The 71,725-nt window shown below is 44.5% G+C and overlaps 3 protein-coding genes across 3 annotated transcripts in view; 1 reads left to right on the forward strand and 2 right to left on the reverse strand.

Annotated features, from left to right (window-relative positions):
* Positions 1–2,961: 2,961 nt before the first annotated feature.
* CKAP2L (cytoskeleton associated protein 2-like) lies at positions 2,962–19,384 on the forward strand. The gene is made up of 9 exons (XM_004685989.1): positions 2,962–2,992; positions 4,700–4,766; positions 6,120–6,171; positions 8,576–9,825; positions 11,956–12,163; positions 14,247–14,402; positions 15,919–15,982; positions 17,300–17,489; positions 19,159–19,384. Exons 1-9 carry the CDS (start codon positions 2,962–2,964, stop codon positions 19,382–19,384), a joined length of 2,244 nt encoding a protein of 747 aa, XP_004686046.1.
* A 3,642-nt stretch (positions 19,385–23,026) lies between these two features.
* NT5DC4 (5'-nucleotidase domain containing 4) lies at positions 23,027–37,366 on the reverse strand. Its single transcript, XM_004685990.1, is given in 19 exon segments — positions 23,027–23,080; positions 24,399–24,476; positions 27,085–27,145; positions 27,526–27,577; positions 28,640–28,810; positions 28,943–29,009; positions 29,211–29,318; positions 29,975–30,007; positions 30,284–30,364; positions 30,604–30,666; positions 30,891–30,943; positions 30,946–30,974; positions 31,299–31,356; positions 31,452–31,543; positions 31,778–31,873; positions 31,952–32,004; positions 32,006–32,070; positions 32,159–32,232; positions 37,353–37,366. Coding segments are annotated over 19 exon segments (1,302 nt in total).
* Positions 37,367–66,789: 29,423 nt separating this feature from the next.
* Positions 66,790–71,725, reverse strand: part of SLC20A1 (solute carrier family 20 (phosphate transporter), member 1) — a 14,735-nt gene continuing 9,799 nt past the window's right edge. The window contains exons 7-11 of the mRNA XM_004686101.2: positions 70,542–70,811; positions 69,881–70,439; positions 69,233–69,418; positions 68,647–68,731; positions 66,790–67,793 (exon numbers count right to left, since the gene is read on the reverse strand). Of these exons, the coding sequence (XP_004686158.1) occupies positions 67,641–67,793; positions 68,647–68,731; positions 69,233–69,418; positions 69,881–70,439; positions 70,542–70,811 (1,253 nt within the window). The 3' untranslated portion in view covers positions 66,790–67,640. The remainder of the gene's footprint in view (positions 67,794–68,646; positions 68,732–69,232; positions 69,419–69,880; positions 70,440–70,541; positions 70,812–71,725) is intronic.

Below are 71,725 nucleotides of genomic sequence, written 5' to 3' on the forward strand. Positions count from 1 at the left end.
ATAGTGGAAAAGGAGAGCATCCAGTTACCAAATGGAGATGAAGGTCTCATCTGTAGCCTGGGCCCTAGGCCTGCTGCAAAGTCTTAACAAGTCCTGCCACTGCAGGGGCTGGCATGGGGTAGCAGGTATCTCCACAGCTAATGTGGAGGACCACTCATTCCTCCTCAGGGCAAGGGTCCACTAGTAGGGTGATCTACCAGTGGTTGAGAGCCCATTCCCTTCCTTTTATAAGGACTCTCCAAAAATAGTTATTTTGTTCCACCTCCTTCCCAGCAACCCACTAGCCTCCTAAGGACACTCAGCTGTCAGGGGTAGACAGGTTACTACAAGACAAACACCAGATGATTTCATTCATATATGGAATCAGACAAACAAAACAAAGGAAATGACAAAACTAAACCAAAACAAAGCCTAGAAATGACTTGAGAGATGAAGCTACTAGAGGGCCGAGGCAGAGCAGTAGCGGTAGGAACAAAGAGGGGAGCCCAATGGGCTAATGTAATGAATTATAGGTGCTTTTTTGTGCTGCAGTAACATACAACTGAGGAAATGAGAATCTACTGCCCTAAATCATATGCATTGTTATAAAATAATGTCACCTGAGTAACTTTTTTTTTTTTTAATTTTAAAAAATTACCATAAAAATCCAACTAAGGCCCTCCCTGGTGGCGCAGCGGGCTAAGGCACAGCACTAAGAAGCTAAAGCCACTTCCGCATGAGTTCGATTCCCGCCTGCCCCGGAGGTGACCACATGGGAGGCAGACCTCTCCTGACCCGCCTGCTGCTCCCCTCAGCAGTGTACGTCATCCATCTGCCTGTTCTGCTCCCCACTCTGTCTCTGGTGAATCCTCTCACCCTCCGCATCTCTGGCCTGTACTCCAGTTCTGTATGGATAAATCAATGAATCTTAAAAAAAAAAAATCCAGCTAAAACTCTAGGTCTATACCCTAGAGCTGGAAGTGGATATGCCAACAGCTTTACATGCAAGTTCACAGCATTTACTATAGCCAGAAGGTGAAAGTAACTCAAGCATCTCTGAGAGGTGATAAACATACAAGAACTGGTATTCAACTTTAGAAAGGAAGAAAACTAACAGGTACTACATGGATCAACACTGGTGACTTAAAGCTAAGTGAACAACACTGTATGTTTCATCTATGTGAGGTTTATATGAGGAGAAAAGTCTCAAGGTAGAATGATGGGTGCCAGGCCTGGGGGGAGGGGCAGTGGGAGTTGGTCTCCAATGGAGAATGAACCTATCTGAGAGGGAGGGTGGTATGATGACGTCGCAATATGTGAATGCATTTAACCTCACTGAAATATATACACTTAAAAGGGTTAAAGCGGGGGCCCTCCCTGGTGGCGAAACAGGTTAAAGCACCCTATTATGAAGTTTTAAGAAGCCACTACCGCAGCATGAGTTCCATTTTGGGCCAGAGAGGTGATCCACAGGGCGCTGCAGACCTCTCCTGGCCCACCAGCTGCTCGCCTCAACAGTGTACCTCCCACCTGCTGTTCCCCTCAACAGTGTATCTCATCATTCGATTCGCTCTGCTCCCGACTCTGCTCTGGTGAACCCTCTCACCACACCTCTGGCCTGTATCCCAGTTCTGTAAGCATAAATAAATAAATTTTTTTTTTTAAAAAAAAAGGGGGGTTAGCACCCGCTGCTCCCCTCAGCAGTGTACTTTGTCATTCGGCCTGTTATGCTCCCCACTGTCTCTGGTGATCCTCTCACTGCCCTGCACCTTTGGCCTGTACCCTAGTTCTGTACGCATAAATAAAGAAATCTTAAAAAAAAAAAAGGGGGGGGGTCGGGGTCATTAGGCCCTCCCTGTTTCCCTGGTGGCGCAGCGGGTTAAAGCGCAGCACTGAGAAGCTAAAGCCGCTTCCGCATGAGTTCGATCCCCGCCCATCCCGGAGGTGACCACATGGCATGGCAGACCTCTCTTGACCTCCGGCTGCTTCCCTCAGCAGTGTACTCCATCGATCTGCCTGTTCTGCTCCCCACTCTGTCTCTGGTGAAGCCTCTCACCGCCCATGCCCTTCTGGCCTGTACCCCAGTTCTGTAATGCATAAGTAAATAAATCTTAAAAAAAAAAGGGGGGGGTTTAAAGCGATAACATACATACATGTACGTATGTATATACCTAAAGGTTTTATTTATTTACTTATGCCTACAGAACTGGGGTACAGGCCAGAGGGGCAGGGGCGGTGAGAGGCTTCACCAGTGACAGAGTGGGGAACAGAACAGGCAGATCAACAAAGTACACTGCTGAGGGGAGCAGCCGGCGGTCAGGAGAGGTCTGCTGCGCCATGTGGTCATCTCTGGGGCCAGGGATGGAACTCGCACTGAAGCAGCCACGTCCTGCTTTGCAGTGCTGAGCTCCAACCCGCTACACTACCAGGGAAGGCCCGATAACATATATTCCACAGTTAAAAAATAAAAAGAAGTCACCCTGCAGTAGTAAGAACTACAAATCCAGGTATTCATGAGGCCCCTAACAGGTAATAACCCTGACACGCCAGGAAGCACCTAAAGCATCAGACTTTGTCTTTATCTTAATTTGTCAAGCCCCTGTGAAACTCGGGGTGAGAGACTAAGGCGGCTCAGTACCGTCGCCCAGATATTCCCACAGTGCTAATGCCGCGCGAGACTCAGCTTACTCCGACAACGCGAGCGCCCGCCCCACCCACCGGTACCAACACGACCCAAGGGACTCACGTCCTCCGGTCGCCACGAATCCGCCGCCGGCAACGCCAACGGCCCAGCAAGTTCTTCCAATCACAGGGCCCAAGAACGGAGCCAATCGCAAAGCGTTTCTCTCCTTTTGCCCCGCCCCTCTCTGCTGCCGACTGGCGGTTTTCAAACCCCAGGAGCCAATGAGAGCGGGTGCTTGCGCGGCGCGCCGGCCCTAGCTCCTGGCGCGACCTTTGAAGAAAAACTGCAGCCGAGGCGTGATGGTGGGGCCCGGGCTCTCTGCCGCCGCGGGTGAGTATGCCCTGGCCCTGTCGCCTTGGGGTTGGCGCACGGGGCAGGGGGGAAGAAGGGAGGCCTCCGACTCACAGTTCTTCCCGCGGTAGTAGTCCTCCGATCCCCGTCCTGCCTCAGTTTCCCCGAGGGGGTTTCGGTCCTGATCGCAAGTGAGATCGCAAATGAAAGCCCACGCCCTGGGCCCTGGTGAGAGGTCTGGGCCCAGCGTGCGGGATGGTTCGTGGGGTAGATGCCTCAAGGGCATTATTCCAGTAAGTCCGGCCAGTAGCGAAAAGATGTCATTATCAGTACATTTCGGGTGAAGAAATTGAGACCCCTTGCTGGGACACATCATCAGGAAGCAAAGCGCTCCCGCGACCCAGATTTGGCTCGTGGCAGACCCTGGATGTGGTCCTTCTTGCAGCCCCGCCCGAGCTTTGACAGCTGTCAAGAAGCGGGCCTCCGGAACCTGGCTCTCCCCTCCATCTCCAGAGCCTGCGGGCTCTAAAAGCTGGTAGGCTGCATCAGCCCCGGTGGCTGAGCCCCGATTCCCCCCCGCTTCTTAGTTGAGCTGGAACCCTTGCCTACCTTTCAAAATACTCGTGCTTCCCGGCGCACACCGTGTTTTGATGGTTTCAGCAATAATACCTGCGGATTGTCTGGCACTTTATACTGTATATAACAACACTTAGACGCATTTCGGTTACCATCTTAAAGAATCAGCAGCAGCAGGATTTGCTAACTGACTGAAAGTCACCGAGCTGGGATTCGAACTCATCACACTTCAGTAGCCCCTGCTCTTACTGCTGCGGTGGACCTAAAAGGTTGCATTTCTGGCAGCAGTCTCCTAGGGATGCATTAGTCACCGGAAACCACAACTGGCAACTAGGATTAGATAAGGCTGAGAACAGTGTGCACCCCTTGAGGGTTTTTTTGGGTGTTTTGTTTTGGCGTTGGTATTTCGTTTAAGCCTTCTCTGACCACTGTTCCCCTCACTCAGTCCCTCCTCTGAACCGTCATAATTTTTCCTTTGGCCCTTTCTTATGGCCCCTAGATTCTACCTTACAATATAATTATCGTTGTGTTTATTTTTCCTCAGCTGATAGATTGAAATTTCGTGAAGATAAGAATATTTACTTTTCATCCCTCTAAAATGCCTTACTTAGAAAGCCACCAAACAATACATATTTGCCATGAGTACCCTAACCTGGCTTATTTTATCCCTAGTCCCAGCTGAAACCATGTAAGGGTCTCCGCACACATACCAAAAAAAAAAAAAAAAGGAAAAGAAAATCATCCCTGTCAGGAAAAAAAAAAGGTAATTATTCGCCAGCCAGTTCAGAATTTCTTCAGGCAAAGAACGTGTAAGTTGTAACTAAGAACTGGCTACAAGCCAAGGCTCTGGAGTCAGGCAAACCTGGTATCAGATCATGGCTTTGCCACATATCAGGGTAACTTTGGGGCATATCACTTACCCTCTTTAAATTTCAGACTGCAAATACCTCAGAGGAGTGTTGTATGAAGGAAAATAATGTATGAAGAGTGGTATAGAAACGGACCCATAAATTGACACTGTTGACATTAATTTGGAGACAAATTTGCAGGACCAGGAACTATATAAATTTATAGCTCAAAATCAAAATGTAAAAGGCTGTCATCTTTTAGAGTATCAATCACCTGTTTAAAATCTAGAGCTAAAGTTCTGTTGTCTCCTCCGTTTTGCAGAAGAAAGGCAGAGGAAGCTCCAAGAGTACCTAGCAGCCAAGGGGAAACTGAAGAGCCAAAACTCCAAGTGAGTCTATCTCCCATGGTTATGCAAATTCTGTTGCCCTCGTTGCTAGTAGCAATTCAAAGCCTCTTCAAAACAGTCCTTTTGCTTTCAGTCTACTAGGGCTGTGTTGTAATCCTGCGATAACTAGAAAAGGACTCCAGTGCAAGCAGTATCTAGTGCATTGGCAAAGATACAAGCATTATTGTGAGAGTCTCCAAAACAAGGAAAGGAGAATCTGTTACCGACCATGCTGGGAGTTAACGTCCCTATTTTTTACCTGCCAAAGTAATTCTCATCAAGGCAGTATCTGTCAAGGAGCTGGGTAATGCTAGTTCCAGTATTTCTTTCTGAGGCTAAAAAGTCAGTTACAGTCAGTTCTCCATTATCACTGCACTTCAGAATCCTACAACCACCAGAATCCTACAACCACACGGAGCTTATTGGTCTTTTCCCTTAGAACTTACTCTTGATGTGAGCAGAACATAGCCATTTTACTTTTACCTCTGTCAGCATCTTGCTGACTTAGTGATATACTTAACCCACTTACTTAGCACTTACGTATTTTTTTGCCATTTAGGTTGTTAAATTTTTATTTGAAAATTAATTTTTACAAAGTTAGCTTTTACCTTTTATTTTAGTATCTGGTTACTTGACTCATTTCCTTGATTAAATCAACATTTTCCATTTACTTAATAATTATCAGTCATCCTTAGTTCTGGAAATATAGTAATTAACAAAACAGAGCTGTCCCTGCCCTTCCAGGCCTTATATTCAAGGTGGGAGAAACAGACATTAAGTTATGATAAAAATCCTTATTAGTCTGGCAATAGTTTTTGATTCCTGGAGATTGAATCCTTCTAAATTCAGCTCTATTTTCCTATTTTGTTTTGCATTTTCTGACTACCTAGATTTCTTTATTTCCCCATCTTTAAAACTAGATCACCTTCCCCAACCCCCAAAAAATCTTTATTTGAAGATACTTACAGAAGGAAGTTTTATAAAGAAGGGATTATTTTGTTTGGCATTTTATCTCTAGTATCTGGGTTATTGAATATTATGTTTGAATTAGAATATGCAAATAAGAAAAGGCATATTTTATTACTATTGTTAGAAAGTCAAATTTATGTATAGTATATCTCTGAAAAGTTTACAAAAAAAAAAAATTTGAGTAAGAGCAAATTTTGTGTCCAAGAAGTAAAATAATAGAACTAAGGAAGGGATGACAAAGAAACTTCTTGGTGAGTATAATTTTTATATTACCATATGCTGAAGTTCTAACAGATTTAAAATTGTAATCATAGTAAGTTTTAATCATTATACTTCCCAAGCCTTGTTGATCCTGCTATTCTAAGAATCTTATTTTCTCTTTTGTAGGCCTTACCTGAAAGCCAAGAATAATTGCCCAAATCCTCCTCCTTCTGAATCTGTAAGTAGAAATTAGTCTTTTAAAAAATATATTATTTTGAATGATTAGTGATAAAAGTAAGAGATATGTAAGAACCTGGAGGACATATATTGCAAAGCTATTACTCTTAAATATAAGAACAATTTGATCTAACAAAAGACAGGGTTGTTTTTTGAAAACTACAACATATTGCAGTCTGGTTTTATTAATAAAAACATTTTATAATTTAAAAACTCTTAGATATATTTTAGACCTCTTATTGTAAGCATTTTTTGAATACTTATTATGTGCCTGACACTTTTCTGACTTGCATTAATTCACTGAGTCCTTACTACCTTACGAGGTAGATATGAATAGTAGCCTATTTCGAAGATGAGGGAACTGAGTCACATCTAGTCATATCCCACATTCACATAGCTATTAAATGACAGAGCAGAGACCTTGTGGTCCTAACCACTTTGTTATGTTACCATGACGTCAAAGAACTCAGTAGTCATTAAAAAAGAATACTTACATTGGCTCTTCCAAGCCACTTAACAAGAATATACTTCCTAGTAGGCATGTTTCTGTAGATTGTGTATAGAATGGTAAAGAAATGGGAGAAATTAGTCTTTTGAAAGTAGCACATATTTTCATCTATAATAAAATAATAAAAACTCTACCTTAAATTTTTAAAGATTTGTTTTTATTTATTTATGCATGTAAGAACTGAGGTATAGGCCAGAGTGTGGGAGGGAAGGGTCAGAGGGTTCACCTGAGACAGAGTGGGGAGCAGAACAGGCAGATCTATTGAAATACACTGCTGAAGGGAGCAACAGGTAAGACAGGAGAGGTCTGCTGCACCATGTCAGTCAGCTCCCTGGCTGAGATCCCACTCACTTCCGAAGTGGAAGTGGCAGTGGCGAAGTGGAAGTGGCAGCGGCGGTGATAGCTTGATAGCCATAGCACCAAGACTTTAACACCTGCACTACCAAAGAGGCCTGATCTCTTGACTATTGTAATAGGGCTGCAACAAACATAGGAATGTATATATTCTTTTAAATTAGTGATTTGATTCTTCAGGTAGATACCTAAGAGGGAATTGCTGAGTTATACGTACATCTATTTTTAATATTTTGAGAAACCACCACACTGTTTTCCACAGGGATATTTTCCAGTCTACACTCCCACTAACAGTGACAAGGGTTCCATTTCCTCTACAGCTTCACCAACACTGGTTATTTCTGGCCTTTGATTCTCACAGGCGTAAGATGATATCTCAAACGAGAAATGATGATGAGCATTTTTTTATGTGCCTGTTGGCCACCTGTATGTCTTCTTTGGAGAGAATGTCTACCTTAGCCTATTTAGCTCTTTTGCCTATTTTTGACACAGAAGTTTTTGATTGACATTGTGGTCTTTACAAAGAAAGTGTTGTTTTCTAAAAAGAAAAATGTGTACTGATAGTACACAATACTAGAAGGTGTGATGTTGTTGGGAGGTGCCCTATCATAATTATAAAGTTATAACATATTAATACAATGTGTATCTTTCCAGAGTCCCTAGACTCTGGGATATAATGGGCCTTCAGCAAGTATTTGTTTGACTGAGGCAAATTTATTTTTTAAAACAGCAATTTTTATATGTTCACTGCATCTCTGCCTAATCCTATCAAGTAAAAATCTGAAATATTTCTGATAGCAAATCAAGTTATAAAAAATCATCTGCGGCCCTCCCTGGTGGCGCAGCGGGTTAAAGCACTGCACTAAGAAGCTTAAGCCACTTCCGCATGAGTTTGATCCCCGCCAGCCAGCCGCCAGCCCCAGAGGAGACCACATGGCGTGGTAGAACTCTCCTGACCCGCCCACTGCTCCCCTCAGCAGTGTACTTCGTTGATCTGCCTGTTCTGCTCCCCACTCTGTCTCTGGTGAATCCTCTCACCCTCCGCATCTCTGGCCTGTAACCCAGTTCTATATGAATAAATAAATAAATCTTTAAAAAAAAAAATCATCTGCTAGTAAAACTTTACTTCCTCAGGATTCAGCTTTTTTCAATAAAATTTTAAATAAAAATCACTTTTTCTAGCATTTTTTTTAAAGATTTATTTATTTGTGCATACAGAACTGGGGTACAGACCAGAGGCTCAGGGGTGGTGAGAGGCTTCACCAGAGACAGAGTGGGGAGCAGAACAGGCAGACTGACGAAGTACACTGCTGAGGGGAGCAGCGGGCGGGTCAGGAGAGGTCTGCCACACCATGTAGTCACCTTGGGGGCAGGCGGCAATTGAACTCATGCGGAAGTGGCTTTAGATTCTCAGTGCTGTGCTTTAACCCACTGCGCCACCAGGGAGGGCCATTTTCCAGCATGTTTTAAGACACATTTATTTTCATTGTTATTTTTAAAACAATTAGATATTGTTATGAATTTTTTTCTTTGTCTTTTTCAGGCTATTAGACCCAAAAAGGAAGTTACCAACCATGCTGCTTTGCTTGTCAAACCTGCAAGGCCTGTCAACACTAAACATCAGCCCAGACCTGCCAATATTACAGGATCCCAGAAGCCAAAGATGGAACCAACAAAGTCTCTGGGCAAAAGGCTGACTTTAGGATGTGTTTCTTCTAACCCAAACTGTAAGCCTTCTAGCAGCAGTCAACAGAAGCATGAAGCTGGACCATCCACGAGTACACAACGGTCAAAGAAAACCAGGGGGTCACTTAATGTAACAGAATTTAAAACTATAAAGCTACAGGTAATAAATCAAGAAAATGCTAAATTCACAGACTCTGTGGACAATACCCATGTTGAAAATAAATCTTCAGAAAGCTTTCTGAAAGAGGTGATCAAAGAGAATTTGCCACAAACTTTATCAGACTCTGAGAGTAAGCTAAATCCTGAATTATGGACCATAAATAAGTCAAAAACTAACTCTTACAATCCAGCCAAGAACAATTTGGGTCCTAAACAAGTTTTGAGCAAAAGTTCAATGAACAGTACTGTTCTAAAAGACAGAGTTAATAAACAATTTGTTGGGGAAAGACAGATCAGAGTTCCACCAATAAAATCACAGCAACTCTCTAGAGTTGCAGATCTTGCAAGACCAGGAGAAAAACCCCCAAAAACAGTCCCCTCTCACTTTGTTCAGACTGTTAGTAGGACTCAAGCATCAAAGAAGCCAGCAGTCAAGGACATAAAAAATATAAAAGTTAATAGGGGTAAATATGAAAGTACAAATGAAAAGTTGAGGTCTTACACTGTTACTGAACAGAAAGTAAAACATACCAAACCCAGGACATACCCTAGTCTGCTTCGGGAAGGATTAAACAACAGACATACCAACATTAAACAAGATCAGAAGCCCATACAAACTTGTTTTAAATCTCGGACATCATGTGTACAAAAACCAAAAGCCATGAGTCAAAGACCTAAACTGACAGTTGGCAACTTTAATTCAATTATTCCAAGCACCCCTAGTATAAGAGCAAGTGGAGCCAATGGGAATAAAAGCAGTAACAGCTATCAACAAAAAGCACAAACGCTGGACTCCAGATTGAAAAGAAATATTCCCCAGAACTATTTTCTGAACAAGACTGCTCCCAAAACTCAAGCTGGTAATATAGCCATATGTGGAAGGAGAATCCCAAATGGGACTCAAGCTAATACAAATATTACAAAGAAGACGACAGCAGAGGACCGCAGGTATTTCACTTTAATTTAAAAAATTTGCAGTTTAGAATATTGTAACAGACTGACCACCACAGTCAGGAAGGAGGTCATAAATTATAGCTCCTAAGTAAATTTTAGCTCTAACCCTTCAAAGATTTGAAGCAAATACAAAAATATCAAGACATGACAGCTAAATGGTATATGTGCTATAAATCATTTTCTGTATGCTGGAACTTATTTTTTTAAGAAATTGAAGCCCAGAATCGTTGAGTAAGAAATAGGCTTATAAATAGAGACTACTTACTTGAGAAGTACCCTCGAGGGACTGAACAGCAATAAATGCAGGTGGGAGGAACAGTGAGTTTACAAAAGTAGAAAGTAGGGAGATTGCCGTCCCTTGTCAAGCAGACCAGTGGTTAATCTAGAAAAGTTATGGAAGAAGGAACATGAAACTTATAGAAGGCGGAGTTTTAGAAAGTAAACCAAGACAGAGGAACAATCTTATGGCAGAAATTAGAACTTCAAGTTGCCCATTATTAATGTTAATGCTTAAAATTAACTCAAAAGATTTTGTACACTTTCTGCACGGGACCAGACAAAGTCTCACAAGGTAGTGAACTTCCCAGGACAATCACCTATGTATTCTTTGTTGAAGTACATAGATTTAACCCTTTCTTAACAAGGGTGAAAGGCATAGCAGGATGATAGCAAAAGGCATTGCAGGATGAAGTGAGGACAAGAGCTGAATACAGCTCTGAAGCTTACCACCTGCAGGCTCTCTGCTTTCCTAAAGAGATGGAAAATATATTAATTCAGAGTGATGTGACTGAGAAAGGATCAAGGCTATATTCAACCATATCAACCACTGCTAAGACAGGATAATAACAAATAATTACCTCCTCAAGGAGGTGACACTTGAGTGGAGGGCTGAAGACTGATCATATAAGCCCCTGAAGCAGGAATGCTTGGATAAAGTTAGTGAGTGGTGAGAGGAGGAATGTTATGAACTGAGGTCCAAGATTACAATGTCTTTCAACATTTTTAATGTTATTCCAGCAGTTTGGGAATTTCCTAGCAGTAGCTCAATGTGGCTTATACTTACAAGATCACCCCAGCTATTGTACACACTACACAGGATGAATTTAATAAGGGGTAGAGTGGGTGCTAGGAGAGAAGTTAAGGGGGGCTGCTGCAGTGTTTCGCTCAGGGGGTGGCAGTATGTGGTCTAGGATAGTGGTAGTAGAGATAGAAGCCAGACTGTCCATTCTGTGATATCTCGGATGTGGAGGAAAGAAAAATATTAGTTAGAGACAGCTCTTCATTTTAGGGCCTTGCAGATCTCGATCCTATTTACCAATATAGAGAAGGCTATTGGGGGACAGATTTGGAAATGAAATCCGAGAGCTTTATTTTGAATAATTTAAATTTGAAATGCTAGACATCAAAGAAAAGATCTCAACTAGGCAATGGATTTTATAAATTTTGAGGCTCAAAGAAGAGATCTGAGGCTGACATGTACATGTGTAGTTGCAAAGAAGCTAGAGCGCCCACACCTGAAGACCTGCGGCTGCTTGTCTTGGCATCTTCCAGCAGTAGTCATCAACCATTAGATGCAAAATGGAGAACGAGAACAGTCAGGGAGAGGAAGTGTTAGGATTGGCACCATCCGAGAATCCTAAAATCATCCACTGGTTAGTGGGAAAGGGAGTCGTGTGTGGTTAGGAGAAGACTAAAGAACTTAGCAAAGAGGGTCACTTTGAATAGCCAAGACCCTACTGAAACCTGCAGAAGGCAGGTTTGTGGGTCACCTCTAGCTGATGGGCAGCTAGAAAGTTTATAGTGAGAGATGATGGAATGGTGAATTAGTGATCTCAGAGACAGAACCATATCTTAAGAAAGCAAGTGTCAGAGGTGGCATACAGGTGAAATAAAAATTTTCAGAGGAAAGAGGATTACTGAAGTCAAGGAATTTACAGACTGAGATGCTGACCACCTGTAATGCCAGTAACCCTCTGTCAGCTGCCTTTACCCACATGCAAATTGCTTCTTGTTCCACTTTCCTGATATTGTCTCAGTCAAAGGTGTTTGGTGATATTCAATCTATACATATAGTCATATACTGTAGAAGTTTGACTTTGTTCCACCCCTTTATTTGCATACCAGGAAACAGTTGGAAGAATGGCAGAAATCTAAGGGCAAAATCTATAAACGACCACCTATGGAACTTAAAACAAAAAGAAAAATAATAGAGGAAATGAATATTTCATTCTGGAAGAGCATGGAAAAAGAAGAGGAAGAAAAGAAAGCACAACTGGAATTGTCCAATAAAATTAACAACACACTGACAGAATGTCTGCATCTCATTGAAAGGGTAAGTAAAGGTGCAGAAATTTAGCACCTGAATTTTAATACAGGAAAATAGTAACAATAATAATAATGACTCCCACTTAAATAATAGCTCTTACGGGCCCTCCCTGGTGGCGCAGCGGGTTAAAGCACAGCACTGAGAATCTAAAGCCGCTTCCGCATGAGTTCAATTCCCGCCTGCCCCGGAGGTGACCACATGGCGTGGCAGACCTCTCCTGACCCGCCCGCTGCTCCCCTCAGCAGTGTACTTCGTCGATCTGCCTGTTCTGTTCCCCACTCTGTCTCTGGTGAAGCCTCTCACCACCCCTGGCCTGTACCCCAGTTCTGTATGCACAAATAAATAAATCTTTAAAAATAAATAAATAATAGCTCTTACATACCAGGCTCTGCTTTTAAGCGCTTTACTTACATGATGTCATATAATTAATCATAACAACCATTTCTATACCCACTTTACAAATGAAATTGAGGACAGTCCTCTGAGTTAGGAAACCAACTCAAGCAGTCTGGCTCTACAGGGAGCCAAAAGAAACTTTGCCTTCTTCATGTATCAAGGTCCAATGCTGACATTTAGATGTAAAACTGAAGTCAAAAGACAAAAGGCTAGATCATGTGTATAGCTGGACTGTTCTGAACATAAGTAGCTATAAATGACATCTAAATTGCATTTGGTTCTGCAGATAAGCTAAAGTAAGTAGTGTACAAGTTGTATATAATGTTCTTCCATATAACATTTTTTTAAAGATTTATTTTTACTTATTTATACATCCAAAAGCAGGGGTACATTCCAGAGGTGTGGTGGGTAAAAGGATTCACCAGACACAGAGTGGGGAGCAAAACAGGCATACTGACTGAAATACACTGCTGAGGGGAGCTGCAGGTGAGACAGGCATGTGGATCAGCTCCCTGGTTGGGGATCAAACTCATGTGCAGTGGCTGGCTATAGGCTGATTGCACTGAGATTTTAATCCCTGTGCCAGCAAGAAGGCCTCTAAACAGATTTTTCATTTAATTCTTGGAAATTTTCTTCTACAACTGTCTTGAGTGAGTATTCAACCTTGCTCTGTCTCTATTTTCCTCCTGAAATTCTTTGAGATGAACATTGGAATTCCTGAATAGTAGATGTATCCTTTAGAACTCTTAACTTTTGTCTCATATTCTTCTTTTGTTCTTTTGCACTGGTTCTCTGAGAATTCCACAGCAAATATTCAGCTTACTGAGTTATTCAGCCATTGTCCATGCTACTATTCTGCCCTTCTGTTGATCCTTTTTAGTATCAACCCATTCCAGTTTTATCTTAGCAAAATGAATGTCAGTCTTGCATGTATTGCTCAACTCCTTGCCCCAGGGTTCATTCTTTTGGTTGTTGAACTTTATGTCTCTCTCTATAGTATTGGTTTCTTCAAATATTGGTGGATCCCAAACATTTGTGTCTACCCCATCTTAGGAGGGAAAAAAGGTGCCGTTACTTGGATTTCCAGTACTTGGATTTCCGGACGAGGTCACTGTTCCCTGATTCAGCCATAGTCCTCTTGGCCTGTGTCACTGCTCTGCCCTGTATGAGACCAATGAAGCCTTTTCAAAGTTTCTCTCAGTAGGATTTAACCCACTTTACATATATCTGCACACTTACCCAATATACACATATGTACCCCTGTGGCCCTTGCTAGCCTTCATACTTCCAGACTGATTGGAAATTCTGGTTGCCATTCACTGTTCATATAGTGGTAATATGTAAGAAATATGTGAATTTTGATTACTCTAGTATTTGTTTTGATTTCATTATGGTTTTAGTTTTCCACCACATAAAAATGTAGAGCATGTTCCTTTCTTTAACTGACATTTTTCTGTTTGTCTCAGGTAACACTGAAAATTTAATGATGATGACTGTCAAACTCTTGGAAATGTACTTTTTTGAAATGGCTGCATTCTATGTAAACTATACCTCAATAAAATTAAAATATTTAGAAGTTAAAAAGAACTTACTGATCAGACTTATTTCCACATACATGCTTTGACAAATAACGGGATATGTGAGTAATAGTAAGATAATAATAATTACCTTTGGGTATTTTCTTTTTTCCCAGGGTGTACTTTCTAATGAAATATTTACTGTATTGTCCAGTATTCCAGAAGCTGAAAAATTTGCTAAATTCTGGATCTGCAAAGCAAAGTTGTTGGCAAGTAAAGGCTCCTTTGATGTTATTGGTCTTTATGAAGAAGCCATTAAAAATGGAGCAACAGTAAGTATCTGTCTTAGGTGGGTGATTTCTTGCAAATTCTGATTCACATGAGTTCTTTCTTTGCTTTTTGCTGTATGACAGTTATATAATGTAATTTTATACTTTCAATTTCATTTTATAAAGTTGTATACAGAATATGAAGTATAATATAGCCTTCATGAACATTTTAATTAAAATAATTTTTCATGGAAAATAGTATTATACATATAAACCAGTAGAATCACTTTTCATGTTAGTGGTATGTGTCTCACTTAACACTCAATGTAGAAATACGGACTTGGGCCCTCCCTGGTGGTGCAGCGGGTTGAAGCACAGCACTATGAAGCTACTGCAGTGCAAGTTCAATCCCCAGCCAGGGGGGTGACCAAACCTCTCTGGCCCGTTCCCCTCAGCAGCATATCCAGTCAGTCTGCCTGTCCTGCTCCCCATTCTGTGTCTGATTAGTTCTCTAACCCCCAAGGCCCACACTTCTGGCCTGTACCCTAGTTCTGTATGCATAAATAAATAAATCTTTAAAAAAAATACAGACTTATAGAAAGTAATAGTATAGAAAGTTATATCTATATCCAATACATATAAAGTCATACCTCACCATAAAAACCTAAAAATATATTAAAGTGAACATATTTCTGAATCAGTAGTTCATATATATTCATAAATCAGTCATTCAGAGTCTTTGCATGAAATAACTTTTAATTCTAAAAACCAATAAAACCTCTGTCTACTTTAACAAAGTTACACAGTTTTATAACTTTTCATCTGAACACCACTTTCCATGTCGCCATGTGTTCTACAGTAACTGTTTCCATGGTGATTGAAAACTAGAGTTGTGGATGACCACAGTTTAATAAATAGCTTTGTAAGATTCATTCATTAAGGTCTCTGCTTCCTTTACTACCCATTTTCTACTTCCCAGAGCAAAATTATTTTTAGACTTACCTCTACAGTTTCAGAGAGTATCTCATATTGCTGTTTCTTGATTTTTCGGTTTTAGACATGACTTAGGGAGTTCTCAACTCTGTAGGATGACAATTTAACCTCTTTCACAGATCCCAATAAATACAGACATACACACCCCTATCGCCCTGGTAGATTTTTACAGTCTTTCAAACTTCCATTGGAGTCATGGAAATTCTGGTCACTGTTGAATATTCACATTGTTATGATTATTTAAGAAGTATATGAATGCATTGAACTCTAGTATGTGCTGTTACTACTTTGTCTTTCAAATGCAACTTTCTACTCCTGCAATTAAGTACTGTTTAGTTTTTTCCTTTGCTGAACCTTCCAGAGGCCATGGAGTCAAGCATGCCAACAGTTAATTTCCATATTCCTTGTTTCTTCCCATTTTCCATGAAACTATACATCTGAAACCTTTTAGGTATTATTTTAAGAGTTTAAAAAAGGAAACATTCTTATTATAAAAATAAGTTCACTTGATATCAAGCAAATTTCTTTAGATCATTTTTCCATGAATTTTTCAATAATTTTTATCTATTTTTTTCTTTCCTTCTAGCCAATACAAGAGTTACGGGAATTTGTCCTAAATGTTTTGCAAGACCCAGACAGACCCACAGGAGGTACTTCTATTTTTGTATTTAAATCTATTCCTCTAACCACACAAGTAAAAATCAACATGGGGAAAAAAGAAAAGAATTATCAGTGTCCCTCTCACTTCTTGGTTTCCTTGGACTGACCCTTTCAGCCATCAGCAGCAGCTGCTTTTCTCAGCAAGTACATACAGTGCTCAACACTGACAAAGGCCGTCTCACTAGAGCAGGCTAGACTAGAGTGTCCTGCTTCCCCAGAGGCCCAAGTGGGAGAAGACAAGTGACTCTACCAGAAGAGACTAAGGCAAAAGGGAGACATGTTCAGTTTAAGTTCCATGTTTAATCGTAACAAATCCACTAACAGTTACACACCCAAGTTCACATTATCCTTTCCAAAATAACCATCTCAGGAACCTTTTTCTCTTAGCTAGCTATCATTGATCTGTCATTGGTCATAACCTGTAGAGACCTCTTTTCTGTGAATACTGTGCCAAATACCGTGAGTGGCACATTATAATTGCATGTAATATCTTTTATATGAATGGGGGGAAGGATACCTTTAGAAAATAAAGTGGATTGTTTTTATCTTAGAATGTGACACTTCTTACCCCTTTAAGCATAGATTTAATATTCAAGTAAGGGCATCTGTTAGATGTATCCACTGGTACATTACTGGACACAATGCTACAACTCAGGTATTGATAATACACGGCAGTATTCCTCAAAGGGAAGAAATGAGGAGACATTTTCCCTTACCATTTTTTGTGCTTGCAGGCCTCTGTTGGGCACCTACTCTCCAACCAGTGTCTGTCTCAATCTAATTTCCTTCCTTTCATTTTAGTTTTTTTTGGTTGGGCTATCATGCAAATTGTGCTGATACAAGACATTTTTACCCATGCCCAAGGTGATAGCCATGTGGACATTTCTAGGTAGAGAGAGAATAAAAAAGGCCAAGTAAGTTAACCCTAGTGAGTCAAGAAAATTGACCCATGATATGGTGTAAGAGAAAAAGGCCAGTGACGGGTCCCTAAAGAGGCTCCCTCAAGAGTGAATAGGGATTGGGGAAGGTGTGCAGAATGTTGAACGGGTATCAAGGACTCGGCCCCCAGTAACAGAGACCCAAGATGTTCCAGGGGCTGAGTAAAAGGATGATCTGATATAGCAGGACACTTTTACAAGGCTTACCTGAAAAAAATAGTTACATGTCCCAACTCAAATCAGTTACCCTTTGCTTAGTATATGGAGTTCACAAGGATCACTGGGAAATCATTCTGTATATACCTTTACATCTTCTTAGAGTCATTAAATTGGTATATCTTATTTTCCTTCTTGACCTTGCACCCACAGGAATTACCTCTAATTCCTTAGTTGCTGAAACTAATATAATATTAACAGAAGAGCTGTCCAAGAAGATGGAGCCTGGAAAGTGTTGCCTTCCTCAAAAAGAAAGGGAAGAGTTTACAGCAACACCCCAAATAACCAAGGGAGAACAGGATAATCATGCTGGCATCAAATTACAGGTTGCCCAAATCCCTAGGTAAGTAAACTCTAAAGCAGGTTTTGTATTTACAAGTCTAATTCAAATCCAGCTCTCCTTTTCTCCTCCACAGATCCAGAATGCCAGCAGTATATTCAGTCATCTGCCTCATATGAGGCCCAGGCAGTCTGGCAGTCTGTCTTTAGCACTGAGGGGCCCAAGTGAGGGTGAGGGGAGTAAAACCATTGTCGGGAATGTCTGCACATCTCCCTCCCCTCCCCCCATGCAGAAACCTGACCTGACCTGAAAGGGGGGTGCCCTTGCCCCTGCTGCCAGAACTCACCCCTTTCTCTTCACCCTCATTTGTCCTGCACCCATCTATCCCACCTATCTTTCCTGCCAACCCTGGCACAGAGGCAGGGGAAGTTTCAAGCAGGGGGAGGCCTTTGCACTGTGGGAGAGAAGGGGCAGTGAAAGGCCTCGGAGAGCAGGGGTGGCAGTTGGGTGCACAGGACTTAGAGACTGTTCCTAATATCACATATTTGGTTTTTTGCAAGTCAAAGTTTAAGGCAGATTCCACAGCAATTTAAGAACTGTAATAGGATATCAATGTCATTTTCTAAAACATCAGCAATCTCGAAAGAATTCCAAACAAAATATCAGGACCACAGGTCTGTATTTTAGTTCCCCTGAAAAGCACAGCTAAGTCTGTTCCAGTCCTGAACTCCTCTCAGACATGTCAGTCTGCTTACAGATGGATGAAAATGAGCAGCTGACCTGATAACCACCTTTTGCTGGGTCTAGAATTTATCCTGAGTGTTTACAACTGACTGGTCTGCTACTTTTGCTTAGACTAATACAATTAATGTTTTTTTGAAGTATAGGTCAGATTCGCTACTTGGAAATGTCTTAGGCTAGACACGTCAAAGGCTAAAGGATAGTATTTCCTGATTTCAGGGCTACATTTTTTTTTTTTAAAGATTTATTTATTTGTGCATACAGAACTGGGGTACAGGCCAGAGGCTCAGGGGCGGCGAGAGGCTTCACCAGAGATAGAGTGGGGAACAGAACAGGCAGATCGACAAAGTACACTGCTGAGGGGAGCAGCGGGCGGGTCATGAGAGGTCTGCTGCGCCATGGTCACCTCCGGGACAGGCGGGAATCGAACTCATGCTGAAGCAGCTTTAGATTCTCAGTGCTGTGTTTTAACCCGCTGCGCTACCAGGGAGGGCCCTCAGGGCTACTTTTTATTGGGCTCCATTAAAATGCACCAAGATGCCCAACTTGTTCCGGTTTCAACTGATGGTTTAGTCCACCAACTTAAAAGGCTTTTTTTTTTTTTTTTAAATAATGTATTCCAGAGCTAAAAAGAGCGTTAGAATTCAGTAGCCCAAACCCATTGTGTACTGGTCCAATTTCCTCAAAACCTGTCAGCTCTTTTGAAAGCTTAGGGAGTAAACACTACCTGCCAAGTAGTTTACATCAAGTAAAAATCTCAGTTTAGGCTTAATTCCATAAATGCCTCTGCTAGCAGATGGACGCCACCTAGTTCCAACCTTGTGACGGTCCAGCAAAATCCCCTCCAGATGAGAGCTGCCCGAGACACCTCTGTACATGAGCCTGCAGTGAAACATCTGTCACGTTTCATTATGGAACAAGAGAAAGTAATGAATAATAGACTTTCAAAAGGAGTTACCAGGTTCTGAATGCCTCTCTTGCTGTCTCTCAGAATTAATGGGATGCCGGAAGTGCAAGACATGAAGCTTATCACTCCTGTGCGACGTTCAGCAAGGATCGAGCGAGCTGTGTCCCGATACCCGGAGATGCTACAGGAGCACGACTTGGTGGTGGCTTCTCTCAATGAGCTATTAGAAGTGGAAGACACAGAGTGTTTTATATTCCGTAAAAATGAAGCTTTGCCCGTAACATTAGGGTTTCAAATACTTGAGTCCTAATTTCTTGATTTTTCCCTTTTTTTTAAGAAAAGGTATTTCTGAGCCTCCATGAGACAAGAAATGGCCTTGTCCAGGTGCCCTGGAAAACTGTAATAGAGTTATTGTGGGGGCAGGTTATGAGCTCTCAGGACTTAGAAAGTCCTTTTTTCTCTGTCCAGGTTCCTACTCTCATTTTAAATCCCCACCAAAACATCTGGTTTATTTAAAGCTGTTAACTTGCCAGGTTTGCAGCATACATAAATTTCCAAGCATTGAAGTGATAATTTACCCCACAGATGTGGTAAAAATTTGTGCTTTTTTGATGTACTTTAATCCCTACCTGATTCCTTTTTTATCAGAAGGGTGGTCTAGGATATGATAGATTTGTCTTCCTGCATCCACCTTAGCTGAGGCGGCAAGTCCTCTAGCACGGACTATCTGAGCTTAGCAATGAGCCTTCCTGGCTAGATGTGTGATGAACCATCTGGTCGAATCCCCTCGTTTTCTAGACTAGTGGATACTAGATATGCCCTTGCTCGGATGTTGCAAATTACTGTCATCACAGGGTCTCTGTAAATGAGGCGTAATTTGTGTCCTTTCCGTGCTAAGTCTGCTGAAACAAAATTCAGAACTGGCATGGGTATCTTATTTTTTATATCCAAACTTAATTTTACATTTGTAATTCAGAAATGCTTCAAATAGAAGCAGCAGGGAGCGAGGAGAGGCGTGGAGGGTGTTTGCTTCTTCACTTTAGTTCTTTGCTCTGCTAGGGGACACCTTCCTAGGAGCCGTGTGAGCCCACACACTGCTACGGGTCGCCTTTCCTTCCTCCTGGGTAACTGCTCTGAGAAAGCTAAGTCACAATCATTATGTAAATGCAGTGTACAGAAAACCGAGTCAATATATTTTCAATTTTAACTTTCTTAATATTTAAGTATTATCATTAAAAAGCTATAAATTTTGTTCATTCCTGCTTGTTCATTTACCTTAGTTATGATGGGTTCACCTAGGGAATGGGGGGTTTCCAGGGCTGCCCACAAGACCTCCCAGGGAGCATTCATTACCCTGGGGGAGTCGCTTTGATCAAGGGCCTGACCATCAGCCACCCAGGTACTTCAAGTTTTCATTGTAAGAGAAGCAGATCCATCTTTCTAGGTCAGATTTATGATATAGAATTGAGTTATAAATCCATAATGTTAACAGACAAACTCTCAAAGAGAAATATGTTATCACCACAGCCAAAATGCAGTAAGCCCTACAGGATACAGGCAGCTCTTTTCTCTGACTTTATCTGCAAAATCAAGTAATGCCCAAGGCACTATTTAAAGACCACAAAACCTATCATTGCAGAAGCTGTACTCTAGTGTTAGAACTCTATAGCTTCTCAACAGCTCTCTGTTTGGTAAATAGCTGTTCTGAGAAACACAAAGCTGGAGGGAAGAGAGAAGGGGGGGGGAGGGGGAGCCTTAATCAGTGGAAAGGCGGATTTCAGGAAATTGAAATGGAGAAATCAGTGGATTTCAGGAAATTGAAATGGAGAAATCAGTAGTTCTAATGTCGTTTAGGGATGACTTCTTAGAGGTAATGAATGTAAAGTGAGTTTTAAAGGAAGATCAGCAAGGAGGGTCACATACTCCCTTCCCCCCCCCCCCCCCCCACACACACACATCACTGCAGACCTGCCAGAGGACAAACAAGATGCAGGAGTTCACATTTATGACTAGGTGCCAGGTACACGTGCTATAAAAATATCAGATTTCTCCTACCTGGCAAGTAGTCCTCCTGATAAGAGTGCCCCACTTTTTTTAGGAAGACCTCTTTCCTAGTCACTGGCTGTGGATTAAGAGGAATGGACTCCATCCGCATGAGTACATGACCCAGGCCTGGCCAACCAGAACCTGACCTCCCCTGACCAGTGGCATTGATTGGAGGAGAAGGTCCTATTGCTGTCAACCTCAGTGGGATTCATTCCTCAAACTTGCTAGAAAGAGATTCTTTTATGGTAGATGGCTGAAAAGATAATGTGGACATCTGAAGTTTAGGAACCATCTTATAACTGTAGGGAGAAAAAAAAACAACTGTAGAAAGAAACAGAATTAATAGTTTACAAATTTTATTATTTTATAATTTCAGAGGTACAGCTTCTATAGGGCCAAGAATAGAAACAGGTCTGTTGGGAAGTGGGGATCCCCCCTGAGATCTTGGGGAAGATGCAGGTTTAACTGAGGGAATAGGCAGGGGAGTGCTTCCAGGAGAAGGAAAAGCAGGGGAGAGGCCCTTTGGCCACCTTCTTCCTTTCTTTGCAGGCTCTATTTCTTCCTCCCTCTTTTTTTCTCTCAGATAACCCAGATGGCTTAGGATTCTTCAGCCAGTTTATTTGTCCCCCAGGCCTTTTCTGCTGACTTTAAAGGGTGATTTTTCTATTTCAGGTCCTTTCCAGAAAAGCATGGGTCCTAGGAACAGAGCAATCTTCCAGATAAAATACTATCTAGCCTTTGAATAAGAATCAAATGTTTAGGGCCTCCCTGGTGGTGAAGGGGTTAAGAAACCGTTATCAAGCTGTTGCTAGCTACTATGGCATGAGTTCAATCCCCAGCCAGGGAGGTGACCCACAGGGCACAGCACACCTCTCCTATCTCACCTACTGCTCCCCTCAGCAGTATATTTCAGTATCATCTGCCTGTTCTGCTCCCCACTCTGTCTCTGGTGAATCCTCTCACCTCACACCCCATACCTCTAGCCTACACCCTAGTTCTTGTATGCTTAAAATGAAGAAAAATAAATTAAAAAAAAAAAAAAAAAGAATCCAGTGTTTAAAGACATAAGGTCAGATACTTTGGCCTTGTCTGAAGAATCTGTCCCCACAGAATAGGGCTCAAGAGTCAACCAGACAAGAAGAATGAAAGCCCCTTTCAGTACCAGACCTGAAGGCTTCTGAAATGCACAGGCAATGCAAAACTGCACCCTCTGAGCACATGCACTGTTGTCCCTTATTCTTGCTCAGATATTCCAAGTGCTTCCATTTGGAAACATTTAGTCAACTGCATCTCAGACCTATTCCTTCAAGAGTTTGTTTTCTCACATCCAACACATAGACCTATTCATCCACGTCTCTAATCTACTGCTGATGAGACCAACAGACAAAAAGCAACTGAAAGAGTGAATTAAAATCAGTGACACCAGGACAATGAACACTGCAGAGCAGCTCCTTCCAAAACAAAGACTCACATTTTTCACAGCATGACTTTTTATGTGTTTAATACATGTGTGCGAGCAATTCAAAGACATATGGGTTACCTCCCTGGCTGTCCTTCAGTGACCTGGAGTGAATGCACCTAGCACCAGCCAGGCATTACTTTCACTACTGGTGAGCAAAAGCACACGGGAATACTATTTCTTCAGCAGAAATATTTAAAAATTGGACATGAATGTGATGCAGCTCCGAGGAGCTGGGGGAAATCATTCTGCTTGTCAATGACTCAAAGGCTGTGTGGGCTGCCTTCTAGGGGGAAAGCAATTGTCTTTTCTCCTCCTTAAAGGTGTTTTTGGACTCCAAATCTGTTACATTTCAAAGATCAGAATACTGTGGTCCTTGCCCTCTTGCAAGTTTTCCCTGCTGTCAGAAAAATATCTCAAAAAGAGATCCCGGTACACATCCAGGATTCAGTGGGCCCCAAAGCAGCCCTCCGGGTCCTCCTCGTGCTCTTTGGCCTTCACCTGACAAGACACAAAGAATAGCGGTTACAGAGACTCTCCACCCAGTCACCCAGGGACTCCCACCAGCAGGAGAAACAGCAAAGATGCCCTAAAATGGACCAGGAGGAAAGGAGGAGTAGAGGGCCAAATCCCACACTTCCCCAGAGAACCCACAGCTACTGTTGGGCATGGCCAGTCCTCTGTGCCTCAGGGGGACTTAGACTGCAAACCACTGTTTGAAAGATTATTGGTGCACTTGAGTTCTGGGCTTCTCCTAGGCAGGAATAAAGTGGCTTAGGATCTGGCTTCTACTGCATGGGGCATAGGAAATGCTGACAGCCTGAAATACTGACACTGAGCTTACAACCACCAGCACACAGGACCTGGGAGATGGACATTTGAAAAGCTGAGCTCCAGAGTAGAAACAGGAAGCTTCATGGGGGTTCAAGGATGCAGAGCAGGGTTTGGAGCCAAGTCTGCCACTCAGCAAATCTCGAGTCTCCACTCACAGGTGCAAAGGTCAAAACTGCAGTCCCCATAACCTGGAGGCCTGGGGAGGACTCAGCCTGGGGAAGCACTGCGACCTCCCAGAGCAGGGATGGTTTTATCAGCAGAATGAGCCAAAAGTGGTCTGGAAGGTACAGGGCACCAAAGCTGCCAGGCCACCCCAGGGCGAGGCCCTGGGAGTCTGGGCTCTCTCAGCCAGTGACTCGGGCAACTGGACCAATCCCCATTTTTAAATGAATATTTTACTTTCCCCTACCGTGAACTGAAATCCACAGGTAATAGAACTATTGTTTCTCTCATTTAAAAAAATCCATTCATGGGCTCTCCAAGGGGTTAAAGTGCAGCACTGAGAAGCTATCTGGACAGGTTCAATCCCCAGCGAGGGAACTGACCCACAGGGCACAGCGGACCTCTCCTGACCCAGCCGCTGCTCCCCTCAGCAGTGTGTTTCAGTTAATCTGCCTGTTCTGTTTCCCACTCTCTGGTGAATCCTCTCACATACACCCCCCCCCACACACACACACACACATACCTCTAGCCTGTATGCATAAATAAATCTTTTTTTAATTAAATTTAAAAATCCATTCATTACCCTAATTATAATGTAGAAGAACTAAAAAGAAAAGCAAATTTTAGTAAAATGATGTGTGATTCTACATAAGTGCTCAGAATTACTCAAGACAAAAGCAAAAAAAAAAAACAAAAAAAAAAAAAACTCCCTCAAATCTCCAAAATGCCCCTTATCTGGGGATCCCTACTGTCGCCTATAGTAGCCCCCAGCCACCCAGCTCCTCCCACAGGAGAAGGGCCACAGCCCCCTGGGGCAACTCACCCTCTGGCAGCAGGAGAGGCGGCTGGAGGTGGGATCTGCGCCTGCCGGTTCTTGCTCCACAGCTAGCTCATGGGGCATCTGCAGGGACACAGTGCGGGAGCAGCTCCAGCACCCTGAGGCCTTCCAAGATCCTTGGTTACCTGAGCACCCACCCACTCCACCCTGCACGCACAGCCCCGGGGCAGCTGGAGAAGGAAAGCGCTGGCGCGTGGACTTGCTCAGAACTCCCAGGCCAGCAAGGGTGGACAAAGGTCGGGTTTCCTCAGCTGTTTCACCTTGGCACTCAGAGGTGCTCTTCCCTCACCTGCCTGGTCTAGCAACTGGATGGCTACTCTGCACTCCCAGCTTTGCGGGTAGGGATGCGCTAGTCCTGCTCAGCCCAGAGGTGAGACCGAGTTTGCATAGTGAGGGCTCAGCGCCCGCTCTGGAGCAGTGCTGCAGCTGACAGGAGGACCAGCCAGTCCCCGGGGGGCTCACTGGCACTGGGTTCAAGTGCAGCCCTCAGAGACGCAGTTCACTGCACTTCGTAAAATACGGATGGCAAAACCTATTTTGCCAGGTTATATTGAGAATTAAGCAGAATCAATGAATTAAAAATACAGCGCCCTAGCCCTCCCTGGTGGCGCAGCGGGTTAAAGCACAGCACTAAGAAGCTTAAGCCATTTCCACATGAGTTCGATTCCCACCTGCCCCAGAGGAGATCCACATGGCGTGGCAGACCTCTCCTGGCCCGCCCGCTGCTCCCCTCAGCAGTGTACTTCCTCAATCTGCCTGTTCTGCTCCCCACTCTGTCCCTGGTGAATCCTCTCACCCTCCGCATCTCTGGCCTGTACTCCAGTCCTGTACAAATAAATAAATCTTAAAAAAAAAAAAAATACAGCGCCCAGCCCCATGGAGGAAATAGAACAATCAGATGTCCTTCTCCCTCTTGGAAGACTGCTGAGGGTGGCGGAGAGTCCCCAGAGACCTAGTTACATGAGCAGGTCACGGACATCAGGCTCTGTCTGCATATCATACAATGGGAAAAAATGACGCTTCATTGGCAGAACTGACGCGCATGTTCAGGCAAGCTCTGCCCTGGTCAGTCCCACGGCTCCCGCTGACCCAGTGCCACTGTGGCCACCTCCACTTCCGGTCCCCAGCCGAGAGCATGGGAAAGCACACTCTTCACCCGAAACCAGCTGGATCTTTTCCCGCACCATCTGCTACTTCCTCTGATACCACGGAGCTGTCTCCCTCCTACAACTCATACCATCTCTATTTAGATAAAAATGAGGCTGACGTAGCTTCAGTTCAAAGCAGGCCTTAGGGTGGGGTAGAGGGAAACTTCCCCGGCAGTGAGCGCATCTCGGTGACTGGCTCCTCTGTGCGTTTCTGGCAATGAACTTGATGCCCTTATGTCAGGAAGTGGGAGCTGAGGTCGTGACCTCGAAAGCTCCTGGCAGCCGGGGGAACAGTGGGTTCTGGACAGAGCGTCAGGGATACCAGGGAGGTTCTGCAGGGACCCACCAGCTCGGGGGCCGCCCGATACAGGGAGCTGAGCGGGAAGTGCAGGAAGTTGAGGCAGGTGGCCGTGTAGAGGTCTGCGTAGCGCATCAGCTGGCTGGAGAAGAGCGTGTGGCGGAAACCGCAGCGGAACAGGCTGCCCATGGTGCTGTAGCACAGGTCCAGCTCCCGGGACACTCTCTGGCCAGAGGGGCAGAACACTGAGATCCCATCCCACCTGGCCCCGCACCAGCCTTGGGCAAGCCCACCGGCCAGGGCCAGACGGGGCTCTGCCTCCCTGGTGTTTCACCTGGGGGCACGCCCACAGGTGGAGGTCTTTGCCCACACAGAAGCTGCATGCTTCTATGCGTGCTCTAGGGTGAGGGGCAGCTCTCCTCTTTGCCATGAACCCCACCCCCTGCTTCCCTCCCAGCTACCTCCTTGGCCCTGGAGAGTGATTATGCCGGAACTAAAGCCTCCGCATAATTCACGTTCTGATGCTGATGGCCCCACCGAGGCTTTGCAGAGGGCCACATGTTCAGCCCCACTCCTGCTCCCCAGCAGGTCCCCCAACTCATCACCCTTCTTTCAGAATCTAGAGAACTGGTCCAGACACCAACTACCAGTGACCAAGAGCATGCTGTGTCCGCTCTCTAAGCCTCAGTCATCTTAGAACAAGGGTGGCAATCCCTCCTTAGCCCCTCTAGAGGATGCGGAGGGAACAAATGGAGAGCAAGGGTTTTATGCCCTGAAGATTCTGCAAATACCCTTCCTTATTGTCCCACAAGAGCCTGGGAATGCCAAGTGACTGGAATTCCCTGGGGGCTCCCATTGTAATGCCCCAAGGGAATTCTCTTTGCCCAGGACCCCTAAATTCACTGGCCCTAAATCCCATCTTCTCAGTCCCCTTGTCTGGCTGATCCCACACACGGACAACAGTTGACTATTCAGTATTATGAGGATCCAGCTCAGACAGGCACTTCTCCAGGAGGGTTGATGGTGGAAATTGAGGGACAGACACCTAGTTCCACAAATCACTAGCACACTACTGTCATTTGAAATGTGGGCCAGCAGAGGGCGCTAGCTGACAAGAACAGGTGGAGCTGCATAGGTTGGCATGAGCCAGCTAGATAACTGGGCTCTGGAGACTAACAAAGCACAGTCCTCCCTCCACCTCTCCGCACCCTGCACCAGTTCTTACCTGAATCTCCCTCTTGGTGGAGTTAATGGCTTGCAGCCCACAACTGCTCCCATCCATGTGCCTGGTGCAAAAATGTCCACGTGACCCAAGAGGAGAGGTGCTGAGCTTCCAAGCACCCTCCCTACAATCCATCCTACACTATTCAGGAGGCACTCCACAGCACCCAGTGGGAGCAGTGAACTGGGTGTGTGCATTGTGTGACAGTGGGAGCTCTGTGTCCACGCAGGCTGGGTTAGGAGAAAAGGCCTAGGGGAAGAAGTGAAAATGGCCCCAAGGGGGTCAGAAGGGTCCCAAAATCCAGCTTGCTTGAGAAGCCGAGCCCAAAGTGAATCCTCTTGACTTCCTGATGACCCTGGCCAGGCCTTTCCTGCCAGGCCAGCATGCAGCCAACACCACCCACCCCTTGCTACATCTTGGAGGACCCTGGGGCCAGGGGCTCACTGGTATAGGTCAGCCAGATGCATGTCCAGTCTTTTCAGTTCTTCCATCCGCTCTGAAACAAGGACAGAAGTCAGCAGGTGAATGACAGCCCTGCTCACACTTGCCTGCCCAGGGCCCAGCTCAGCCTGTGGGGAGGACAGAGAGGTGGTCAGCTCCCCCTCAGCTCCATACAATAGACCCTCAATTTAGGGTCCTCAAATCACTTTGCAGTTTGAGGGCCCTCAAACCACTTTCGCATATAACATTCTACATTACAAATACCTCCAAGTGCACTATGTCTGGAGGGCACTGGAATGACTTCATCATGAACCAATCACAGCATATTTATCAGTCTGATGATCTTTTATCACAGGGGTCCACTGTTTTGTTTTTTTTTAATAAAGGTGGAAATGTTTTGTTTTTAATTTTATGAATCCTTTTATACAAGGAGCTGATTTTCGTAAAAAAAAAAAAAAAAAAACTGTCCTGGGGGGCCCCCTGATGCACAGGGATTAAAGTCTCAGCACTGTCGGGCTATCAGCTACTATGGCATTAGTTCAATCCCCAGCCAGGGAGGTGACCCACATGGTGCAGCAGACCTCTCCTGACCCACCTGCTGCTCCCCTCAGCAGTGTATCTCGGTCAGTCAGCTTGTCCTGCTCCCCACTCTGTCTCTGGTGAATCCTCTTACCTCCCCACCCCCTCACCTCTGGCCTATACCCCAGTTCTTGTGTGCATACATAAGTAAAAATGACTCTTAAAAATAAATACTGTGCTAAATCTGAACTGTTTGGGTCCTCAGTGACCCCTGACCCCAGAATACTTCAAGTGGGGGAGTGGGCCTTGTGTTGATGAAAATCTTCAGGGAGGATGGGGAAGGAGGCCTCAGAAATACCAGGGGTCACTGAAGTCAGGAGGCAGGGACTTGAGTCTGAGCTTTGCCCCTTCTGGCTGTGTGACTTTGGGCAATCTGATTAACCTCTCTGGCTCACTTCCTCTTGTGTAAAACAGATCCACTCTCCTAAACCACAAAGCAGACAAGACTCTCATGGCCACTCGTGATCCCCCACAGTCAAAGGGGACGATGACCAGGCATCCAGTGCCACCAAGCTAGTTCCTGAGCCCCATGGCTCACCCTTCTCCCGGGCCCAGATGCCCAGCTCCCAGGACAGCTCAGGAACCACCAGGCAAGTCCGCCAGCCCTGCTGCTTCTTGGATTTGAGGATGTCCCCAAAGATGTGGCCTCCGATGTAGAGGAAGTCCTTGCCCCGCACCCGGAGCAGCTCACACACCACATCTGAGGAGCCTGCGTCACCGTGAACCGTCAGGCTTGCTTACAGCCCTCCGTGTCCTGGCGGGCATGGTAGGGACATGGGCTCCCAGTCAAGGGAGGCGCCTCTGGAGGGGCAGGGAGAGGACGGGAGGGGGGAGCTGGTACCTCCAGAGTAGACGGCGCAGTGCTGGTGGGACCCGGTGTAGGTGCCCACACGGAGTTTGCCCGAGTCCTGGCAAAGGCAGAAGGGCAACTTCTGGGTGCTGAGGGAAGGCAGCACCAGGAAGGAGGCCGTCCTGAGCCATGCAGGGTTTCCGCCCCAGGGACAGACAGACCAGACAAGCCTGCCCCGCCAAGCGCAGGTCAGGTGAAGAGGCAGACTCCCTCCCCAGCCTGTGGTGCACCGTCAAGGTGAACAGGGCCTCAGCATTACCGTGTTGACCTGTCTCAGCACTGTGCCCTCTGCAAAGAAGCGAGGATTCTGCGTGTCCACCACAATCAGGTCAAAGTAGGACCTCCAGGGCCTGGCCGAGGTGTCTGTCTGCTGCGCAGGTGCGAGGAGCGTGTTCAGACGCACACTCAGCCTGGAAATCTAACCCTGATGCAGCTCCCCCATCCTCAACCACGTCACCCCCACCCCCCGCTCCGCCGGGGCCGGCTGGGCCACCAGCTGGAGCCCAGCTGGGGCTTGTGCAAGCCTGAGTCTCCAGCGTCCACGTGCCCTGGTCTGCCGCCCGGTTAACGGTGCTTGTTTATGGAGGCTGGTGTGAGGCATCGCATGGATTCTTGTGTCCCCTCCACACTGTTCCTTACCATGTGGTCAGAGGCCACGAGACACGGGACAGCTGTGGTCAACTCACCTGGTCACACTGGAGTCACAGGGCATGTCTCCTACTCCCCTCCTGGGCCTGTACAAGCTCATCTCAGCCCTTCCACCCGCAGAGACACACCCAAACCTCTGACTGCCTTGTTGTGCCTTTCTGTAAGGGCCTGAGAGGCGGTTCTCCACCCTTTCGGTTTCCGCCTAAGCCTGGCAGATGTCCCTGGCCTCTCACCCACAGGGGAAGCTCGACAGAGGCCCAGCCATGTGAACTGACCTGTCCACACACTAGACTCTTCCTCAAGGAGACCTGGACATGGCACTGCCTGTCCTTTCCCGGTCTTGGTCAACCCACCCAGCAGGCACAGGGCACTTACCTCACCAACCCCAAACAGGTAGGTCATGATAGCCTGGCAAGGACAGGGCAAAGGTCAGGCCCTCCTGCTAGACTGGACCAGGGGCCACCACCTTCCTCTGCCCTCACCCCTCAAGACACACTAGGAACAGTTGTAAGACAGTGGGGATGCTGCTCATTTTACCTTAAAAGACCAAAAAATGGAACCCAAGACACCAACCAACCAGGTGATGGGGGCAGCAGTCACCCGAGCCCCTCACTGTTTCCTGCAGTGCCTCAGTTTCCCCCAGTCAGGAAGAAGGTGGTCTCCTGTACCTTCATCAACACTCACATCTGTGTAGTTGTAGCTGCTGTTAGTGGCCAAAAACACTTTCCCAACCTCCTTCATCTTGCCCAGGAGAATGGGGATTTGCTCCTGGGACAGAGATTGGATGGAATTCTATGGGTGTGGTCTCCCAGAGAAGTCCTGGGAGCCCTTTCAGGACTCAGCTTCCTGGGTCCAGCCCAGCCCAGCCCAGCCTTCCATCAGGCAGGAAGGTCCTGAGCAACACCAGGCTACTCAGCTCTGTCCAAATCTTCATGAAGGGGGTGAGGGGAACAGCCCTACTGTCCCGGGGAGCAGGGGGAGAAAGAGATAGGCCTAATCATGACCCTGGGCCTGTGGCTACTCACATATTTCTCTAGGTCTTCCAGAGTCTTCTCCTTGAGACAACCCTGCAGGAGGAAGGACATTGTGTATGAGTGTGTGTGTGTGTGTGTGTGTGTGCGCGCACCCATGCACCAGCCTACATCCAAGATGGGGGAGCCAAAGGTCCCCAGTCCTCAGTGGGAAGAAAAGTAGAAACCTGATGGGGTTTGGAGGCCCGGGGGTTGGACTAGGAGAGTCAAGCAGGGACAGATCAAGGGTCCGGGGTGGGGGGGGTTCCTGGGCTACTCACTGACTGGCGGACATTATCCATGGCATCAGTGACATCTTGGAAGAGGCTTTGGAGAGGTTTCCATGTTGGTAGCCAGTGTCACAGCTGGCACAGAACAAGAGAGGACGGGGAGGCTGATGGGGGGCCTGAGGTAGCCACCACCCTAGAGCCTATACCAGAGAGACCCCTCTACTCTCTAGTCTCTGAGGCTGACACATGTTCTAGACATTCAGAAGGGGTGTTACCCAATGTTGAAGGTTATCACTTGAGGGACACTAGTTACAAGCTTAGGGTCCCACTGCAATGAAAGCCTTTTTGCTGCGCTCCTATAACCCCTCAAGTCCCCTTGAGAGACTTCGCCTTTGGAGGGTCACCCCCAGGCAGTGACATCCCGTGGTCACCCAGGGCCAGGCAGGTCCCAGGATGCACTTGGTGTAGCGAGAGCAGCCAGAGAAGAAGTCCACCAGGCAGGCGTAGAGGTAAGTTTCTGGGGTGGAGACTGAGTCAGTCACTGGCCAGAGATCCAGGCAGCAGCCCCCCAGGCTTGAGTTGGGCCTCCCCACACCCCCATCCACCCCTCACCTGGCAGGTTGAAGAGAGTGTTGAGGAAGTGGAAACGCTGCAGGTGGTCCCTCTGAATGAATTTACTGGGGTAGAAGCTCCAGATCTCTGCCCTGCAGAGGGAGGTGAGCTGGGTGCAGCTGGGACCCCTCAGCAGCGCCCCCCAGAGGCCGGCCGGGCCTTGCCTCTCCTCCCTCCTCCTCCACCCCTCCTTTCTCTCCCACCGTTATCCAGCTGCCCTGATGAACCTGAGCTGTAAGCCTGTCGCCCCTCCCTCCTGCCATCCCCCCAGCATCCAGCAGTACACCCCAATTCCTGCCTGCCATCCCGCTCCCTTACTCCCTTACTCAGAGAGAAACGAGAAGCTGCGGACACCCAGCAACACATTCCCGTGGGCATCCACCTTCAGCAGGTTCCCATAGAGTGAGTCAAACACCAGCCCCCTGGGGAGAGAGCCAGGCTGCAGAGGGGTCCCAGGGCCACGGCTGGTGACAGCGCCCACCACCGGGAGAGCTCCGCACCTGGTGGGGAAGGCGGGGTCGTAGGTGTAGCGCAGGATCTCGTGAGGGTACCCCGATGCACACCAGGCATTCCAGCAGCAGCTCAAAGGCCAGCGTCTCATAGGCCAGGGACTTGTAGGCTGCAGGGACCCCAAGAAGACCCAGGTTGCTGGGTGCCCAACCCTTGTGCTGCCCTGCCCCAAATTTACTGAGCTTCCTCCTCCCTACCAGCCAGAGTGTAGTCCATGTCAAAACCAAAGCAGCGAATCTTCCCCAGGGCCAGGCTGCGATTGACAAAAATCCTGGGGAGGGGAAAAGATGTTAGAATCAGCACCCCAGGGGCCCTCCCTGGTGGTACTGCGGGTTAAAGCACAGCACTAGGAAGCTCTCTGCAGCAGGAGTTGCAACACCAGCCAGAGAGCTGACCCACATGGCCTGGCAGACCTCTCCTGACCCACCGGCTGTTCCCCTCAGCAGTGTATTTCAGTCATTCTGACTGTTCTGCTCCCCACTCTGTCTTTGGTGACTCCTCTCACCTCCTTCCATCTGGCCTGTAGCCCAGTTCTTGTATGCATGAATAAATCTTTAAAAAATAAATAAGCGGCCCTCCCTGGTGGCGCAGTGGGTTAAAGCACAGCACTAAGAAGCTAAAGCCACTTCCACATGAGTTCAATCCCCGCCTGCCCCGGAGGTGACCACATGGCGTGGCAGACCTCTCCTGACCCGCCCGCTGCTCCCCTCAGCAGTGTACTTCGTCAATCTGCCTGTTCTGCTCCCCACTGTCTCTGGTGAAGCCTCTCACCGCCCCTGAGCCTCTGGCCTGTACCCCAGTTCTGTATGCACAAATAAATAAATCTTAAAAAATAAATAAATAAATAAGCACATGGCATGAGTGTGTATAGGGACTGTGCTCCGGGTGCCCCTGAGAGCCAGGAAATGCAGTTATCATCGGGGCTCATGGTCCAAGTTCAGAGATGCCTTTTGACACAAGTGGTGGCAGGTGGGGGGGGGAGGGCCTCATGCGAGGTAAGGAGAGGAGCCCACACCCTGCCAGTGGGATCTCCCTCTGGCAGCTTAGCTGCTCACCTATGGAAGAGGCCCCTTGCAATGCAGGCACATAGTTTAAGGGTCTGTATATTTAAAGGAGCCACTCTCCGGGCCATGTAATATGGGGTATTCAGGAAATGGGGTGTTTACAGCTGAGATTACCCCCAACCCACACCCAACAGCCCATCTCACCGCTGGTTCCAGTCCTGCTTCTGGCCTTGAGAGACCAAGCCCCGTGGCCGCCCTTGCAGTTCCCTGGGCTCTTCCCCAGCCACGCTGGCCATCACCACCAGGAGTCAGGGCAGGCAGTGGCCCCTTCCCCAGTCACCTGCACACTATCAGCAAGGCCCAGCAGTTCCCCTCTCTCTCAAACACTCCTTTTAGATACCGCTGCACAGCTGGTCCCACCCGGGGCCTCCATCTCCTCCCCCTTTGCAGGAGGAGTCATCCAGGACAGTCTGTGGTATCCCTTGTTCTTCAAGAGCAAATGCAGTAATAGTCAGGGGCACTGGACAGGAAGAACAGGCAAGAACTGGAGTCTTGATTAGGTCTCTCCAGAAATGCAGGATTTGCATTCGTTTACATAAGAAAGTGTTTGCAAGTAGCCAATGCTGAGGGGCAGTAGGGAAATCGGCCTGGGGGGACAGCAGTCTGGAGCTGCCTGCAGGGAGATGGCTATGGGGCCCAGCTTGGTGGTCTTCCCCCTCTGCTGTGACCAGAGTCAGTCTCAGAAAGTCTCCACCATCAGGCACCAAGGTCCAGAATTAGTTCTGCCCCCCACCCCTAGCACAAAGGAATCCCACCTTGGGAGGGGACAGACTTGTGTTAAAAGGTTAGGAGGGGTCCCTCCCTGGTGGCGCAGCGGGTTAAACTACAGCACTAAGAAGCTAAAGCCATTTCAGCATGAGTTCAATCCCCGCCCAGAGGTGACCCACAAGGCGCGGCAGACCTCGCCTGACCCGCCAGCTGCTCCCCTCAGCAGTGTACTTCATTGATCTGCCTGTTCTGCTCCCCACTCTATCTCTGGTGAATCCTCTCACAACCCTGCACCTCTGGCCTGTACCCCAGTTCTGTATGCATAAATAAATAAATCTTTAAAAAAAAAATAAAAGGTTAAGAGAATTCCAGGCATTCCCTGGTGGAGCAACAGGTTAAAGTGCAGCACTAAGAAGTTAGCTGCAACCTCTGCATCACGTGTTCAATCCCTGGCCAGGGAGCTGACCCACATGGCGCAGCAGACCTCTCCTCTCTCACCCGCTGCTCCCCTCAGCCATGTACTTCATCCATCTGCCTGTTCTGCTCCCCACACTATCTCTGCTGAATCCTCTCACCCTGCACCTCTGGCCTGTACCCCAGTTCTGTATGCATAAATCAATAAAAATCTTTAAAAAAAAAAGAGAGTTAGGAGTATTCCAAGGACTTGCCTCTCCTGTCAAAATCAGTATGTGGTGTGAGTGAGGGCGAGTGTGAGTGTAGGCCCAGAGATGGGTTTCCATGAGACTGTGTGTTTGAGTGTGAGCGAGGTGGGGCGCCAGGGTACATGTGCGGGTGTGTGAGTGTGAGTCCAGGGTGGGTATGGGGAGCATCTGTGTGTCAGCATGTAGGTGAAGTGTGTCAGAGTCTCTATGTGTGTGCATGTGTGGTCAAGGGTGGGAGTAACATTGGGCGTGTGTGCATTGTGTGGCTGTTGGGTGCATGTGTGTGCGTGCTGTGTGTATGCAGGGGTGTGTGCGCATGTGTGCTCAACAGTGGCAGTGTGCAGGCATGCTGGCACTGGAGGCTGGCAGAGGGCATGCCACCCAGAACTTTAAAGTAGAGAAAACAGAAGATGATTCGTGAAAAAAACATCGATTACTTCAGTGTCCAAATAAAGACGAACAAATCTGTTATTTTTAAACTATTGTACAAACTCTGCCAATTTTTGTTAAGAAGATGAATTTAAAAATATTTAATATACAAAACCAGGTTGGGGGCTGGGGAGGAGCAGAACACAAAATTGTATTTACACTAGCATTTCCCCCATTTAGGAAATGCATACACAAAAGGACAAGAGAAAACACAAAACTAACATTTCAGGAGCTGGTTACATTTAATGACTTTAGAATCTAAACTTGCTGACATATGGTTGAATAATGAAAAGTAAACTACATAAAATGACAGAGAAACTTCAAGAAATGTTCTTGCTAAATGAAAATAACAGAACACAAATTTCTGAAGTTCTGTTATATACATTAATGTGGATTACATACTAATTTTGTTTTAAGTAAAACCTTTTTGGGGCCTCCAGGGTGGTGCAGGGGTCAAAGTCTCAGCACTATGAAGCTATCAGCAGCCACTGCCGCCTGAATTCCATCCCCTACCCTGGAGGTGACCCACAGGCAGACCTCTCCTGACCCGCCCGCTGCTCCCCTCAGCAGTGTACTTCGTCAATCTGCCTGTTCTGCTCCCCACTCTGTCTCTGGTGCATCCTCTCACCCCCTGCATTTCTAGCCTAACACCCCAGTTCTTGTATGCATAAGTAAATACATCTAAAAAAGAAGTCACTTAAAAAAAAAACTTTTTGTTATTTGCATCTCATCAGTGCCTGCCCCAAGCTAAGCCGTATGGAGCATTGAGGGACAAGCCCGTGGGCTGGGCACTGCCCACCGCAGCCGCGCCTGGGTGCTGAACCGACATAGTACTGCCCACGAGGTCCGAGGCTGCCAAGCAAGGGATGGGAGAGTCATCTGGGAGCCATGAGGGTAGCTCCAGGAGATAATGCCCACCAGCATCTTCTACAGAGTGAATAAGAGTTCCCTGGGCACACCACATGAAGAAATCCTGGCAAAGCAACTGCAGGTGTGAAAAGAAGGGAGAAGAGCTGAAATGACCTCAAGGCTGTTGCGGGAAGAGACCTTGATGAGGGTGGGAGACAGGAACAAGGCCAGATCAGGACAGGCGCCTGTGTCCTTTTAAAGAGGGCGACATGCCCCGTAGGTGGTGGGGACCTGGCAACATTTTCAGCAGGAGGAGGATGTGACGCATCTTATATTTAAAGCTGTCTCTGATGTTGGTGGGAGGACCGGCCAGTTGAGAGAAGGGAAAGCTGCTGAGAAGCTACTGCAAAGCTCAAGCAGGAGCTGTTCAGTGCCTGGATTACTGGGGAGGAGAGAGGGGCGGTCAGCCATTGGGTTGATCAGGATCTGGGACTGGTTGGCTGGAGGTGATCTTGGAGTGCGAAGGAGATGCTAAGGAGCCCGAGAAGTGTGCGGTCACTAGCCCAAAGAAATGAAGGTGCTTATTGGGCGAACATGAAGTCGGGACAGAGTTCTGGGTCTGCACCCCCTAACTAGAAACCACCAGGATCAGATATATTTCAGAATGCAGTGTTTTGTGAATTTAATAAAGTCATAGTGATTTACTATATCTATGCATGACCACACCCTCGGTGGGGTCTGGAGCAACAGCCCATGATCGAGCTCACTGACCTTCTTGCAGCCAACTCATGAATATTCATTCACACAAAGTGGGTCCACAAAGACCATGAGCAACTACATGTCAGGGTTGATCAAGGTTTTCCATCCAGTTAATTTGGAAAATCCTTTCAGTTATGGGAATTTAGAGTTGAGAAACATTGCATCAGCATCTGCGGTAGCTAAAGACCCAGCAGCAGGTGAGCCCTTCAGGAGACAGGGCCAGGAGAGAGCTGAAGACAGAGCCCCAGGGATAGAAACAAAGGGGGAGCAGTCAGGTTCCCCAAGGAGAAGTAGAAAAAAGGGTTGTCCCAGGCAGAAGCCCTAGAAGGAAGTAGGAAATTGTGACAGCATCGGGCCACAGAAAGGTCAAGAGAGAGAAGATCCGAAAGTCCCTGCGCTTGGCAACAGGTAAGTTACAGGAGACCTCGGCCAGTGAGACACCAGTGTCAAGGTGGGTGGCAGGAAAGTGGCAGCAAAAGACAGGGAAGCAGGAACAGAGCATCAGGCCTCCCCTGGCAGAGCTCTGGCCAAAATCAGAAAGGAGGTTGGGCAACAGCAGCAGACTGTGAGCGTGACATAAGGCAGGCGTGCCACACCAGGGTCACAGTGAGTGGCAACAGGGCGAAGGAGGGAGCCCTGTGCCCACCAAAAGTCATGTACAGGGCAGTTGGTGGCATTTTTATTCATAAGAACCCCTAACTGGGCCCTCCCTGGTGGTGCAATGGGTTAAAGGGCACAGCTATGAGGCTCTCTGCAGCCACTGCAGCATGAGTTCGGTCCCCAGCCAGGAAGCCGACACACATGGCGCAGCAGACCTCTCCTGTCTCACCCGCTGCTCCCCTCGGCAGTGTATTTCAGTCAGTCTGCCTGTTCTGCTTGCTGCTCTGTCTCTGGTGAACCTTCTCAGCTACCTCCCCGACCCTGACTCTGACATATATCCCAGTTCTTGGAAGCATAAATAAATTAATTAAAAAAGAAAAGAATCCCTAACTGGGAACAGCCCAATGTCCGCCAGCACTGGGACAGATAAGTAAATAGTGGCTTACCCTTCAAAAGAGTGAGCAATGAGCTGTACTATCTACAATAACATGTGTGAATATTACAGACATAATACATAAAAGCATAAGGATTCGTGTACTTTACTGCATATATAGCATTATACCAAAAAAAAAAAAAAATTAAGGAAGATGCAATGTAATTTTTCAGATGTGGAGCTGACTGGGGGTGACAAGGTTGACTGCCCCCTGGCCCTTGTGGGGCTGCAGGTCCAGGGAGGTTGACAGAGTTTGGGAAGGGAGGAAGTCACTAGGCAGGGTTCATAGATGATCACAAAACAGCTATGGAAAACTATTTTTGGAAGTAGATAGTGCTGCACTAGCGAGTTATTCACAGCCTCTGTTCTAATGAGCCTGGAGGTCCCAGCTGACTGTCCCAATTCTGCCTGCCACGTCCATTACAGTTCCCACTGGACAGCACTGTGAACAGTGCTCACCCATCTACCACAGACTGGGCAAAGGGAGCCTGGATAAAATTGCTAGTGAAACCACATGAGGAAGATGGATCCAGTTGGCCCCACATCTATGGCCTGTAGGGTCAGGCCAGTAGAGCCCAGTTCCTTTTTCCTCTGAACTGAGTCCCCTCCCTGGAGACTTCCGGCTCCCAGGCAAATGAGTTCTGAGAATACTTGCTCACCTGATCCACTCAGCAGCCACTAGGGACCTGCAGATCTGAGCCACACGACACACCAGCAAGGCCTCAGGGAACAATGAACAATAACCTCCTGACATAACAACTATTCACACCCAAATGACACTTCATTCTTATTTAATTAAAATATGTCGATAAAATGAACCATAATTGAGATGTGGTCATGAAAAAAAAAGTTATTTAATTCATGAGGATGAATTTTCTTTACACAACATAGCTGTATGTCAACATATACTTTTAAAGATATGCTAAAGAGGAATAAGGGTAGTCATTGCATCAGATCCTCAAATTCAGACGAAGACGGGTGCACGCAGAAGGGTGCTTGCCTGTGGGGCCCAGGGCTCACGCCCCAGCCAGGCGTCCCCTCTGGGGTTCTGGGCAGCACCAGCCCAGCTTCATGAAGAGATTCTAGGTCAGCGGAAGAGTGACCTAATTAAACACACAGGCTTATTCTTAGACAAGGAGCCCCAATTAGGGCCCCTGGACAACTACAGCACCAATGCACTGTCCTTGAGGTAACTGGAATCATTTTTAAATAGCAGTTTCTTCTGATTTTAAAAGTACATTTTCATCATAGACTGTTTAGAAAATATGGAGAGTACAGAAAAGAAAATGCCACCCGACGATGACCACTATTTTTGCTTACTTCCACACTGTCTTTTTTATACATATTTATATGTTTGACACTCAGAGAGGAAATGCTTAGTCACATAATGTAAGTGAAAAAAGATACAAAATTATAAACAGTAGGATCCTAAATCTGTTACGTAAGTTAGGATGGTCATATGAATACAGTGCTGTATCCTGTTTACTACACTCAGTATTAAAGCACAAACATCTCCCCCATGTCATGACATCCCAACTGCTTAACTTTTAATGGCCACTTGGCACCCATGGTGTAGAACGATACATAGACTACACCCCTGAAATGAAGCCTTTCAGTCGTTACTGACTTTTCAATACATTCTACAATGAACCTCCCTGTAGATCTCTAATTATTTTCTCGAGCTACATTTTGGGAGTCATGAGTATTTAGGACTCTGGTTACACATTGCCAGGTAATTTTCTGAACCTTCAAAGCAACAGCATTATCACCAGTAAATTACAGAATCATAGTGCCAGAGGCATATTTTGATTCTGGTAATAAAACCAGAACTTTTTTTTATCAACGCATGGCAGAACCAGCTCAAACACAATGGCCACTCTTAGCCAGTGGCCAGTTCCTCGCCACCATCTGGGACTTTATGACCAAGCATAGCCCTGCAGTTTCCCAACATTAATCAGCCTCCTCACAGTCAGGCTGCTATAACAACCAATCCTAGAGTGTCAGGGGCCTACAATTAGCAAGGTTCCCTCTCACCCACATGACTCATAGATAGTATGACCATCTATCTTCTAGCTCTATTCCAGATGTCTTCTAGCCCTGGGACACAGAATGAAAGAATGCCCCTGTCTCCACTCTCCTAGTCAAAGACAAAGAGCAGAAGCCCAGCCTGGCTCTTGCAGTTTACCTGGGACATGGCAGGTGTCATTGTCCCTGACTCTTACTGGCCCCAGGAAGTCAAGTAGCCTGGTGCCTACAAGGGCAGAGAGTATCCTCCTGCACAGGGACATACTGCAGGTCACATGCGCCATAAAATCTTCTGCTGAATGGAGAGACAATACCTGGGAACAAGAATATAATCAACTACAGTTATGAACCCTCAGAAACAATGCTTAGATTCCTCCTCACCACCTGAGACTATACCTGACATCTGAACCTTCCTAATCCTAGAAACTGCCATGGCCTCAAAGCCTTCCCTGCTGGTTGGTGAAGGGAGTCACCTAGACATGCCTTTTGGGCAAATATGAGGAAAGATGTGTGTGTGTGTGTGTGTGTGTGTGTGTAGATATATATTTATAAGTTGCCCCAATTTAAAACAATAAAAACATATTGTTAAGGGCCCTCCCTGGTGGCACAGCAGGTTAAAGCACAACACTAAGAAGCTAAAGCCACTTCCGCATGAGTTGGATACCTGCCCCGGAGTTGACCCACATGGTGCGGCAGACCTCTTCTGACCCGCCAGCTGCTCCCCTCAGCAGTGTACTTTGTTGACCTGCCTGTTCTGCTCCCACTCTGTCTCTGGTGAATCCTCTCACCGCCTCTGCACCTCTAGCCTGTACCCCAGTTCTGTATGCATAAATAAATAAATCTTTAAAAATATATGTATATATTTGTTAAGCTTGAGAAAGGGAAAATAAAAGCTTTAAATATAAAAGTTGCCATGTATTTTTTAAAGGGGGCAAATACATGCACATAATACATATAATTCATAACTATATATGCATAAGTTAATTCCAAAATTCAATAAGAAGCTGGTAACGGTGGTTATTTTAGGAAAATGAAATAAGAAATTGATGATGGAGGGGAAAGGCTTGCTTTCACTTTATCCTTTTTTCACAGGTTAAAATTTTTCATGGTTTTTTATTGCCTTCCATCCCCCCCCCCAAACTTTTTTAATTAAAAACTGCCTTTTCTCATCCTTTCTCACTCTCGTCACATATTGCTCCCGCCTTGGGACATGTCCTCATTCCCATTCCTAAAGCCTTAAGAAAGCAGAGTTTTCAGAAAGCACTGGAGACCCAGGAAGAACAAACTGCAACAGTTACAAAGAAAACCAAGTCCACACTCCAGCAAGCCAGGCCACCACAGTGGTCCTGCAAATCACCTGGGTTACGGCTGCCACACAAGCCCCGCAAGGAGGGGAGAGCAGAAGATGGGGCTGAGCTTCTCTTGCCTGAGTCAGGAGTCTGGCTCCTGTGAGGGAGGTGGAGAAGCAAAGGAGACAGCAGAAACACCAACATGACCACAGGAAGCTTGGGTGCACCAAGATGGAGTTCTCTGCAGACAGGGCTGCCTCTGTGCCACTGGCTGCCAACACCCCTCTTCACCCCCATGTGGGCTCCAACTCTTCAGAAAAGCCTCCCATACCCCAGTTCTTGAAGTGAACACTCCTTCAGAGAAGCTATCTGATTTCTTCAGAAGTCCATATAGGCACAGACGGCACCCATGGGAACAGGAGTGGATGTCAGAGATAACACGAGAACATATCCCCAGAGAATTGATGGAATCCTGGGGCGTGCACAGGATTTGGAATCAAAACGAAGTTTGTTTATACATAGCCCAAAGCACACAGGACCACTGTGTGTAGTCTGTCCCGGTGGTGAAGATGGGCCACACTCATAGGAACCTACTGCTGGGATTGTCTTCTCCCCGCCCTAAGACCCAGAAAGACCTGGAAAAGCACGTTTAGGTAGGACACGTATCGCAGATTTACTAATCTGGGATACTTTGCTTGATTGTCTGCTAAGGTCTTAGTGCCACAACAAATTCAGATGCATCAGGGAAACCTCCCAGATGCCTTGGTTTGTTCCATAGAATCTGAGATCAACAAGGTTTTATTAAGGTTGCATAGAGCAACGGTGACATGATTACATGAATTTGAGGAACCCTGAAATCAACAGGATTTTACACACAGAGCTCTAGTTTTCTGAATGCATCAGGATCCCCCTCGAGGGGAATACCATGTTTCTGGAACTCTTTTTACCATGAACCCTTTTATTGTACATCAGTCTTCCAAATCAGCATTCCAAAGAACAATGCATCTTAATATCATTTCACCCAGAAATGTTTCATGTATCATTTAAATTAAAAAAAGAGAGAGACTTTTTAGAGCAGTTTTAGGTTAACAGCAACATTGAGCAGAAAATATAATACTTGGCCTCTCTGGTGGGTAGTGCAGGGATTAAAGACTCAATGAGATCAAGCTATCTGCAGCCACTGCAGCATGAGTTCAATCCCCCACATGGTTCAGCAGACCTTTCCTGTCTCCCCTCTGCTCCCCTCAGCAGTGTATTTCAGTAGATCCTCCTATTCTGCTCCCCACTCTGTCTCTAGAAAGTCTTCTCACCACAAGCCACACCCCCACCACTCCCCACATCTCTGGCCTACACTCCAATTTTTATAGGCATAAATAAATCTTTAAAAAGAAAGTACAGCCCTCATAACCCCCTTCTCCCTGCAAATTCAATCCTACCATTTACCAAACAATGACGTCACTACCATGGACCCCATATGAGAAAGTTACTCATTCTGTGTTATTTCTCCCCCAAACCACATCTTTATTTCAACCATAAGAAAACAATGGCCAGACTCAAATTGAGGGATGTTCTACAAAATACCTGACCATTATAAAAAACTGTCAAGTCCTAAAAAACAAGAAAAGACTGAGAAGCTGTCATTGATGAGAGAAGGCTAGGAAGGTAAGGCCACTCAACAACAAAACAACAAGCCGGCCCTCCCTGGTGGCACAGCGAGTTAAAGCACAGTACTGAGAATCTAAAGCAGCTTCCGCATGAGTTCGATTCCCACCTGCCCTGGAGGTGACCACATGGCGCGGCAGACCTCTCCTGACCCGCCCACTGCTCCCCTCAGCAGTGTACTTCGTCGATCTGCCTGTTCTGTTCCCCACTCTGTCTCTGGTGAAGCCTCTCACTGCCCCTGAGCCTCTGGCCTGTACCCCAGTTCTGTATGCACAAATAAATAAATCTTTAAAAAAAAAAACAAGCAACCTGATCAAAAAATGGCAAAGATCTGAGTAGCCATTTCTGCAAAAACAACATACTTGCTAACAAGGACATGAAAACGTTCATTGTCATTTATTATCAAGGAAATGCACATCACCCCACAGTGAGACATCACCTTACTCCTGTGAGAATGTGTCATATAAAAAAAAAAAACAAGAAACCACCAGTGCTGATAAGGATGTGGAACAAAGGGGCCCTAGCAACTGTTGGTAGGATGTAAATAAGGGGAACCACATTGGAAAACAGGATGGAGGTTTCTCAAAATATTCAAAATAGAACTACCAGCGCATGTAGCAATTCCACTTCTAGATACCTCTCCAAAGAATGTGAAAACACTAATTCAAAAAGATATATAGGCCTCATAGTTTCATCACAGCATTACTCCTACTAGCCCAGATAGGGAAACAATGGAAGTCCCAGTAGTAGAAGAGTGGACGGCGAGGACATGGACACAGACACAACAGAATGCTGCTCAGCTGTCAGAAAAAACACAAAAACCAACTCTTGCCACTTGCAGTAATATGAATATATGAGTCAAAAGCCAGATGGGGAAAGACAAAAAACATGAGTTCACTCGTATGTGAACTATAAAGAAATGAAGCCAAGTGAACAGGCAAAACAAAAACAAATCCTTCTATGGTGACCCCTGAATGGGTGTTGATAGCAGGTAAGAGAAACCAGAACCAGAACAGATGGGCGGTGGACGGAAATGAGACCCCAGTGCTGTGTATACACAGAGGCTGAGGTGCAAAGTTGTACTCCTGAAATGTATGTAGGGTTGTAAACCAATGTCACCTCAATATAGCAAGAAATAAAAGAAAATTGTTATAAAATAAAGATTAAAATATGCTCCCACGTCGTCTAGTACCCAGAATCATCATTATTTGTGATGTTTCCCTCGTCCCCTGTCTAATTTACACATGTAAATGGAGTGTACTGCATATACTGTTTAGACTTTTTATTGTTTAAAAGTATACCATAACCAATTTAGCCTAGTAAATCAAATAGATGGAAAAATATTTCACTATATAAAGAATTTGATCATCATCCTCTTGTAGAGGTTATTTCAACATTGTATTACAAGCAGCATTTTAACTAAAAAGATGTTACAACTAAATGCAAAAATGTGATCCTAGATATTTCCTAGAAAAGATAAAGAACTTTAGCTGAAATTAGAAAAATCCAAATAAAGGTGATTTATTAACTGTACACAGTCAATATTAATTTTCTGGTTCTGTAATTATGAAAGAAGTTAACATCAGAGAAATCTGGTGGAAGCATATAAGAGAATCCTCTATTAACTTTGTAATTCTCCATTAAGTTCAAAATTATATCAAAGTTAAAAAAAATTGACAAAAGAAAGCAATAATGAAATAACCACATGCTAAAGAAAAGGACATGATGAACTGCAGGAAGATTGGCAGCTCCTATCATAAAGGTCAAATCTCCCTACTATGTATAGCATTTCTACAAGAAAATAATTAAACCAGTAAGAGAAAAGTGAACAAGTAATTTAAAGGAAAGAAATACCAATGACTCTTAAGTGTGAAGAAAAAGATCATCAACTGACTCATCAAGGAAGTGCAAATTAAAAGTACAGCTACCAATTTTCACCTATCACATGGGGGAATATCCCACAAGTTGTTAAGATGTCCTGTTGAGGTGGCTGTGGAAGAAGAGGAACTTTCTCACATTTTTTGCAATCATGTAAATTGGTACAACCCCTTTGGGAAGGCAGTTGGGTGGTAGCCACCGAGTCTAAGGTAAATCCTTAGTAAGGGATATTTTTACCAAGTACAGTAAAACCTTCACTGGGTGCACTAAACCCAGTTTTACTTTTTCATTCCATATTGACCTGTGCCCAGTCAAAACAGCTAAGTGCTTTCACTGCAGCACTGGTTAAAGCAGTAAAATAACGGAGGCCTCCCTGAAGGCACAAGGGGTAAAGCATACCACCATGAAGCCACTGAAGCACACATTTGATCCCAGGCCAGGGAGCTGACCCACTGTAGCCTGACCCATAGTAGTCCTGTCTCAGCCACTCAGCAGTGTATTTCAGTCAATCTGCCTGTCCTGCTCCCTACTCTGTCTCTGGTGAATTCTCTCCCCCCACCCCCATACTTCTGGCCTGTACCCCAGTTCTTATTTGCATAAATAAATATATTTTTTAAATAGGAAGATAAATAGTACATACTCATCAATAGAGGGTTGGTTAAATAAACAAGGTCCCTGCATTGTGGAATATCTTATATATAAACAACTATGAAAGAGAAAGAGCCCCCACCTACTCATAAGGAAAGATCTCCAAGGCATAGCAGGGTGGAAGAGGTTACATAACGCCCAGTGTGCTGCATCCTGTGTAAAAGAGCAGAGAATAAGGCTCTATATTTGTCTTTGTTGCATAAAAAATATGTGAGAAACTAAAAGCAGGGATTCCAAGACTAGCGAAGGTGCTAGAAACAAGAAGTGAGGAAAGGAAAAGAGAAACTTGACACCGTTGACCTGTTCATACATATGGGTTGTGAGGCTTGTAAAAGTATCATGTCTTTTATATTAAACTTAAAACAACAGAGAACTTACAAAATCAAATGTGATCTTAATCGAAATCAAAACTATACTCTGCAAACAACAGTCATTCCTTTGAATAAAAGGTGTATTTTTAACTTAAAATTGACTTAACCAAAACAGCACATAAGACACAAAAAGTTCAAGATAATTGAAGTCAAAAATGCTAGAGCAATAAGGTGATATGACAAAGAAGAAACTTTCCTCTACCGTAGCTGGATGGCAGAGAATCTACTGTATATAAGGAAGAAAGAGAAAATGGAAGGAAGGACGATGAGTCCCTTGGCAGGGAGATAAAGTGGTGCAACTCCTGCTGCAGACGATCCCACAACACTTAACGCACGCGCCCTTTCACCCAGAAATCCCTTTTCTGGGAATTTCCTGAACAGGTATTTCTCCACAGCTATGTAAAAAATATTTAATGCAGCTTACTTCACAGAGCAAAGATCTGGAAGTAACCAAAACCTTCACCGATAGAACACTGGTTAAGTTAGAGTTTTGCAGACCTTTGCAGAGTGAGGTATGGATGTCTGTGCTGCAATGAAAAGATGGCAACTGAAAGAACAAACCGTGGTATCCTCCCCAGCAAGATTCTATTTGTGTAGAAATGAAATATGATAAAGGACAAGCATGTCTATAGAAAATGTCAGGACAGATTCACCAGCCTCTGCAAACAATGGGTGAAACTGGGCTGGGGCCGAGGCTGGGAATAGGAGCTGGGGGCGGGGCGTGGGGAGACCAGATGGAAAACATTTACCTTTGTGAGGTGGTCACCAGCCCCACCCCACCGAGGTCAACACCCCTAGTGTTCCCAGGGTATCCTGGTGTCATGGAGGCACTCCAGAGCCCAGGACACCATCTGATTTGAAAACTCCTGGATATACATAACCCAGGCAGCACAGGTTCTGTCCAAACAGCTGGGCCTGAGGAGTCCAGCAAGAGGCCTTCGTGGGGCCCACCATAATTGAGTGGACTTCCCAAACCAGCTGGGTTGGATTTCTTGTTAAACAGGACATCTTTGCAGCCCTTTTGGTCATATGAGTGTCCCCGAGGATGGGCCGGGCCCTTTAGAGGTGACCTCATTCTATCCTCTTTACACCTCTCCCCCACCGATTTTACACTGGCTGGCATGCTGGAGGAGTGGCACGCCAGCGTTTGCTGTCTTTTAACGCTCTCTAAGCCATCAGGACCCTGTGAGAAAGAGTAGGTGAGTGAGGGTTTGCCCATCCAATTCTCTGCTGACTTCACCCCCTGCAGCCACTGCTTCCTCCCTGTTTCCACCCATTTTCCAGACAGAGCTGAGAGACCTTTTCAAACTTCTGTGAGGGTTCCCTTGCTGCCTGAGTGCATCAAAGCCTCGGCCTGGGAGCTGGGCTGCAACCCCTTTGCTCCCCTAGTGCCTTCCTGCCTTTCCTGCCTCATCCCCCTCCTGCCCTCGCTCATATTCCTCCAGCCCCACTGAACTCTGCCTCCAACTCTTTGCCATTCCAGACCCTGACTCTTGCTGGGCCCTCCCACCCCTTTCACCCCAGCTCTGCCTCCCTATTGCCTCAGAAGGGACAGTTAAGTCTCTATGCAGACAGGCAGGTAGGGAAGGGAAGGCTGAGGTCCAGATAAATTCAGAGCAGAGGGTCATTCTAGGCCCTTCTAATCTCAGTGGTGTGGGTGCTCCCCACAACGCTGGACTTCAGGACCCAATCACAGCTCTTCAGCTTCACAATGAGCTTAGGCTTGGAATATTACCCACCAGAGAGAACAGAACATCAAGCAGATCCCCACGCCGCTGTGCCTGGAGCCTTGTCATAGAATAGACTCCAGGTCATGATGTTCAACCCTGTCAGAACATACCTTCTGCTGGGTCTCCCCCTAGGTCTGCCTCCACCCCCAGTTCCCAGTCACAAGCCCAAGGACCAGGGCAGGAAAGCACTGACAGGCAGCCCCTCTTGCAGGGTAGCAGAGAGCTCGAGTCACTTTCCAGGAGAAAAACAGCCGCACGACTACTGTGGGCCTCCTGCTTTAAGCTGCTCAAAGCACCATCTCACCAGACGCGCCACCTCCAAGTTGTCCTAGAAGATAAAGAGCACAGCCCCCATACAGATGAGATCTGTGTCCCAAAAGTTCAAACACCTTGTTCAGTAGTAAAGGGAGCTGGGTCCCAAATTCAGTTTTCTGATTTTCTTTTTTTTCTCAGAACATCAGTGTCTCCTCTTCTGCTTGGTAACCACATTCAAATGGCAGTGTCTGGATTTGTATAGGCTCACCATGCCAATATTTTTATTTTCATAAGGGACCCAAAGATCTTGTTTTAATCCAGAAGTTACTATCAAGGAAGGAGAATGTTCCGGGACCTCACGGGTCAGGATCTCGGTACACTTAGGCCCACGCCTGCGTCGTAAGGAGCTCCTGCTCCTTTTTCAGGGCTCCCGCTCCCCTGGTCACCCAGCCTCCTGTCTCAGCCATGCCCACTTGCTCCCTACCCGGCTCACCATAGCAGGGTGCCTTCAGAGTGACTAGCGGAGAAGTCATAGAACTGGAGAGAAATTGAGCCCAATCTTGGAGTTCGAAGATGCCAGCAAAGGAGAGCAAAGGTGGGATGAGGCCATGCTGGCTCCCCACTGAGGTTCAGGGGTAAAGGAGGTGTGGGATGGTTGACCAGGACTCATTTAGAGAAGAGGAGGAGCTGGAAGGCAGCGAGGCGGAGAGCTGGGCATCCTGAACCCAAACTGGAGAAACTGGCAAGCGAGTAGATGGGAATTGGGTTCTTAGGGTTACCGCTGCCTCCCTGCAGAAACTAGAGATGAAATTCAGGGTTGTTGGTTTCTAGCAACAGCGCTCACATGGGCAGCCTAAGTCAAAGAAGACACTAAGGTGGGATCACAGAATGGAGTAGCTGAAACTAATGTTAGAGGGAGTGAAAAGGGCGGCCGCAGGACCCCACAGTTATTAACTGATTGGACATCTGTCAGGGACCACTGGCCTGGACAGCATGAACCATGCCTGGCTCCAGCCTCACACCGCACAGGAGTCAAGGTCCAGGGAAGAGTCTCATTGGCCCAGATGGTGTCACTCCTGGCTAGAGAGCAATGCTTCCCAGGGAGCACCAGGCCCTGGACTCACACTTGCCTGGATGGAAATGGGGCTGCAGCTTCCAAAAGAAACAGTGAATGCTGAGGGCCCCTCCTGGTGGTGCAACGGGTTAAAGTGCAGCACTATGAAGCCATTGCAGCCACTGCAACCTGAGTTCGATCCCTGGCCAGAGAGCTGACCCACATGGCACGGCAGACCTCTCCTGATCCGCCCACTGCTCCCCTCAGCGGTGTATTTCAGTCCATCTTTGCCTGTTCTGCCCCCTACTCTCTCTGGTGAGTCCTTTCACTGCCCTTGCACCTCTGGCCTGTACCCCAGTTCTGTATGTATAAATAATTAAATCTTTAGAAAAAAAGAAAAAGTTAATGCTGAACAGCCAGGCAGCCAAATATCTTCATTTGTGGGAGGTCCAACCTCTGGATCTATCCCTAAAAATAAGGATTTCGATTGCTCAGTGGCTATAAAAACATCCACATGATATAAACCAAATTGCCAAATAAGTCTCAAGCTGTTCCTCTAGGTTAGCCATTTCTGCGGCTTTCGTCAAGACTTGTGGCTCTAGGTAATGGCTGCTGGTCATAGAGGAATGAGAAATGTAAAGTGCTTGTATACAGCTGCTGCTTGGGGTGTGACATTTCGCACTGTACATTTGCTTCCAAGCCTCACTCAAAATTTTACATCCACCCACCAGGCATATGGAGACCTCGCCGGAAACAATTCCTGGCACCCACTATAACTTCACATCCAAGGGTGTTTGGACTGAGAATTCTTTCCCAGCCTGACTAAGCAATGTCCCTGCTTCTCGAGGTGACAATATTCAAGCATATTCAAGCACACGGGTGCTGCATTGCTCAACCTCAAGGCTAACAACTACTAAGTTTGCCAGGAGCTGACATAAGATAAAAATCATGGGTCATTCGCCACCCAGCCATCAAAAAGCACAAGGCAGCTCTCTTTTTGCCTGAGAATGAAATGATCTGCCATCTACACTCTCAAGACCAGGTGCCAAACCCTGTAGAGTATGACACCAATTTATGTAAATATTGCACACAGATTTTTGGTCTTTCTCACATGTACGTATATAAGGCTAGAACCAAAATTAGTGAAGTATAAGCAACAAGAGTTTCCCCACCACTCACTATGGAAGAAGGGAGTGCCACAAGATCTTAAGAGAAGGGGGATGAGCAAGATGGAGTGAGGAGAAGGGAGTGACAAATGATTTAGGGCACAGATGAAAAAAGTCATTTTTGGCCTCCCTGGTGGTGCCAGGGTTAAAGTCTTAGCGCTATCAAGCTATCACCAGCCACTGCAGCATGAGTTCTCCACGTGGCGGGCGTGTCAGACCTCTCCTGTCTCTGTTCTGTCCGCTGCTCCCCTCAGCAGTGTTTTTCAGTACATCTGCCTGTTTGCTCCCCAGTCTGTCTCTGGTGAATCCTCTCACTCACCAGCACAGGCCCCCCTCCACCCCCCACATACCCATACACCTCTCGCCTACAATGCAGTTCTTGTATGTGTAAATTTTTTTTTTTTTAAAGATTTATCCATTTATTCATATAGAACTTGGGTACAAGCCAGAGATGCGGAGGGTGAGAGGATTCACCAGGGACAGAGTGGGGTACAGAACAGGCAGATCGATGAAGTACACTGCTGAGGGGAGCAGCAGGCGGGTCCGGAGAGGTCTGCCTGGCCATGTGGATCTCCTCCAGGGCAGGCAGGGATCGAACTCATGCGGAAGTGTCTTAAGCTTCTCAGTGCAGTGCTTTAACCCGCTGCGCCACCAGGGAGGGCCGTATGTGTAAATAATCTTAAAAAACAAAACAAAACCTTGTTTTAGAAAAAAGAAGACAGGGTGCAGGGTATGTCAACCAGCACGCGAATCTCCATGTTAAAGGAGCCCTCTCATTAGAAGGCAGAGTTGCCTTTACCATACAAGTAGAAGATGCCAAGGCTCACTTTCAGTTCACCCTGCAGTTATGGGGACATGGCTTCCCCACTCAGATGGACCCTCCAGACATTTGAGTCAGATATGAGTGGCTTGAAGCATTTTGTAAAACCTGGTCATCCGTGCAACCGCAGTAACAATACATTCAGTGGGCTCTGTGGCGTTGCAAGCTGTATCCCCCCAGCGCCCAGTCAAAGGCTGCAAGCTGCAGTCTCCAGCACCCAGTCAGTGGCCAGGCTGTTTTGACCAGACGGACAAGATCTCACCTGCTGAGCCTCCCAGCTGGAAGGTCTGGATACTGAGATTTATAAGAACTATTTGGTCTTCATTCAGTTCCTGGCTCACAGCATCCCCAAAGCCTTGGCATTTCCTGTGTTAGAGTGATCAAGGTATCTTTTGTTATGTTGAGGTAACTTTGGGAAAACTTCAGAGGATGGGGTCCAGTTGCCAGGGAAAGCAACTTGAAGTCCCATCCTTGATTTCCTGGGTGGAGAGAGGAACTAGAAGTTGAGTTCAATTGCCAATGGCCAATGTGCCATTGGCAATTCATGCCTAAGTAATAAAGCTTCCATTTAAAAAGAACAAAAACAAAAACAAAAAACAGCCTTCTGGGTGGATGAACACATAGGGCTCCAGGGAGAATGATGTGCCCCAAGAGGACATAGACGGTCCACATCTTTTCCCCATACCTTGCCCTGCAGTATCTGCCACCCGGCTATTCCTGAATTAGAGCTCCTGTAACACATTGCTGTTCTAGTCGGTTTCCGAAGTCCTCTGTCCTTGATCCTGATTTCTTGCCACGTCAGAAGCAAAGATAATAATCTGGGATTCTGATGAACACCTGAAGTCTGAAGACAGGGTCATGGAGACCTCCAGTCTGTGGCAAGTTGGTCAGCAGCCCCAGAGGCAGCCTGGGCTCATGCCCAGTGTCTGGAGTGGAGGGTGGTCTGCAGAGACTAATGCTGTCCCCTGGTACAGTCAGAACGGGGAGGAATTTTCATACGGACTGCTGGAACCCACGACTGGCACTGCTGTGGGAAAGCCTCCCCACACTCACTGGAAAGTGGCCTGCAGGACAGCACCTGCTACAAAGGCGTAATAGTTTCTAACAGAAAACAGTGGTTTTGTTGTAACAGGGTGGACTCACGAAAAGGGGAAGTTCCAGGTTCCCTGACCAACCAAAAGGAGGGTGGAGTTGAGCAGAGAAGAGAAGCTGGAGAGGATTCTGAGGAAGGAGGCAGGATGGAGCCAGGAGACCTGAGGGAGGCAGGGGGGCAGACAGACATGTGTAGAAGAAGAAGCTCTTGTTTCTTGATCCTGGATTGGGTGAAACAGAAATGGGTATGAGACTTGGAGGGATGTTAACAATGGCAGTGCTTATCTTGATTTTGATTTTGCTCTTTTCCTCCCAGACTTGTCTGGCCATGTCTGACCCTTTTCCATGATTCCCTGGCAAAGGCTGCTTTAGGCTGTGGCGGGCTTTCAGGTCTTGCTTTGGGCCAATCCCTTTTGGGTGGACTTTTACCCACGAGGGAATGGGTAACTGGGGTGTTTGATTTAGAAGCTTTGTCTTTTCTGTATTGCACACTCATTGTATTATTGTACTAAAGTTCCTTTCCATTAAAGTTCTGATGTTTTGTCTTGATGTGGCAGATGGCAGAACCTATTCAGAGTGGGCAGGTTTGGGGGTTCAGGGGTGCCCTTCTTCCCTGCCCTGTAAAAGAATCCAGAGTGAGACTCATGCACGGGTGCTGTACACTCTCTCCTCATGTTCTCCAGAGCTCTTCAGGAAAGACCCAGCAAACACCTAGATTGTTTTCAAAAGTGAATCCACTTATTTTGGACATCACTGTCCTAAAAGTGAAGATGGAGGCCTGGATTAGTTTACATACATGTTTATTGGACATTGTAAATATTGGTGGAGATTCTCATCAACCTGAGACATGAAAGTGACATGGGAAGAGACTTTCTTCTCATTTCACATTCTTCTTTACTGTTTTAATCAATTTTTTAACCATATGTGTATATTATTTTAAAATGTTCTTTAAGTTTAAAATAATTATTTTAAAAAGAAATGTGACACAGCTACAAATATATCAGTGTCTACATACAAGAAAAGATAAAGTAAAATATACATTCTGGCAAAAGGCAGAGCCTTTGAAGAAGCAGGTGGTGAGGATTTGATAGCCTGCTAAAGTGAGTTGAGATCTTAATTTGGTGGGCTGTCAGTACTGCACATATTTTTCCTTTTTTTTTTTTAATTTGGTGTCTCTTAATTTTGCTTTATATTACTTAAGCAAGAAATTATTATTTTAGGACCCTCCCCAGTAGTGCAGCGGTAGTAGTACTCAGTAATAGCTGAGTGCAGCATTATGAAGCTAGCCCCAGTTTAATGGAGCTTTCTCTATTTCTACTGAGCATTTTAAGCCTCTCTACAAGGACCAGGCCTCACAGACATGCAAAATGTTGTGCACAGATGAAATGAACCCCAGTGTTCAAAGGTTAAGGACGACTGGTGGATCAATCCTTGAGAAGATCTCAGGGAACCTGCTGTCTGGGCAGCATATCAGGGAGCCCTTCCTATCCGGGGCCCACAGCCCAGGTCAGCGTGTTGCTGCGAGATAACTTAACCTGTCTTCAACTGTGGGCCCCCCTACTGTGAACTACACTGTACTATCTGATCAGTCGCTACAGTAGATTGAATTGGTTTTGTCTCGCCCAGCTTGCCAGTGAGCTCCACGGAGGCTCTGATGCACCTCAGACTTTGGAGGAGAGGGATGTGTATTGGGGGGTGGTCAGTTAAGGGGGCAGGGGAAGCCTGGGTCTATTCCTGTTCTTCTGAGGACACTTAGAGGTTCTCTTTCCCCATCTGTAAAAGCAGGGACACAAGCCTTTCCTACCTGGCAGGCTTAGAACTGCACAGTCCAGTACAGTGGCCACTATCCACTCATGGCTATTGAGAGCATGAGCAGGGCAGGTAGGAGCACACAGGCCAGATATCAAAGAGAATACCAAAAAATAAATACAAAGCCTCAATATTCATGTTGATTACATGTTGAAATAATATTTTTATACATTGGGTTAAGTAAAGTATATTATTAAAATAAACTCCATCTGTTTTAATTTTGAAGATAATGGCTACTGGAAAAAATAACAATTATACATGGGGTTGAATTCTGTTTTTCTCAGACAGTGCTGGACAAAGTTATTACAAAGCTATTCTGTTTTCTTCTCTCTGTACCTCACAAAATGGTGGGTTCACCCAGAAGGGCTTGAAAATCCCTTTTCCTTAAGGTTTGTTTTTATTTATTTATGTAAACAGGAACTGAGATATAGGCCAGAGGTGCAAGGAGTAAGAGGATTCACCAGAGACAGAACAGGGAGCAGAAAAGGCAGATTGACTGAAATACACTGCTGAGGGGAGCAGCAGGCGAGACAGGAGAGGTCTGCTGTGCCACGTGGGTCAGCTCCCTGGCTGGGATTGAGCTCATGCTGCAGTGGCTAGTGATAGCTTGATAGTGCTGAGACTTTAACCCCTGCGCCACCAGGGAGGCCCTCAAGTATCCCTATTAAACATAAAAGGCTTGGAATTTTTCAGCCAAAAAGTTAAGGTAGTCCAAACCTTCCCAATCAGATAAACACTAAGACCTGCAACAAATTAAGAGCTATACCTTGATGAACAACAAGCATATAACACTTCCACAGAGTTAGGGGCCTTTCTGTTCCACAACTACTTTCAAATATCTTTTAAAAATTAACTTTTATATTGAAAAACTGCTGTTGTTCTGTCACCCAGATTCATTCTCCCAGTTTCTTCAACCTCCTCTAATGTAGATGGATTTTACCATTCTTTTCATTTTTTCTGGTTTAATATTAAACATAATATCTACCTTTAAATTCACACTTCTCTGTTTATTACTAAAATTGAACATTGTTCATGGACTTATTGGTGTTTCTTTTTTAAAATAACTTTGCTCATACAATGCCTTTGCTCATTTTTCTATTGTGGTCTATTGTCTTTTTCTTAATTATTTCTAACAGCTCTTTTTGTATTAAGAATAATACCAAAGCGAGACAAGGGCTCTTCAAGAAAAGAAAATTACAGTCCAATATTCCTGATGAATTTAGATGTAAATTCTCAAACCCAAATCAAAACTTGAAATAATTCTTGACATGGTATTGCCAAGAATCTAACTTAATTTTTCTCTTCTAAATGGTTAACCAATTGTTCCAACTGCCTCATTTATCCTAGGGCTTCTGAACAGTGGCATTATTAATATCTAGTGCCAGATAACAACTGATTCTGGGGTTGTTCTGCCTGCGACAACCTGTCTAGCAGCATCCCTGACCTTGACCAGATTCCAGAAGAACCTACCAGTTGTGATAACTAGCAGGCACTATCACCTCCAGTTGAAAATTTATAATCCCCCCCCCAGTGATTTGAAATACCACTGTCACCATGCAGTGAATTCCTATGTATCATATGCAGTGGGTCTATTTCAGGACTTCCTGCTCAGTTCCAGTGATATGATGCCTACTCTTGGGCCGCGTGGAATAAAATACCAAACTATGCTCATTATTATAATTTTGAACTAACTTATGTCAATTTGTATTCTTGCTCTCTTGACCTCACTTTTTTAATTCCATCACAGAATGGAACTATTAATTCTATTGGTCAGTCAGGTGGAACAGGAACAAAAGAGAACTAAACAGAAATCTAAAACAAAGGAGGCCCATTTCCATGCCCAAGAATCCCACACTGGGTGGGGCCAGGCAGCACACAGCTGCCCAAGGCTGATAGGAGAAAGGGCACCTGACAGGACCTGGAAGGTGTAGCCCTAGAATCATCTGTTGACACCAAAGGGAAGGTGCTGCAGAAAATAACACAGGAAGAAGGGGCAGGGCTATAAATGGCTGATGTTATGACACTGGGGTGAGGAAAAGACAGGGAAACAGGGTTTTTGTGATTATTTACAGGGTATCTAGAAATTTAGGTTTCTATTTTTCCAGAGGGGCTAAATAGAGCCCAAGGAAACTTACATAAAAATATTAATGGGATAACTCCTGCCAAAAACTGGAAATCACCTAAATAGTGACTAGGAGAACAGATAATAAACTCTGTGTGGTCATGAATTAGCCAGAGATTTACATGTTAACATGGAGAAACTCCAACTACATGTCACATTAAGCAAATAAAAAGGTTAAATGTATGAGAATGCATATAGTGCAAGATTGTTCAGATGTACCTTGAAAACATGCAAAACAATGTTATGTATCGTTTAGGGATGCATACTGTGTGCAAGAAAAAGAAATAATAAACACTGAACTCAGTCACTGAATGTAACCGGGGGAAAAGCCCAGGCCCTGGGATCTTTAGCTATAGGAGTACTCATTTTTTTTATTCTCTGTACCTTCTCTAATGTCCAACACATTTTACATCAAAATTTTAAAGTTTTAAATATCTACTTTCTATTAAGCATGTAGCAGAATACCAGGGATGTGGTAAAGGATCAATATGTAATAGCAAGTGCTTTTACATGTATACACAAGTGAAGTGAAGTCTTGCCTTCACTTCAGCTCCTTGTTAATTACTCTGCTTTGGGGTCCTCTCATTTATTCCAGCCTCAAGACAGAAAAAGGTGCTTTTATTTTTATAGAAACTCAAATGACTGTGACGAAAATCACAAGAAACGCTCTAATTGCCTGGATCTGAACCTGCTGAGTCAGAATAGACTTATGACTGTCAACTTCTCTTTAAAAAAAAATAAATAAAAGGAGAAATTGGGCCTTCCTGTGGTGCAGGGGTTAAAGGCACAATACTATGCAGCACAAGTTTGATCCCTGGCCAGGGAGCTGACCCACATGGCACAGCAGACCTCTCCTGTCTCACTTGCTGCTCCCCTCAGCAGTGTATCTCAGTAGATCTGCCTGCTCCACTCCCTACTCTTAGTCTGGTGAATTCTCCAATCGCCTGCACTCCAGTTCTTATATGCATATATAAATAAAGCCTAAAAAAAAAAAGAAGAAATAAAATGTATAACAATATCATGGGTCAAACATTAACATTGGGCAGATTTAGAAATGCTAATTTGAAAACAAGACATGCCAATGTTATCTTTCAGGTACAGTTCAATTCCTTCACTCCCACCCAATGGAATTTAACAGTATTGAATTCACCCCAAGTGAACAACTGAAGCTGTTCTCATTTCTAGAAGCCTATTAGAACCCCAAAGAGAGCTTGTAAAAACCCTAGTGCCAGGCATTCCCTGGTGGCACAAAGGGTTAGGACACAGCACTGCAAGCAAGCCGCAGATGCTTCAGTGCGAGTTGGATCCCCCACCCCGGAGGTGACCCACATGGTGCAGCAGGCCTCTCCTGACCCGCCCACTGCTCCCCTCAGCAGTGTGCGTCGTTGATCTGCCTGTTCTGCTCCACACTCTTGTCTCTGGTGAAGCCTCTTACCTCCACCTCCCCTGCACCTCTGGCTTGTACCCCAGTTCTGTATGAATTAATAAACAAATCTTTTAAAAAAGGTAAAATGTTAAAAAAAAAAAATCCTAATGCCAAAGTCACATCCATATCAATTAAATCACAATGTCCCTGCATGGAACCCAGATATCAGCTCCTCAAGTGAGTCCAATATACAAACAAGGTTGAGAGACACTAAGCTATTTGGCACGCTATTTGGCAGGAAAATGATAACCCTGAAACACCAAACCAACCAGTGAATTCAGATTGTCCTCCTTGATTCTTCCATGTATAAAGCACTAATTAACTCCTTCTTATTCCTTCTAGACTTTTACAATTCTAGTCAATCATGGATTCAACTGCAGTAATAAAATTGCTTAAACTCAGAACTGTTAAAGTACTAACCACCTCCATAAAGATTTGTTCTTATCAGTCCTGAATAATACAACTTCAAGTTTTAGTTAGATATGTCACTGTTCTACTGAAAATCACATTTCCTAGGGTAGGGGGTGAGGGGAAAAGGAAAGGCCTTCTTCACTGAAAAATGCAAACTGATAAATGTATAATGGGAGAAAATGGAAGTATCACCATTTTTCAACTTCTTTCATAATCATCAGTTCAGGCAAGACTCATCAATAGATACAAAGGCCACTGAGTGAGAATGCCAGGGCACAGGATAGTCACATCATGTCAGTTTCACACACACACACAACGCCCCTCCCACTCCCACTGGATGTACACATTCCCAAGAGCCCTTGTATTGGTTGTTTTTAAGATTTACTTATTACGCATACAAGAGTTGGGGTGTATGCCAGAGGTGGCGAAGTGGGGGAGGTGGTGGTGAGAGGATTCACCAGAGACAAAATGGGGTGCAGAACAGGCAGATCTACTGAAATACACTGCTGAAGGATGCAGCAGTTGAGGCAAGAGAGGTCTGCAGCTTTGTATGAGTTAGCTCTCTGGCAGGGGATCAAACTCACAGCACAGTGGCTGGAAATAGGTGTTAGCACTGATACTTTAACCCCTGTGCCACCAGGGAGGCCCTGTATTGATTGTTAAACTATCCTCCCCCAACTTCAAGGCAGACTTTCCATACTTTGTAGAGATGATGGCACTGGGATTATGCCATTTGCTGAGACCCGCCACTAGGGGGCTGCCCAGGAAATGAGCATTTTACTGGCTTACTGGCTTTCTGGGGTGACCCTCACATTTCTTCCCTCTGCAGTTTCTTCCTATACACCAGTTCAATCCTGTTTGCAGGTTTCCATCACTGCAGAATCAGCTTCTTCACAAACCTCTTAATGTTACCAGCCACCAGCAAGCCATCCTCAGGAGTTCTGAGTCACAGACCCAAATTGTCAAGCAGTGAGTCTTCCTCAGAGGTTGGAGTTTCAGCTTCCCAGGGGCTCTTGTCCAAGTCTCTCACATTTTAGTAATTCCAATCTATCATCCTTTTTTCCCCAATCTCTGTAGCTGCTACTTTCCTGATACCCTAGTGCTCACTTTTTGCCATTGAGGTTACCTGGCTAACAATTTATACCTATTTGGCAACTCTTTTATCAAACTATGATTTCTGTCTTCTGACTGGAGTCTAATGCAGAAATTGGTACCAAGTGTGAGTTTTCTATCACATCCTCAGGCATGTGCATATATCTTACAACTTGCATCTAAACAACTTGCTGTTTCCTGCATGACAAAACTTATCCATTACCAATAATGAGAAAATGAAATCTTTGGGTCTTTTGGGCCTTTGGGTCCATGTTGAAGATGGAACAAAATAGAAAGAGTCGATTTTTCTAGCCTGATGACCATGGAGTCACTCTAATAACCCTTGGCTTTCTTTTACCTGGAGGAGAAATAAACTTTCTTTTCTGTTCATGGGATTTTCTGCCACTCAGTTTCCTAATTTATACACTTTTTTTTTTCTTCCAAAGATAGTCCACCAAAATCAAATCCTATAATTTCAGGTTACAGTTAAGGGAAATTACCTGTCAATCACAAAGGGCATCAGTGTCAAGTTAATACTACCACATCAAGAAAAATTATATATATATACACATATATATTTTTTATGAATGAAATCAGTTAATAAACACTATTTACAAAGTGCTTACCAAGTATGAGGCATTGCACTTGCATTTTATTTGATCCCCATGAGAACCCAGTGAAGCAGGTATCTTTCCATCACCAATCTTAAAACAAAGAAATTGAAACTTAGATTAAGTAACCTATAGAATATACAACTAGCAGTGGTATAGCTGGAATATGAACCCAAATAATTCTGGCTCCCAAACTAATGCACTTAACCAATATACTACACAGCACTCAGGACTCAACTGACTTGAAGATCTTTGACTCCAATGAAAACTGAATCACTCTTTCTGCTAAAGAGTGATTCTGTGTAACACATGATAGATCCACTCTAAGAAAAACCAGACACACTAAACAGAAGTGTCATAGCAACTCTACTCACAAGCTGACAGTATTTCCAAAAACTGGCAAGACCAACTACATTTTAGATGATGAAAAGCCTGCTAGAAGCTAAAACCTTAGTTAAAAGAAAATTATCTCCCTCCCAAATCAGTATGATACACAGCCCATCATAGGACTATTTACTAGCAGGCAGTATTGACTAAGTTTTACAGAAACCAGCCCACCAATGTTTAATTGAAATAAAATTTCATGAAGTTTCCAAAAAACAAAACATCAAATCAATAGGCACATGATTCTTATAGGCTGACATTTGATTCTACTGGTCCTTGTACACAGCATAGGCTTTCCCTGAGATTTCCAAAGGTCCATTATCCTTAGTGCTAAAATAAAAGTACTATTTCACTTTAGGAACCAAACTGACAACCATTAGTTTGCAAAGCAGGACACAGTTAGTTGAAAATTATATTTTTCCAATTAGCACAGTGGGAAACACTGCTGAGGCATTCAGTCCAAGCCTGCAATTAGAGAACATTTGCTTGCTTCTAGAAATAGAATGAACAGGAAGACCTGCTATCTAGGTTCTCAGCAGTGATACTCTGGGAGGGGAGACCTTGTTATAACTTCAGCAGTCCCCTTCGAAAATAACCGTCTTGCTCCTTTTAATTAGTAGCATTCCGTTCTGCACCACAGTATGTTCAGATGAGATGAAGAAATCCAGTACTACCTCTCAATATACAAAAGGAATTTACACAAGCCCAGTCATTAGAAAGAAACAATTACTGCCAATGATCAGCTCTAGGGTTTTACCTTACCAGTTATTTTAAAAATCGATTAGTAAGTATCTGAATTTGTATGTGCCGGCGCAGGGACAGGAGTGCATATAGAGAGGACAGGGAGCTCCATACCTTTTTTCCATGCCTTGCTCTATGTGTCTCTCCCATCTGAACTATATTTTACAATAAACCCATACTTTGGTGGCAGAAAAATTATATGAATAGTCTTAAAAGTCTCCATCTATGTATCCTTGGTGAGGATGTAAACTGATATAATTACTATGGGAAATAGTAAGGGGTTCCCCAAAAAATTAGAAATTCCATAGGATCCAGTTATCCCATTTTTGAATATTGACAAAAAAAAAATTACAGAAACATTAATTGAGGGCCCTCCTTGGTGGTGCAACAAGTTAAAGCACAGCACTACAAAGCTAGCCGCAGACACTGCAGCACAGGAATTTACCTTACCAGTTCAATCCCCAGTCAGGGAGCTGACCCACATGGCACAGCAGGCCTCTCCTGGTCTGCCCACTGTTCCCCTCAGCAGTACATTTCAGTAAATCTGCTTGTTCTGCTTCCCACTCTGTCTCTGGTGAATCTTCTCACTCCCCACACCTCTGGCCTGTACTCTAGTACTTGTATGTATGAGTAAATATTAAAAAATAATACTAATTCAGATACATACACCCCCATGTACATTACAGCATTTATTTATAAAAGCCAAGAACTGGAATCAACTTAAGTTCCTGCTGACAGATAAAGATGTGGCATATATATACAGTGGAATACTACTCTATTAAAAATAAAATGGGGCTTTCCATGGTGGCACAATGGGTTAAAGCACTGCATTATGAAGCTCTCTGAAGCCACTACAGCACGAGTTCAATCCCCAACCCACATGGCGTGGCAGACCTTTCCTGACCTGCCCACTGCTCCCCTCAGCAGTGTACTTTGTCAATCTGCCTGTTCTGCTCCCCACTCTGTCTCTGGTGAATCCTCTCTGCAGAGGTGTGGTAGGTGAGAGGATTCACCAGAGACAGAGTGGGGAGCAGAACAGGCAGATTGACAAAGTACACTGCTGAGGGGAGCAGTAAGCAAGACAGAAGAGATCTGCTGCGCCACGTGGGTCATGGCCCTGGCTGGGATCAAACTCATGCTGCAGTGGCTGCAGCTAGCTTTGTAGTGCTGCACTTTAACTCTTTGCACCACCAGGGAGAGCCTGAATGATACTGTTTAACTTCTAGACATCAAGAGAGTTTTATGAAGAAATAAAGAATTTCATCCACATGTGCATGTGTGCACAAAGACAAAATACCTGATATACAACATGTTGGCAGTGCTCAGTTATCTTCAGATAATATAACTGGGAAAGCAGAAAGCAAGGTTTTTTGTTGTTATTGTTTTTTAATGCAATTTAATGCCAATAAACCACTTTAAAACGAAAAAATAAAAAATACTAGGTAAAGACAGAACATTCCCTCTAAGACCAAATGGCTGTAAGGCACTACTACAGAAAGACGACAGCCAAGGACGAAAGCACAAAGTGTGGACATTAGACATTAAAGGAGAAGTGGTGAGTAGACCCAGAAGGCAGTCCTGCTGGCCACTAACATGCTCAGAAATTAGAAAATAAAGTGACTCTAGAAGATCTAGCACTTGGAGGCGGGGTTAAAACCAGGACTGAAAATGAGGACAATGATACTAGATGACATTAAAGAATTACAATTAATTTTATTGGACATGGTAATATATTGTGGTAACGTCTTAGACCAAAACATTATGTCCTATACACACATTCAGGAATCAACTTAAGTTGATTATAGGCCATGTCGTATGTCTGGAATTTGCTGAAAAATACTCCAATAAAAAAATTTTAGTTTATGAGGAAAATAAATGAACAGTAGCAGAGTGATTACTATTCTTGGAGCTAGGTAAAAACACAGTACACTGGGTCCATTAGATTCTTCTACGTTCATGTATATTTCATATGTTCCATAATTAAAGTTTTAAGTAGCAGCAGTTAAGTCCCAGATCCATTTTCCGAAGCCACAGCCATGCCTCTGTCTGCTGTGGCATCAGATGGGAAAGTCATTTTATAAAAAGTAGAACAGAAGGTTCAAATTGGGAGACTGTGGAGAGTGGAGGGTAAGTGCTAAGTAGACCAGCCCTCACTTTGCAGTGGGTGTGGGCCATAAAAACAAACATACAAACTGAAATCATACAAAGCAATCTAAAAATCAACTATAAGTTGTATGGTTGTCTGTGAAAATTAAAAATATTTGTGAAAGTGCTTCCCTGGTGCTGCAGGGGTTAAAGTCCAGACACTCTGAAGCTTTCACCAGCCACTATGCTGAGTTCAATCCCCAGCCAGGGAAGTGACCCACATGGAGTGGCAGAGCTCTCCTGTCATCCGCTGCTCCCCTCGGCAATGTACTTGCCAGAGCTCCCCTCAGGAGTGTCCTTTACCAATCTGCCTGTTCTGCTCCCCACCCTCTCTGGTGAATCCTCTCACCACCCCTGCACCTCCGGCCTATACCCCAGTTCTGTATGCATAAATAAATCAATCTTTTTTTAAAAAAAAGTCAAGAAACAGCATGTGTTGACAAGTGTGGAGAAAGAGAAATCTCCATACCCAGTTGGTGGAATAGGAATGTAAATTGATACAGCTACTATGGAACAATACGGAGGTTCCTCAAGAAATTGAAAAAATAGAACTACCAATCAAGTAATTCTACTCCTGGGTATTTATCCAAACATGGAAACATTAATTTTAAAAAGATATACATACCTCTATGTTCAATGCAGCACTATTCACAATAATCAAAACCTGCTAGCAAAGTGTGCAATAATGGATGACTGGATAAAGATGTGGGGTGTACACACGCAGACACAAATGGGAATACCATCCATCTATAGATAAAGATATGCCAGCAATTTAGGACTATGTGGCGCAAAATTAGGTAAGACTGTATGATTTTGCCTATATGTGCAAGATAAGGAAACAGAGCAAATAAGCAAATAAGATAAACTAGTAGATATTGATAATTATAACCAGAGTTTACAAAGAGGCTGGAGAGTGGAAAAATGTGGGAAATTTTTAAAAGATCAAAACAAACCCTCAACTTCTGACAGCAGAATGAGTTATCAGTGGAAGTGTGGGTGGTTGGGAGATGATAGAAGGGCTGGTCGGTGGTGGTAACATTTGTGAGTGTGGTTCATGAACTACAATTGCTGAGGTGAGAAACTATTTTCTGTACACAGAAACTGAAATCTAACCCATGTTGTAATGTTACTGTGGATATTGTGTGTATACTAAGGCAACTAAATTTTAATTCATGTTATTGGAGAACTGATGCTATTTAAACTATAAATGAATGTCCACATAATGGAACCAAAAAAGAAGTATGGGCAGACTGAAGAGAGATTAAAGTATAAACAGGTATATACATGGTGATAAATATATAGAACCATGAGTTCTAACCTGGAGCAGAACAGCTTTAGAGACGCTTCTCTATAATAAAGTGGAACCTTGTCTGTGAGTCAGAGAGGAAATTATACTACTGATGAACAGGTTTTTACCCTACTAATTTTTCTCTGGAATTTCCCCCAAAAAGGCTCACAAGATTACCCTCCACTATGATTTCTCATCTCCAGCCCTACAGACATTTTGATTCTTTGTTGTGGGGTCTGCTGTGTGTACGGTGTGATGTTTAAAGCAACATCTGTGGCCAGTAACATCCCCGACTGAGACAACCAGAAATGTCTCCAAATGGTGCCAGGGAGCAGAAACAACAAAAACCACCCCTTATTGAGAACTGCTGTCCTAGTCAAAGGTATCGTCCCACTCCAGTCCCACAAGAGCCACCCACACCTCAGAGCCTCCCACAAACATTTCAGTGCTATATTCTTAACATGAGCAGATGGTCAAAGATCACCAGGCACTAAGAAAGGCCCTGGTATGAGATGAGATACAAGTCAGAGTGAAAAACAGAAAAATATCTTATTAAAATGATCATTACTATAGACACTGCATTCATGAACAGGATGCTATTTTTTAAGTTCTGGAAAATTAAAAAGTAGGGGAAATCCTAATAGTAGGTTTTGACAAGAATTGATTTCTCAGAAGAATAAAGTCTGAGAAGTAGAAAAATGTGTTAGAAGTGGGAAACAACCCCAAAAGTTAAAAAACCTAAAAAAAAAAAAGGTAGAGAGGGTATAGTAGTTCAGGAAATTTCTAGAAACGGTGTGAATTTCTGGTTTGCAGTCCCTTGAAAAGTAAACAACCCTTCTGACACAAAATGACTACCCCAACAAATTCCCCCCAAAGAGAGGATGACACAAAGAATCAGACAGCAGAAAGCTCTGACTAAAAGCAATGCCTTCAATATTCTGCAGGATTATTTCAAACCTGGACTCTCTATTTAAATTATTAATTAAATGTGAAAATAGAATAAACACGTCTATACGTATAAAGAATCAAATTCAAAAATTCTCACCAACACTCTGTCAGGAATCTGCTATCTGGTATTCTCTCCACAGAAACAGGGAAAAACCCAAGGAAAACAAAACCAGGTTACAAGAAATTCAACAAAGGAGGTCAAAGAAACCCCCCAGAATGGGGAAAAATTGGGGGATCCAAATGTGAAACTTGTCTAACCTGGAGCAGAGCAGTTTTGGAGAGGTTTCTCTATAATAAAGTAGAACCTTGTTTGTGAGTCAGAGAGGAAATTATAGTACTGATGGACAGTTTCAAGATGGATTAATGAAAAGTACACCAAAAAGAAAATACAACTTAATCAAGGGAGAACAAAAAGTTGTATGGGGAAAAAAAGATTACAACGTATTTAATAAAAAGTGGAAACTCAGTATTTTTTTTCAGAATGTTGTTCTTACCAAAATTGAAAACCTATACAGTGTAATTGGGAGGTTGTTGTCTATGTATGGTGAAAATTGGAAGACTAGAACCACAAACTGGAAGGGCCTAGTAATACAACCATATTATTTATAGAAGAAAATACCAAAAGAATTAAGAGGCTGTCTGATAAGAGGAAAAGGTAGTAATTTGTTTTTGTTACAAGCCTTGTTGAATCACCAGACTCCTTACTTGGTTAAAGGAACTTTTTAACAAGGTACCATCCTCTTACAAGCTTGTAAATCTTTTGATACTATAGGGTTTCTCTCGTCAGGTGTGGTCACCACAGCGGTCCCACCACCATAGCACCCACAGACCTCCACCATAGTCCATTGTGCTCTACCATTCCCCCATTTCCACCCCTGCTCTTTCCACCCTGGATGCCTCCTATCTATAGTCAGTTTTCAAGTGTGTAAGGTTTGACTTAAAGCAACACCTACACCCAAAGAAAACAGGGCAGAGTGCTCAGCAGTGTCTATCCCTGGCCCACAGTACTACTACTACATATGGAAACACAAGCTTTCTCCAGTCTCTTCCTAGCTGGGGGGGAGGGAAGGGAGGGTTTCCTCAGGTCTAGGTGCTCTTCCTAAAGAAACAAACCGTTGGTTCAAGCATTTTCATAGCTCACCTGTCCTGAAAAAAGGGTTAAAAGGAGGGTTCTCTATTTAATCATGGAGAAAGACAAGATAGGATCTAGGCTTGAGTTTATCTAGCAAGAGAGAGAAAGCCAATACCAAAACTCAACATGTTTTCCCTCTTCAGAATCCTCTGCTAGGTACCCGTGTACCAAACCCCTCCTCTTTCCTCAAATGAAAGTCACAAGGTTATTTTCAAACAATCCCAAAGGCTACAACTATGTCCATGTTCTAATAGATAACATTGGGAAAGATACAAGAATTCTGCAAGCCTGTTTCATCATCTGTAAAATAAGGATAAAGCCTAAAAGCTCAGTACTGTGCCTGCCATTAAGTGGGAAATATTATTTGAATGACTTTTCATTCAGTGAGATGATCAGTTATTAACAGGACACAAAGGTGTACATACACCCAACCAACTGTCAACCTCTCACACATAGGTCAGGTTAGGTAGGCATATCCTTATCCTGGTTACACTTTGGTTTCTAAAATGTGTCCTCCTAAAAGTAATTCTCAGAACAGGATCAACCTAGTTTGCAAAGCAATGTGCTTTTCATTAACTGTTCATTAATTTTCATTAATGGGTAAAAAGATAATGGGTCAAGATCAAAGAAGCCAACACATACATCTTCTAATGAAGCTGTCTACACACATACACCCCACTCATTTTTTGGCATTCTTTATCACAGCAAAACTAGAAACAAATTTGAAAAAAGGTCTAGTAAAACTCCTCTCAAACTACATGGTTGTTAAAAACTACAGAGCTTTATGTGCTAGTGTTAAAGTATCTAGTAAACTATGCCATTGAAATTAAAAAATGCAGGTCCTCCCTGATGGTGAGGCAGGTTAAAGTGCAGCACTGTGAAGCTGGCCTCGGCAGCTTTGGGATAAGTTCGATCTTCGCCCTGGAAGTGACCCACATGGTGAGCAGACCTCTCCTGACCAACCCACTGCTTCCCTCAGCAGTGTACTTCGTCAGTCTGCCTATTCTGCTCCCCACTCTGATCCTGATGAATCCTCTCACCATCCCTGCACCTCTGGCCCATATCCCAGGTCTGTATGAATGCAAAAATAAATTTAAAAATCTTAAAGAAAAGAAAAACTACTACACAACAACCCCTATGGAGAAATATCGTGTATATTCTGGATCATTAACAGCCAAGTAATGGGGAACTTAGGTGGGATGGCAATGCTCACTTCTCATCCTCGCTATCCTAAGACTGATATAGACTGAGTGATCTAGCACCCAAGTGTTTCAAATATGAACAAAAACCATGAGAACAGTTTTTCTAAAAACTGTAGGCTTTTTTATTTAGTTCAGAGGTAGACAGATGAACATGGAAGGCTGTCCCATTTATCTTGCTCAGTTTATATTCCACTTCATTCATCCATCCCACGCTGCCAGAAATCTTAAAGAAATAACCAAGATGTGCAGACTTTTCCTTTCTACTTCTTAGCAATAACTCAACAAATCACTTGCAAAGAAGTTACTACTAACTTAAATTTTCAGTGTTCAAAGATCCTCATCATTGGGAGTTTCCAATCAAACCAACCATACCTGTCACTCCCGACAGGAGGGCAGAGTACAATGACTATTTCTGTAAAAGACTACAGGGGAAATGTCAGTTATATTTGTTGTTGTTATATCCCTGTGCATGTTAGGGCAGAAGCTGGTGAAATCAACAAAGCAGAGCACACTCACAGGGCTCTGAATGGTTTAAAAAAAATTCACACGTTATCTTCAGAAACAACATTAAAACATAATGGAGTTGAAGCCTGATACAAAAAGTAGAGAAATATGTACAGGAATTCACAGCCCAGAAGTAAAGGGGACCTTAATAAGAATCAGTGAAAACCTGGCTATTTTACATAGCTAATTTTGAGACAAGTCATATTTAGCACAAAAGCAATTATAGCACAAGTAACACTTCCCTCCCACAGCTCCCAAACTTTAAAGACTCTTGTCAGTCTTCTGTAACACTGTAATCATTCTTCAAAGGAGCAGGAATGTGTAAGGTGGTCCCAAACATTGACAAGTATTTGAATCTCAAGCAGTAGCTTCACACTCTGAAGATGAAAAGTGCCATGATAGCAGCACTGATAACACCGGAAATGGGGACTGTGACAAACCAGGCCATAAAAATGTTGCGGAAGAGTCGCCAATCAACAGCCTTTTTAGATCGGAGCCAGCCAACAGATACAATAGAGCCCACCTAGGAGAGACAGACACCAAAGAAACCAGTTACTGAAGTGTCACTGGCACGTGGTAAATAGAGCTGATTTATGTAGGTCAAGAGCCCCAGACTACTGAATAAGCCAGACTTCAAAAAAACTAAGTTCAAGGAAAGAACCTGTGGGAAAACTAAGGCAATATAAAAACCAAAGCATTAACCTGTGCTAAGTGGGATAAAACATGATAGAAAAGGAATACTTCCTTCTGAAGTTTCTTGCTAATTCAATCCTGAGAGGCTCTGAATATAAATTTTTTCTCCAAAACAAGACTTAGTTTTACTTATTTATACATACAAGAACTAGAGTATAGTCCAGAGGTGAGAGTATTCACCAAAGACAGAGTGGGGAGTAGAATAGGCAGATTTACTGATACATTGCTGAGGGGAGTGGCGAGTAAGACAGGAGAGGTCTGCTGTGTCATGGAGGTCATCCTCACCCTGGCTGAGGATGGAACTTGTGTCATAGTGGCCGACAGCTTAATAGCATTGAGATGTTAACCCCTGAGCCACCAGGGAGGCCCTGAATATAAACTTTCTATAAATATATTGCCCTTAAACAGCCTAACAAGTCTCTCATTTGCAGGTTCTATATAAAAGGGCTTTGGCATCATTTGGGGAAAAATATATATTAATGCTTAGATAGGAGTAATAGACACAAAGAAATTGTTAAACATAAGCCTTTACATTCTTGCAATTACTTGTCCTGAACTTACAAACTCTTCAAAACTCTAAACTTTCTAAGCCAATTTAAGTAAAAACAAACAAACAAAAAAAACAAAAACAAAAAACCTACATATTATTAGAATCATTTGAGAGACATTTCTGTTATACTTACTTTACAATGAGTTGTACTAATAGGAAGACCAATATTTGATGCAAGTACTACTGTGAGAGCAGAGGCCAATTCAATACTGAAGCCACTGGAGACAAAAAGATTATGTCAAAAATGAAATTTGACTGTTTGATCAGCTGACACCACTTCAAATTAACACAACCCTGCTTTGCTTTACTCAGTGACAAAACTGCCACTAACATCTTTAATTCCTGAAATTTATTTTAAATTGGGCCTCTAAACGGAACTCCTTTCTTCCCTCTAACAATTGAGGTTTTAAAGTTCTCTGGAAGTACATTATTAAAGTTTGCATTTTTAATTTGAACTAAATTATTAGTTTTAACTCCCAAGCAAAGCCAAGTATACATTGCTATTCACTTAACTTAGGAGAACAATGGGGTTGAAAACATCTGACTAAAAAGAGCCAGACAATAAATATAATCTACAAAGTTTAAACCAACAACCAGAATAACATCAGAAATTTGTGCAAACTTAGTTATTTTAACTAAAGCATTAATTTATGTGGCAGCACTATAATTATCTTAAGAAAATGTACATTAGCTCCCTAAGATCTGCCTGACCAACTTACCTAGAGGGTGTGATTGGTGTTAGATCTTTTCCCATGGTCTGGATAACTCTCCTTCCCCAAACCCACAGACCAATGCAGATACCAACACCACCGTAGAACAGAAGCCATACTGGTACCGTTGCTTGTGAAGTAACATCTCTTGTGTTATAAACCAGATACAAAGCAACCAGAGGTCCAATGGCATTGCTAAAAGAAAAAGAGGGCAAAGGGGGGTGAATTTTCAGGCAGAATTAGAACTTGGCGGTATCCAACTTGCTAATGGTGCAAAGCAATTATTGAGTTCTAATAAACAATTCACAAACCACGAAACTATGGTGATTTAAAGTTTTTTATCTTAAATCCCACAAATTACTATCACAGAGCTGGATTCTAATCACAGTAAACAAAACTCCCTCTGAAAGACTACCTGTGTTCATACTTATAACCTACTGAAACCCAATTTAAAAATCCTTTGTGATAGCTTTTTCTTTAAAGAAAAACGATTATCAAAGATGTAAGAACTATTTTATTAAGTCAGTAACTGCTATTACCACATACCACCTAGATTATCCAGGGTCCTATGGGTGACAGCAGTACCGGTCACAAGCACAGTTTTATGAAAATGACAAAGACGTATAGAAATAAAATTATCATTCAAAATCAACTGACCTGACATCATTGCCACCATGGGCGAATGACCCAAAGCAGGCTGTAAGGATCTGCAGGAACTGAAAGAGGAGAGACACTTCTGGTTTATCCTGGTCACACCATTCTTCTAGAGAATTACTACTTCCTTTTCGGTCACCCAGACCCAGCTCTGTCTTGACACTCATGTCCATCTCAGATGCCGAGTGAATGTCAGACACAGCATTGCAGTAACTGGTGTAACTGTCCATTCGAATTCGCTTCTTGCTATCTCCATTTGGCCATGTAAGCTTTTCCATTTCTTCACCTTTTTGTTCACCTTCTTTGGCACGGAATGAATCCAAAGGCATGCCACAAATTGCCATGGTGTAGGAAGTGTAACTATTGTTGCGCCTCAAAGGTTTGTCACCAGAGTCTCCCATGCAATCTCCCACCTTAGCCAGATGTAATTTATGGAGCAGCTCTTTGTATAAGCCAGAATCTTTGTGCACGGTGTGATACTGATAGTGACCATTGGAGTTTATCTGGTTACTGACAGCTTGATTGAACTGAACAAGGTTCCCATTAGGCAACTGCACTGTACCTGACCAAGACAAAAAAGGTAACATTCAATATAAACAGCCTCTACACGGTACTAGGAGACAAAGTGAAACTCGAGTTTCCCCACCCAAGGAATTCCACTCACCATTCATGGCACTGTCTACACTGGTTTCCTCTTTCAGGTCAACACTGGGAAGTCTTTCTCGCTCGGGAGCTTCCTCTAAGTCTCCCAGTTTGAATGATACTGTTTTCTCTTCCACTACAGCCCGTAAGGGCACAGTGGCAGACCCTCCCTCAGAAACAGGATTCCTGTTTTCAGTGTCACTAAGAGACAACTTCGTTTCTTCATGGTCTTCTTTCAAGTTGTTCTTTTTCTCCATTAAGGGGCTTTCAGAAGGACTAGACTTTATTTCTCCTGGAAAAGAAGGGGGTTTTGTTTGGTTTTGACCACACTAACTTGTTCCACATCTCAAAATGAGAATACACACTTCAGTAAAAGTTCAGGCTAGTTTCTAATCTATATTATTTGCCATCTCTTATCTTTCATTTGAAAACAACGAGCAATACACAACACCCTATATCAAGGATGGCAAACTTTTTCAGTAAAGACAGTAAGTATTTTAGGTTTCATGGGCACTGTTGTGTGCTCTGTTCTTTGTTTTTTAATTCTTTTAAGATTTATTTATGCATACAGAACTGGGATACAGGCCAGAGGTGCAGAGGTACAGAGAGGATTCACCAGAGACAGAATGGGGAGCAGAACAGGCAGATCAACGAGGTACACTGCTGAGGGGAATACGAGGGCAAGACAGGAGAGGTCTGCCCCGCCATATGGTCACCTCCCTGGCAGGGAAGAGAACTCATGCTGAAGCGGCTGCAGCTAGCTTCATAATGTTGTGCTTTAACCTGTTGAGCCGCCAGGGAGAGCCTTTTAACAGTCCTTTTACAAATATAAAAATATTCTCAGCTCATTCTATGATGGGTAACAGTTCAAGTATGGGGCGGACAAAGATTCAAAAGTTGGACTGCATCTATCAATAGTCATGTTCTTTTAAAATCCTTCCTCCTCTGCAAATTCTGTTCACAAATTCAAAGTAACACAGCCCAGTGAAGGTAACTTTGATTTCTACTTCTATAAAATAAGAATCCTAACCTAGAACATGCCTTAAGGTTCTAGGTTAGGATTCTAGTAAATTCCATGAGTAGACAGGGATATATTCTATCAGTTCATGGCCAGGATGTTTACCCATTCATTCAAGCATCAAAGTCAAGCTACAGAGTAGAATTAAAACATTAGCAAGATTTGGGGCATTACTGGTGGCACAAAAG

This window comes from Condylura cristata, unplaced genomic scaffold (assembly GCF_000260355.1).
Source record: "Condylura cristata isolate star-nosed mole 26May11 unplaced genomic scaffold, ConCri1.0 scaffold00020, whole genome shotgun sequence".
Classification (NCBI taxonomy): Eukaryota; Metazoa; Chordata; class Mammalia; order Eulipotyphla; family Talpidae; genus Condylura; species Condylura cristata.

Coding starts and splice junctions, on each gene's coding strand:
- CKAP2L (XM_004685989.1), top strand. CDS start 2,962: ATGGTGGGGCCCGGGCTCTCTGCCGCCGCGG. Junction 4,767..6,119: donor CTGAAGAGCCAAAACTCCAA/GTGAGTCTATCT, acceptor TCTCTTTTGTAG/GCCTTACCTGAAAGCCAAGA. Junction 9,826..11,955: donor ACGACAGCAGAGGACCGCAG/GTATTTCACTTT, acceptor TTTGCATACCAG/GAAACAGTTGGAAGAATGGC.